This window comes from Anser anser (assembly GCF_964211835.1).
Source record: "Anser anser genome assembly, chromosome: 1".
NCBI classification, from domain to species: Eukaryota; Metazoa; Chordata; class Aves; order Anseriformes; family Anatidae; genus Anser; species Anser anser.
Genome location: NC_139720.1, coordinates 50458983 through 50531071, shown reverse-complemented (window position 1 = coordinate 50531071; position 72089 = coordinate 50458983). Strand labels below are relative to the sequence as shown.

The 72089-nt window shown below is 39.1% G+C and overlaps 1 long non-coding RNA gene across 10 annotated transcripts; it reads left to right on the top strand.

Annotated features, from left to right (window-relative positions):
- Positions 1 to 31207: 31207 nt before the first annotated feature.
- LOC310888860 lies at positions 31208 to 62490 on the top strand. 10 transcript variants are annotated; one of them, XR_014576219.1, is made up of 6 exons: positions 52259 to 52464; positions 54597 to 57817; positions 57947 to 58012; positions 59401 to 59490; positions 59586 to 59832; positions 60291 to 62490. It is a non-coding gene; the product is annotated as an uncharacterized lncRNA (long non-coding RNA). The 10 variants fall into 10 exon arrangements; XR_014576222.1 differs by having other exon boundaries at positions 52260 to 52464; positions 57986 to 58012; positions 59610 to 59832; XR_014576224.1 differs by having other exon boundaries at positions 52261 to 52464; positions 57986 to 58012.
- The last annotated feature ends 9599 nt before the right edge of the window (positions 62491 to 72089 follow it).

Here is a 72089-nt window from a genome sequence, read left to right as displayed (position 1 = left end):
GAGAGCAGACAGATAGCTCTAAGGTATTTTGATGAACATGCATGTGCAATCTGTCTTTGAGTACTTCCAGAAAGAATGCTACAGAATCAGAAATAAAGATTTGTTGCCCTGTGATGTAATTCCCATAAACATTGTCTTATCCCGTAAACATTATCTTTTTTTCAGTGGAGATAATACAAAAGAAGTCGTAAGTAGGATCACTTACCCACAGTTAAACTGGCTACCTTGCTCCTTAGCAAAATTACCTGGGTAGAGCATTGTATTAAAACTGTCCGTGCTGACTAGTACTTGGAGTGTCCTTGGAGTGTTCTTGGAGTGTCTTCAGCATGTCTTCCCTTGGCGTTGAGTTCTTTTAAGCAGATGTGTTCTTTTCATTAATATTTGGAAATGCTTAGCAGAAAGTATCTCAGAATGACATTGGGATAAATTCTTTATCCTTTCTGTCTAACCAAGAGAGAAAAACTTAGCCAGTGCTCTAACACTTGGGTTCAAACACTGAATGGTTGCATGAGCAGTTCATTCTTTGAACTCTGTCTATGCTATCTACTCAATACATATGGCTCAGATATTAAACATGCTAACATCATGAAAAAGCAAAATAGAAATGAATTAAGGTACTTAGGTAATGAAGAAAGTGATGTTTCCTAATTTTATGATCATCTCTATCTTCTAGAACAGTTTATTTTGCATAACATAAATAGAATTTGTAAAGTTGCTTCAGAAGAAAATGTAGAGGGATCTATATATGCTCAACTATGACATTCACTATTGTACTGGGATGAACAATTTATTGTTAGTTTGGGCAAAGCACCAAGCTAAGTTATCTCTGACATCTTAATTAACTTGATTATCCATGCTTTGTATTCTTGAGATGATATTATTTTAAACCTCATCTTCCAGAAATCCTTTCAAGTACAGATATCAACTCCAGCCATCCTGAGGGTATGGCATCCCAATTTACTACTGCCCTTGGCTCAAAACTCAGTGCAGAAATGATGACTCTTCCACAGCATCCCAGCTGCCTAATTCCACCACTCCACTTCCACCAGTCAAGGGACAGAGATTTACACTTATCATTTCAGTAATTTGTAACAATTTGTAATAATTAAAGCAGGGGACACTTCGTAAAAGCATTTTTAAACCATATGAATCTGATTCACAGCCAAAGTATGAAAGAATAACAAGCACCATCACAGAAGACTTTCTGACACATCCCTCTCCCTGGAATCAGCTGGGATCATTTCAAGAATCCATCACACCAATGTTGTATTCCTCTTATGATAATTGCTTATACCAACTGATTTTAACAGCTCATCTCTTCCTGTTCTGCTGTTGGGAATTATTCTGCTCTCTGGTCCTGCACAGCATCTAGTGCTCTGCATTTTCAGGATTCATTAGCAAATGAAAAATCTTTGGTTGCTTGTCTGTTTTCTTGCTAAAGGCAAAGTTACTGAATTGCTCAGCGTGAATAATGACACTCCCACTTCAGGAGCAACTTGTTGGACTCAGGTCCTCATTGTTTGACATCAGAGGGGAAAACGCAGTTGAACATGGCACTGTACAGGGACAGTCACTTCAAAGTATAAGAATGGTTTATAAATAGGACCAACATTAAAATCCTCACACTCATTTCTTGAATGTTATTCAAACCTTCACTCTGAGTATACGCTTAATAATTTCCTAAAGTCAGAAGATAGGTCATCCTTTGTGCCTGTATTTATTTTCTATGTGAATGCTTCAAAATCATTACTTAACATATTTAGGTAGTCTGTGAGCTGAGGAGATAGGTATCTCCATTTCATGCACGGGAAACAGAAACAAAAAAAATACTTTTTATGAACTCAGAGCGATCAAGCTTTTGAGGTTGTAAGTTTGCACTGCCCTAACTGGACCTAGCAGCTGTATTAGAAAATATCATGCAAATAACTTCATGTAACTCCACTAAGGAAACAAGCAAAACCTGAAGCCTGTTAGAGCCCTTTAGTGAGTAACCTAAGAAAACAGCTATTCAGAGAAAAGTTCATTACAAGTGCTGGAGAAAAGCTTGCAAAACCAATACAAATTTGCAGTAAAATATCTCTGGGGCATAGCTGCAATTCACATCTATGCAAGCAATGATTTTCAAATAAATTTCTGATTTATGGGCATACATATATACAACTAACATTTTCTATTGAAAAAAAAATGTACTAAGTTACTGCAGGTTACTCCTCCTAAACATAGCAGTAATATCTACAAAACAGTTTGTTTTGAAGCAGTAGCACTAGTTTATTAGCCAAGTTAATTATACCAAGCATGTGTGAATCTGTTGTAGCATTGCATTAATACAGTTTCAGTTCTGGCATTTGACCTGACAAGACTTGACAATACATACTGCCTAAGCAGTAGGTAAGTTGTAGACACGAGTATGCCAGAAATACATAACTGAACAGGGAATCATTTGCTGACCGGGCATATTAGTGTTGATTCATTCACAGATTGCCATTGGTTTTATAGTCTCGTACGTAGATAGGTGAGTAGCAGTGGGAAATAATGCTGAGTCTTGGGATGAAGGAAAGACATGATAAAACAAGCCCGCATTTTTGTCTGTCTTAGGCAGTAGAACAGCAACACCATGTTCCCAGGCTTATTCATACATCTATGCAAAAATCACTTTTCTTGTAAACATGCAGTTCCATTTGTAGGTACAAGAGAAGAAAGAACACAAAGGACAAGTGACATACTGAATACTAGGCCTGTATGAGGAAAACTGGAAATAAAAGACAATTTTGTTTCAGAAAAGTGCCCAGAATACAGCAATACACCTAGGGTTGGAGTGGTAAGAGTAATAGAATAAGTTTTAGAGAAGATACAGAATGATGGTGGCGATCTTCTTTACTGGTTGAACTGCTGAGTAGTCTAGTCTGCCAGAAAGTAGTAAATACAAATTCATTTCTCTCTTTTGCCAGAGGCAATTTCATCTCCCGCAGAACATCTCCAAGAGCAACTGTAATCTCTGGCCTACATTTGATGACTGACAATTTTAAATATTTCTCATTGTACGTTCCACTACAATACATTCCACTTTGCCTGGGTTGCTTAAATTTTCATTGACTCAGAGAGGGTATGAATGAAATACACTTTGTGGTCGGGTGCATAGGACACTTAAAGGAGGTGAACACTTATCTCGGTCACCATCATCTGAACAGTTATACTTAGTCCCTGGATCCAGAGAAACAATAAAAAATAAAAATATTACACACCTCCAGCTAATGGATTCTGTCCACCCAGGTGGACTTTAAAGCTGGCTGCTGGATAGTTTGGATCATAACCTTAATGATCTAATGCTTGAAATGTTGTCACTCCCTGCTGTGCAGCACAGAGAAGAGTTTGACTATGTCTACTCAGCAACCTCCTCATGCATTTTGGAAGGCTTCTGTTAGGGACCTTGAAATCTTACCTTCACCAGTTGCTTTGTGAATATATCTTTTAGATTTTTTTTTTTTTCACAGTAAACCTTTTAGGCAAATTCACACCAACTTGACTAACTGGGACAGAGAAGTCTGTTGATGGTAAATCCAGCAGTCACCAGGGGAAAACAAAACAAAACAAAACAAAACAAAACAACAATAACAACAAAAAAAGGCAAAACAAAACAACAACAACAAAAAACACACAAAATTTCCAAACTTCAGTAAGCCCCCACTTTGCACAGGAAAGATTTCTCTTTCATGAGAAATGCACCTACAGAAAACAGAGCAAAGAGGTCTATGAGAATATCTACTATAATCATTTTTATTTCTACCATCTGTTTTTATGCAAAGCAATCCTTGACACTTATCAAAATTTTTAAACTTCTGGGGAGAAAAATCATATGGTCAAGTATACATAAAAATCTCTGAAGATGAATTGCTAGTAAAATTATCTGACCTACTTCATTCAAATTTTGTGTATTTATTTATTTATTTTATTTCCACCTCCACTGTTTTTAAGGAGTTGGTGCTACATACCACAAATACACATTTGTTCTGCAGAAGCATATTCCTATCTGTTGTTGTGCTCTTGTCCATGGCAGGTACACACTCAGGTAATCAGGCCCTACTTCAGCAAGGCAAGGAGTACCCTACATGTCACACTCTATAGTAGTGAGGTGTTCAGCTTCAACATGGTGAGAAATTAAAGAATGAAGCAGTAGCTCTGGGAGAGACTTGACAGCAGTTTTGATTTCATTCAGGCCACTCTATCCCATCATTTCTCAGAATATGCAGACTGTATTGTCATTTTCAAGATTATGTGAAGGGCATGAGTCCCATTTTTCCAAAGGACTTCCGGCAATATTCATCTTACCTGTATTTATCTCTTCATTCAAGCATTAAGTTAATTGTTATAAACACATGGGCCCCAGGGATTCAGCTAACAGGTGAATGAAGGTTCCCAGTGTCCAGGTTTTTTAATTCAATGTTTGCTTAATGCTGCAGTTAGACACTCTAGGCACCAAACTTACCTTGTAAAAAAAGTGGTTAAGTTGCTCAGTCTGTAGAAAAGTGTTTTTCTATCTGAATATGCTATATATTCTCTTTCATATAGATTTCCTTCGGTCAAAAAGAATCTGAAAGACAGGTAAATATTGAATTATTTAATAACATAATTCTATTAAGACTAATCTGACACTTAGATGTAATGCAATATCAAGTTTGTCATGCACTTAAAATTACTTCAGAAATTCTTTATTGCAGGTTTTTTGTTGTTGTTGTTGTTGTTTGTTTGGTTGTTTTTTTCCAGATGCTTCAGATGAGAGAAGCAGGGGAGTTTACCTCCTGCGTTTAGAGGATACAGATTGTCTTGCTCCAGAGTATATCCCCACAGCCCTGGAGCGACATTTTATTCTCAGAGGAATCTGAAAATCTTGACAGAACCAGTGTTAATTGGATGATGTAGCTGTCTGAGAGGAGGATTAGGTAACAAGAGATCTTGAAATCCCTATGGCTTTAAATCCCTCCTTATGCATATTTAGACAATACAGTAATCCCAGTCACTGCTTAGGAGCAAATTAAACAGAATGGCACATTATAAACACCTGCATAAACCTTCCCCCCTTTTTTCTTGTTTCATTTTTTTAAGGAAATATACTTGAAAGACAAAAACCTACTGGGAAAACAGGAGAGGAAATCCATTTCTGTAAGAGTTAAGCCTAACCAAGTAGTTTATGATTGTTTATTACTTAACTTCTGTCATTACAGTTTCATGAGAGCTGTCTGAAGATGAGAAGGCTGGGTCTTCTACTGTATGGCAGGGAACAGATTGTCGGCACTTGATAGCTAGTAACTAATAATAGTGATAGACAATTAAGTCTTCAGCAAAGCACACCTGCTAGCCAGTAAACATTTAACTGCCAGGTAGCTGACAGATGGACTTGCATATAAGATGTTAAGATACTTGCTTTCTGGGTCTTTTTTTATCCATTTGTTTGCTAGCTGGTGTCACTGCTCACAGGCTTTGTTGGGAAGAATCAGACTCCACAGTGCAGGGTATGGGCTTGCCATTCACATCAGCAAGCAATGAATACCACCAGCAGGAAGCTCAGGGACACTGAGAACCTGTTGCAGCTGAAATCAATACCAGTATGAGGTTAAAGATGCCTGGAAAAAGAATGTTATCCTTTAGCAAAATATTTTCCTTGTTTTAAGCCAATGCAAAAGAGCAGACCAGTACATTCAATCAACAATTCACAAAGAGATGGTGAGAGAGAAGGTTACAACTCTCAGTGTGATCTTTTAAGCAATGCAATGTTTCCTAACAACAGAGAAAAAATCAATTGCAAAGCTGTTTGCTGTATTTCAGTCACACAGCTCTATCCTTCCTTGCTGGCTATAACATACACAGCTGACTTGGGAACAGACAGGTCTGAGGTTCAGAAAGCAGCATGAGAGTCACCAATCTGACATGTTAAAAACTATGCTTCCCATAAGCTGTGTAAAAATAGGACTTCAGTACTTCAATAACAAATTAAGTATTAACTGCTCTTTCTTTTTTTTTTAAAAAAAAAATTATTTATTTGCATGATTTTCAATGCTTATTTGCACCTGTGTGGCCTACTTTGTTGGCTGGATGTATAATATGTCAGGGCTGGGTGTCCTGTGTGCACCTCATGGTGTTCCAGTGCTCACCTGAAGCACCAGAGCCATGTACCTTAGCTATTTCCCTTCATAGGATGTAGTGTATACGGACATATTTCCTATCCACATGCCCCCATCTGAAACCAAGAATTACTTAGGAAAGAGTAGAGCCAAAGAACTGGCTACTGTATCTGTCAAAGCAATTTCTTTATGATAAGACCACCTGTTTTCAACAGCGATGCTGCCAAGGGGTCTCATCAGAGACCAAGATCTCCTTAGACTAAGCACCATACAAGCTGGTGAGAGCAGCCCCGGTATTCAAGTGTTATAAATTTAATTAAAAATAATAAAAGTGGTTAGAGGAAGTTAAAAAGAAAAAATCGAATCTTGACTTTCTGCAGGTCATTTGGATAAGCTGCTCCTCATACCATATTGCTGTATTGCATCAAACTTCATTTTAAATTTGCTGGAAGCTCTGCAGAATATCCCACTCTGCAGCTCTGTTGTGCCACACAGAGCAAGGCTTTGGTCTAGAGTACAAATACAGCACAAAACATATGAGTGGCTAATCACAAATCTGATTCACAAAAATGAGGTAGACTCAAAAGTCTTGAGTTAAAAGGCATGAAAATCTCTGGCTTGCTCAAATTACTCATTTCCTTCTTCAGATAAGTATAAAGAGTCATTATGCTCTCTTTTGTTCTAAGGTAAATCCTAAGTGTCTTCACTGAGATCATTGCTGTTGCCAAGCTGCCCTCCTAATATGCAGGAACAGAATAACAAGAACAGAATAATCATTTATTTATTTATTTATTTATTTATTTTAATTTCAAGGGTATTTTCACTCAGCCTAGAACATGGTAACAATTATGACAAAACTCACTGAGCTACCTCAGAAAGTTGTATATGCAATCACACTCTTACAAAAGCCACTCAGTGATATTGATAGCAAGGAAAAAAAGAAAAAAAGAAAAAAAAAGAAAAAAAAAAGAAAAAAAGAAAAAAAGAAAAAAAAGAAAAAAGAAAAAAAAAAGATGAGAGAAAGTAAGATCCTCTAAAGAACATCTCATAGAGAAAGAATAAGCTCCTGCCTGTGTCAGACCTTCTCTTCTACAAGTGCACAGGAAGCATGCAAAACAGGACGAGGGAGAGGCTGCATGTTCAAGAAATGTGCAGATGGCCTCTGAATATGTTTCTTAAAAAAGTCACCTTGTGATTCTGTTTTACCAATGCTTTTCCCCCCCCAACCGCCCCCCCTCCCCCCCAGAAAAAAGCCAACCAAAAACAAAGCATGTATTAGAAACATTTAAACATCACAAGCTTCGCAGTAATAACATCACATTAAAAAACGACACTCGTTCCAGGGTCTCCTATTGCGTGTTGCTGAGCCTATCTGGTATGTCTGTAATGTGGAACACTGTCCGGGAGAAATGATTTCCAGGGAGCCTTAATCTCTAAATCTAAGCTAGGATTTCCTCCCTGAGCAGAGCCAGCTCCATCCATAACGGCACCTCCACCAGTATGCCTTTCGGCAGTGATGCAACCACCAGATGGTGGCATTTCCACTACATAAGGTGCTATTACGGCACTCTGCATTGGCATGTAGTTAACGTGATTCATGCCGCTGGTAGCGGGTGCGCAATCTTTGCTATAAATGGCAGTGGAGTTTTGAAGGATCTATGACTATAAAACAAGGGACAACAGCTTTGAAGGACAGACTCAAAACTGTTCACCCACAGTTTCCACAATACCAAGCAATACTAGGAAGGCAGCAATTTGGTATTATAGAAAACTGGCTTGGAGAATTAACAATGAGAAACAGAGAGGAGTATTTTTTCTTCTGGGTTACCTGTTGATATCTGGGTCTTGTTCCTTCTGCAGATGTCTCACTCTTCCTTAGTAACTGGAGTTTATATCCTGCTCAGGAAGTACTGCTGTTTAGGATGCAAAAACTACAGTTTTGGGGACAGGCAGGGGCAAGGAAGAATATCTATGTCTATATATCTACAGTCTCTGTATATCTCTCTATATAGCCTATATGTCTATATATACGGTCTCTTTTCTATATATCTATTTTCTCTTTCATTTCTTCTCCCTAAGAAGTCAATCACTGGATATAGCCCATGAATGGGCTTGATGCATACAGACTTCTGCAAAATGCCATAGATTTCCACTTAAATAAATAACACTTCATCTGCTTTGTTTCAAGGTAATCTCCTATGCTGGTCTTGTACATCATGAAGGTCTCAACCACTGTAGCCAGGAGTAACAACACGGAGTGGCATTGTTCACTCTGTTGTTCTCTGGAGCTGAGGCTGCTTGCTATTTGGCACCCAGGGGATGGTACTGTTGACTTTCTAAATTTGTACAATCTCCTGTTGAAACTCCTAAAATATTAGTATGCCAGAAGGATCCTCCTGGGTCATCAAGTGCATTGGTATCCAGTCTTTTACTGTCAATCCCTGAATACTTTAGGAATATTTCTTGTCCCTACCATTTATCTACTGAGAAGCCATTAAAAAAAAGTTCCTCTAATGGTTAGGACTTTTATTGTTTCCCAGGCTAAATTTGTTCCTGTCCAGTTTGTGCCCATTTGTTCCCATGATTATGTTAGTATTTCAGGTATTTATGTTTCACTTCTCCTCCCACGTCTTTCCCTCCTAAATTACTACATGGGATGATCCAATTCTACCTCAGTACAAAAGATTTATTGGCAGTTGTCTACATGAAGCAAACCTCAGATCTGTAAGAACTCTCAAAGGAAAATTTTCATCACTCTATCTACCATTGCTTCCACTCTTCCACACCTTTTTCTCACACATACATTTCCTCATAAACATACACTCTGCACATAGTAATATGGAATATATATTTCACATCTTTCATCTCCTTACACCTCTGCCCCAACAGAGCTGCACTATCAGAATTCCCTTATGCAAAAAATGTGCTGTTAGAAAATACTCCTACCCTCGCCTCACTTGTGAGGGGTAGCTTTCTACAGTTCTGCTATTGTGACCTGGCATTTCATGAGAAGTTTTTGCCAGTGGAGTACACCAGTATTCTCATATCAGCAAAGAACTCCTTGTGCAAATATAACCTTGTTCAACATCCTGGCAACCCTGGCACAGAATGAATAGAGCAAACAGCCTGCTTCCTCACACCTGAAAAAGGATCTGAGCACATTAGCTGGTGCTGTTGGGCAGCTGGAACAGGTATTTCTTGCGTGGTACTTCCTGTATCATTAATAGGTGATTTCAATCTCCAGAGCTGTAAACTGGAACAGTGAAAGAATACACAATTAACAATGAATATTTAAATGCAATTTAACTGAGAACCCACCAACATTACTTCTTCTAATTAATTATCTGCATTTGTTGTGCTGTTCCTCCAGTGTCTGCTTCCCTCTGTTATGCTTCCACACTAGGAGACTGTGTGAGCAAGGGCAGGGAGCTGCACCTGAAGTTTACCTGCCTGGACATGGAATGGTGTGGGCAGGCAGAGAGACAAACAAAACTTTCCAGAACAACTCTAGTGAATAAGAAAGGCTGTGGAAATTTTGGGACAATAGGGGCAAACAGTATCCAGTGTCTGTTGTTAGGTTAACATGGAAATGTGGTTAGAGAAAACTGCCTCCCATAAGGCTGGAAATCATAAAAACAGGCATTACTTATCCAATTTAGCAAAACTATTCCTCTCTTTGAGAGCTTTTTCTGACTCACAGGAAATGACTCTGCAAAGTGCAGCTGCTGAACTGTGCAGGAGCTTTTGTGTGGAACAACTACAAGACTGGTCTCCGCTTCTCCATCTCGAGTGAACTTGAGATACAAGAAGAAAATATACCCTGGGGAGTAACCAGCTAACAGTAGATGTTCTCCTGCAGAATTTGTTTTATTGTTTATTTTGTATTGGAACAAAGCACATCCCTCAGAATCTGAAGAACGCTGTTGTATTTTCACACATAAGATCAGAACTCAGGTAAAAGCAAAAAGACCACTCCAGACAAGTTCCAGTGCACTGTGACAGCAGAGTGCATTGGACGCTTAGAACAAGGTAAAACTTTCTTCTCCTCCTTCAGCTAACGTAGAATAGAAAAGTGCTCTTAGAACACACACACACACACACACACACACACAAAAAAAAGTAAAACTTAACCCTTCTGGAATTAAGATTAAAATGAAATTTTATTGCAGTGCAGCCTTATTTTACCTTACAGCTTACAAAATGTCACTACAGTGTGTCATTACTGTCAAGTACTATTCCAGTTATGCCAGGCTTATGTCTGCACTTCAGATTATTTCTGAACCTTCCTCTTCCTGTTCTCACAGACACTTGATATACCTTCCTTACCTCAAATGATAATGACTTCCAATCTTTCTATCACTCATGGAAGCCACCTGTCCTTATCTTTTATATTTCGCCACTTGACCCAGCAAAGCAGTTTATATATGAAAAAGGTCTTGTTTTGCATTGCTTACCCCACTGAACCAGTGGAATGATACTTTAACACCATTCAAAGCACTGGAAATTGTGTCTTTGTCATCAATGGGATGGAATTTCTCTCTAAAATGTTTGGCTTTGGCAGTTATCTAGTCTCCATTTTATTGTAATGAAGTTAGAAATAAGCTGTCCGTTAATTCCCTTCGTTTGAGCAGATTATAATAACAGCTGTCTTATTCCATTTGCTGAAGCCTAAGATGTAAAGTACTCAGGAAAAAGGTTTCTAAAGCAGTCATCGGATTCAGGTTCTGGATCAGATTTCATATCTTTCTGAAATATCACAATCTTCCAGTTATTTATAACTTTCAGAAAAATATAACCTATACCTAACTACAAACAATTATCTCTTAGCTCTTTAAGCAATAAAAATATGTTCAGGACTTAACAAGTCAAACAGCCTGTGACTACACAGATAAAACTCATGAAAAACATGCAAATCATTAAATCATTAACAGAAGTACCAGGATTATAGAATCTCATTTATGTGGACATGTTTACTGACAATAGCTGAGTAGTGACTCTGACAGATGTAGAATTGCAATTTTTTGTCAAACCTAAAAGACCACCTTTTTTTGGCGAAAATGCACTGCAGAATGGGTTAGTTAAAGCTGCAACAACAAAAAAAAAGGGGGGGTCGAACGTCACAGAGATACTCAGTAAGCATCTCAAGGGGGTAGAGGAGCATGCTTTTATGGCAGCTGTGGGATTGTGTTCAGTTTGGCTATCAGAAATGGACAAACAATACAGTAGGTAGCAGAGAGAGTGATGCTCCATGATGTGGTAGAAAGATAAGGAACTTGGACAAAGAGTCCGAAAATCCAAACAAAATTCTGTGGCAAAAACAAAAAATAGATGCAAAAATGCATCTGGGATTTAGCATGTTATTTTTTCCCTCTACATCTGCATGCCTTCCATGCTGGCAAAATTAAAAATAATAATAATTTTAAAAAATAATGTTTAATCTCACATAAAATGTGTGTGTTTGTGCACCTTATGTATGGGCATGCTTCTGAGAAGTGAGACCCCAGGCTCTTAAGCCCCTGCGGGGTAGTGGCACTGGGAAAGTGTGCCTGAGCCCCAGGGGAGATGTCACTGCTTGTGGGGGTGCAGAGCAGTGGGGGTGTCCTCCCTCAGAAGTGAATCCCCACCTTCAGGTTACAGGAAGGAAAGCTGCTTCTCCCTACCTAAGCACGGTGAATATCATGCAGGTAGGATGAGGTGACACCTACGTGGCAGGCTGGCAACAGTCCCACTGGGGAGAGCACAGAGGAGATGAAATCCTTACCTAAGGTGATTAGGCAGAGTCCCATTTACTTCAGCAGAGCTATGACATTTCACACGAAGGGAGGATGTGACCCCATTTTCTTCTTCTTTGTTCCGTGTTCTTATTCACGGTCCACATGAAGGCTGAGATTGCGATCATATTACGTCTTGTTCGAGACAAGCAGACCCATACACCTGCTGTTACTCACTGTACACCTTCCTTTCTAGTTCACTGGGTTTTTAATTGTGTTCTTTTCATTTTATGTTTGTGCAGGGACAAACATATCTCTTTAATTCTACCTATTAACATTGTCCTCTAATCCTACTCTGAAAATAGCAGAACAAAGGCAGTAAGTAAAATCTGTTTTGCTTGAATGAATTCAAAATGTATTTTTGTTAAGGAAAAACGCCAGGCTTTCATTAGCAGAGCAGTGAGTCACCCTATCAACTGTACCAAGAATAAATAAGAACAGCATCCATTGAAATTGAAACTGTGTGCTTTCCCTTAATGGGCAAGTGTCTCTGAGGAGAGCCTGGTGGGATAAAATGATCCAGCTTTTGGGGATGTCATTCCTTCCTCCTCAACCACATCACTCTGAAACTTTCTGAAATCATTTTTGTGCTCCTAGAAACAAGGCACACAAGGTGTAAATCTATACTCTCTGTTCTTAATTCCAACCATAAGAGGTCTCCATCACAAAAATGATCCTATAGAGAATATTCATAAGTCATTCATCATATCATTTATTATCCTTCATTTTATTGCCAGTATTTGTGTGTTTGTGTGTAGTCCCATTGGACTCATATCTGAGGACTTAAATCTTAAAAGCATATCAGAATTTGGTCTAAATTGATCTCTGGATTAAAATAAGATAGTGGAAGACTGCTCTGTATTGACTGGTCCCTGTTGTTTATCAAGGATGAAGCAACCAACAATCATGTCAGTTCTTGAGAACCAGACCTTGGCTGGCTCTTTCTAAAGTTTTCCCTAGTACACAGCTGTGTGTGAGAAGGGTTTGAGTTGTGATTTAACTGAAAGACATGGAAAAACAATAGGTCTGTGTCATCATCACTTGGCCCTTTAGATCCTTACATGCTTGCTTTGGAAAGGAAGAGAGTGACATTACTTGCAAATTCTATTTAATGTGTTATGCAAAACCTCAGCCAAAACCAAGTACTTAATAATCTATTAGTAACTTTTATTTTTTTTTTCAGTTCATTATAACTACTGCAAAATTAGATACAAATATACCTGGAATTTTAAGGAGTTTAGGCAAATGTTTTGTTTACATACATTCATAGTTGGTATTACACCTAAAGGATTTTACCTTCACTAGCTACAACTCAGTGGCCTGCCCAGATTAAAATGCAAAAGTTTTCTCTAGCATAGTAACTGTGACTTCATCAAAGAGTGCTGTTTTATGTAATAACTTTATCTCTCTGAGCTTGACAGTTTTTGTACTTGCAAATACGAGGGCCTTATCTGTTTGCTGGCCAGCTGGAATGATTTACCTAAACTCTTGTAAGGTTATTTAAAATTTCCTTCTAGGAAGTCCAGCTGCTTCTGATTTCTACTATTTGTATATGATCTTGCTGTCACAAGAAACCTTGCAGGCTGCCAGCTGCTGTATCAGTTCCTTGCAGCAGCAGACAGGCAAGACAAGATAGAGCAGTCAGAGGATTGCTCTAATTGAAGATGGGACACTGATTTGGCAAATTAATCTCTTAGTTAGCACTTGCTCTGAGTTTGCCACTGCAAAGGAATGACACCACAGCTGTTAGCAATGGAGGGTCACATAAAAGCCTTATTTTAACACAGAGTTAATCCTACTTGTATATTTCTAGTGTTTTAGTCAGTGTTATAAGCACTCTGTAATTGAGTGATGGCACCTGTATATATTCTGTAGGAAGGTATTCCACTACCTGATGGGTTTTCATTATTAGAGAAGTCACCTTTATTCATCACCGTGTACAATTTAATCCTCCTCTCTATCTAACAAGATTGCTTAGGAAACTCCAACACTTTGGGATCCCCTTTGTGGTCTGAATTACATAGCTACCATGGACACTTCCATGGCTTTTATCAAAAAAAAAAAAAATAAATAAAGGTCCCTTAACATTGAAATTTCCTTCATTTATAGATAGATAGCACTCTTTTGCTAACAGTTGTGCACAAATCCAGCTCAGGTATGCTAAAGCCATCCATCCAACTATTTTTAATGCAACCCTAAATGGATGCCTGTAATAGAAAACATAGTTTTGATTTTTGGAATTACACATTATCAAAACTACAACTGAAAAGGTTGGGTGTTCACAAAGTGAGGCAGGGAATATGCATGGATACACTTCAAAATGCAGACTTGCTTCTGTTGTGCTAACAACAAAATTGCTCTGGCAACCATTTCTTCCTCCATCATTTACGATTTTCTCCTCAGCACTGCCTCTGATCTGTTTAGGGTTTGTGGCACAGATGACTGCAAATTTAGTGCAATAGTTAAGTTTCAATAGCAACCAAGAAGGAATCCCTTCAGGCCAAATATTCCCACAGGTATGTATGCTCAAACCCCTCTAATAGCCCTATAAGCCTAAAGGGAGTACTTCAAGTGACAACAGGAGGGAAGCATTTCTGTTTTGTTCCTTGGAGGATGATTACAGTTATTGTTTGAGGCCTGGAAATTGCAGGGTATACTTTTCCATTTCAAAATAATTATTTCAGATGTTTCATCATAATCTAAATTTCATCAGAAGTGTACTATGGCAGAAGAATTTGATGATGAGATTCATTTTGGGAACTCCATGTTTTGTTTCTAGTTCACAGTCACTTAAGATATTTTTTTAGTGACATTTTGCAACATCTTACCTCATCTGTGACTGCAAGCAAAGACGTGATGTGACTAACAGAGAAGGGAAATCACGCATAATGAGATACAGATAAGTAAGTATAAATACCCACCTTGCTTTGAACAAAAAGGAGTGGAGAGGAGGGAAAAGAAGTTCTCTGTGACATATTTTTAGACAGATTCATGAAAAAAAGCCATTTTTGGAATGATTTGGATTACTCATCTTAGTCTTTCAGAGCTTTAAGTACATTGTTACAAGCTGTCTCCATCTGTCAAACCAGCTATGGGCTTTCTTATGTGATGCAGAGATCTATGCAGAGAGAAGAAACAAATACCAGATTTTCACAATGAATAAATAAATAAATAAATAATAATAATAATAATAAAAATTCCCTCTAGGTTGAAAGCTATTTTAAAAAATTAAGGCCCTTCCCTTCCCTTCCCTTCCCCTCCCCTCCCCTCCCCCTCCTCTCCTCTCCTCTCCTCTCCTCTCCTCTCCTCTCCTCTCCTCTCCTCTCCTCTCCTATTTTTATATTTTTATTTTTATTTTTATTTTTATTTTTATTTTTATTTTTATTTTATTTTTATTTTTATTTTCTGCTAGCCACTGGTAGCACAGTTACATTTTCCTGTATACGTAATACAGAAAGAAAAATGGTCCTGGAGAATCTTTATATTATAAACAAATCACCTGTGTTTGCTTGCCTTGCCTAACTACTTTATGCTTTCAAAAAATCGGCAGTCCTTTGTTGCTAAAAAAAAAAAAAAAAAAGTTTTAAAAATGATGGCAGAGGTGATTACTGGGGTCATTCCAGGTTGGAGATGATAAATGTGTGAAATGTTTCCATATATAGTTCCTCAGTTTTTGTTTGTTTGTTTTTGTTTTGTTTTCTTTGTGTGTGTTTGTGCATGTGTGTTTTAAGATCAATAAATCAGAAATTTAGAACTAGATATATTTTTTCTAAGCATTATTAAATTTTCTGCTATCTGCTTTTAAGCATTCTGCTCTGATGTTGATTTCTGACAGTCTGCATATGTAAGAGATATATGCACATATCTGAAAGAGTTAGTTGACAGGAGAAAGCAATGCCAGAAATGGTGGGATCCCTGACTCCCACCCCCATTTCTATGCAATAGCTGCTGAATGCATTTGCAGATTTCTGTTGCATCTCATAGCATAACAAAATAAGCTCAAAAAAACCCCTAAATTTTTGAAACACCCTCAACAAGCCACTGCTGTGTTTTTGCATTCTTTGATTAGCATCAACAACATTAGTAGAAAAACAGCTTCTAAAAATAGGTGGATGAGGTCATGCTACCGAAATGTTTAACTTGAATCTGAAAACATGAAATATACAGTACCATGCGCTGATATTCTTCCCTTACCATTTAAAAGCCCAAGGCTATCACTGCTGCCTGCTGCTTGGTAACTGCTTCCTTCTCCTTTCCTTTTCTGCTTCAAAGTCACAGAAGAATCTCATATTCTGCCTTGCTCTCCCTGAACTATGACTGCAAGAAATGTAAGCAGTTGATCCCAATCCATTCAGTATCTTCAGTCCTCCAGCACTAACCATGTAAACAATACTTTCCAACCACATAAAACTCAATGGATTTGTTAATGAGACCATCTATTCATTCAAAGAAAATAGTATGAGTACCAATGGAGAAAACAGAATGAATCTCAGTGGATGAAGTCTGTGTAATTCTAACAACAAGGAAAGTCAAGTCCTTTCTACTGGTCCTCTAAGTAGTTTTGTGCCTTTAAATGTCCACTGAAATCTGATACTCAGCAAATGGCAAGAAAAAGTTTCTAAATGATAAATTAGAAAAATATTTTTATATGTATGACGAATATAAAAATATTTTTGTATTCAAAAAATATAAAAAATAACAGACAGGATGTCAAATCATGAAAGACAAATTATTTCTGCATATTAGTTATCAAGCTTTTTTGCATGAAAGTCTTTTTCATATACCAAGATTAATATCAATTGCATGTCTCTTTCATATACCAAGATTAATATCAATTGCATGTGACTTCCTCTGTCTCAATAAATGGCTTTGAAACTGCTGCTATTCCTCAACTGCATTTAAACCACTTGATAAGAAGCCTTTTGTTATATACCAATATAAAATTTATGCAGCTGAAATGTGCCTTAACACAAATCAGAAGTGAAGAGATCAAACAGATCTCTACTATAATTACAGGGCTTCCAAGTGAGCTACAGTAAAACGGATTTGACTCAAGGCTGTATATTTATCCTGAAAACAGCCAGCCTGGACAGTCTGAATCGGACAGACCCGACACACGTGCGAGAGCTACAGCTGCCACCGGGATGCAGATGCTAATAATTCTGCAGCTTTATTATGCATGCGCTGTGTAATGGTTCGGATTAAAGAGTTAAACAAAGTGCTTCTCCCTCCCCTCTTGGCGGAAAGATAATTCAAACACATCTGATATTCGTAGACAGTTGGACAGCAGCTGAGGTTTCATTAGGAATCCCACGTATGGCCAGAAGCAACATACACCTCGGTGTTTCCGGGAGCCGCAGGCAGCCAGAACAGATGGTAGAAATCATCATCCCCAGACAGTCATCAGGGGAACCTCAGGCCACATGCTTGGATTTTTCTCAATGAACCACACACAAGGCAGGCATTCGATCCATGTGACTGCAGCTGCTGGCTCCTGGGGGAGCGGGAGGCGGTGGATCGGAGGAAGTCTCTTGCAGGTTATTAACAGGTCAAGCTGTGACATTAGCAGTCCGGAAACATTGCCTCTCCCGGGAGGCTAAAACAAAAGCAAGAGAGAGGTTCCTCATCATTCAAACACAGTTCAATGCTTACAGATTACGGCACTTAATCTGCTTGGCAACAGCACAGCACACAGAGACACTCTGCTATCTGATTCCCTCCTTTCTTCTAGCTGTTTCCATTGGAAATGTCAGAAGGAATCCTTGAAGCAGTAAATGTCCTATGCAAATCTCAGGGGAAGAGGATGACAGCTTCCCTGCAATTTTCAGAATGAGACCTGGCGGCAGGAGTGACTGTGACAGCTGAGCTCCCTCATTCAGACGTCCCCAACCTTTTTGTTCTGTTCGTGACATGTTGGGCGCTGCTTTGCTTATTGATCATCTCCGTCTGTCTGAATCACTGAGCTCCTTCTGTGAGCACAGACGCTGACTGCAACTGTCTGCCTCATTAGAGGAAACTTTCATTGGTGATATTCTGCAGGTAGCAAGGTATCTGCAGGAACCGAGTCTGAAAACATTGCGTTTGACAATATGGATGGTTTTAAAAATCACCACCCTGTCCCTACAACTGTCCACCACTTCACTCTCAGTTTTTCAGCTTTTCCAACACTATCCAGGGCTTGCCAGACCCTTGCTTAGCACATCAAAGCTCACTCCACTGTCCTAAGGATCCTTCCCAGTATATCCATTCTGAGGATTGTACTGGAAAATCATGAGTGCAAACTGTGCAGTGTCTAATCCACCGGGGTTTTCCAGGACCCATTGCGTGTGAACTTCCCAAATTGCCTGGCCAAGCAGCAAAAACCTGGATTTGCTGTGCAAATGTCGACTTGCAGGAAGGAGCCAGGAAGGCTGGCTGGAGAAGGAGGTAAGGAAGTGAAGCTGTGCTTGGTACTGTGAGTTGGTTACAGCACTCAACAATCATATTTGCCTATTAATCTCCTTTGGAAACATTTACTCATGCCTGCAATATGGGATGAAAACTTGGAGCCTGAAATTACTTAGTCGCTCTGCTAAAGACTAGCTAGCAAACAAGAGCTGAGCTGTTCGTACTGCCAGAGGAGTGGGGCACAGCCTGTCCATCCCCTCTGTGCATTCAGCAGACATCCCAGCAGGTCCCCCTTGGATTCTTCACATCTTCTAGAAACAGGCAGTGTCCCAAAATACTCTCTAAATGTGACCAAGAGGCAATTCAAAAAGGGGTATGTGACATCAGGTTTGGTATACTGGACACTTACAGTGAGCTGGTGTCTAAAGAGCAACTCTTGGCCAGAGCCTGTGTTGGTCTGCAGGGAGAAGCAACATCTTTCATAGGGCAGCTGTCAAAACCAGAAAAATGAGCCAGCTTTCATGCTTGTAGGACCCTCTTCAGGCCTGAAGCCACAGCAGGAACTTCATGTGTGGGAACAATTAGCTGTTAACAACAGTTCTTAATTTTCGCGACCACTAAGATCTGTGAAATTGGAAATGACGATGCATTGCATCCGTATGCCAAAGTCTCATACCTGACATCCTTTCAAATCCTCTTATTGTCTGTTTGCCTGTAAAATATCTCAGCTCTTATATACTGGAGCTCATGCTTACTTGTCATAGTTCTAAAAAACACTCTTCCATTAGCATTTTTTTAGAATATGCGATAGAAACAATAAGGAACCTTGTCAGGACAGCAAATTAACAGGAATGAAAGTGAGAAGTACTTTTTTTTTTTTTTTTTTCCCCTGGGGATGCAAGAAGTGTGCAAAGTTCAACCATCACAAAACATAACTGAAGAAAATGTTCCTTTTTTTGTTAAAGACAGTTCTATTAAAAATACTTTTTCCTTTTAACACAAAAATTACTTTTATCCTAGCAAGAATTATCTACAGTACTAAGCCTATACACATTCTTCTTTATTAGAGAATATTTTCATATGAGCCACTTTCAAAAAAAGCCTTTTATGTTCCCCCAGCTGATGAGTGCTAATGTCAGTGCAAAGAACAAGATTTAAAAAGAAAAAGTTAATGATCTGGGATGAAATTTGCATTTGTGAAAGAAGTCAAGTTGACAGTTCCCCATGAACCTTATGTTCACCTACTGGGATTAAGCCCTAATGGGATGTTACATCCTATCCTTCTCCCAATCCTAAATGCCATTTGGTGATGTATGTGTTTTCCAGCCCAAAGTCCTCAGTGACTACCTGAAACAACATTTCCCCTTGTCCAGCCACATTTACATTGCAGCTGCATCTGCTCTGGCCCAGGTAAGCCCAGAGCTTTTACCCACTGACGCACGGACACAGCAATTACCCAGTTACTTCAGATGTGGTACATCAAGTCTGATAGACCATCCAACAGTAATCAATAGTAAAGGTCTCAGAGGTGAGTGCAAAATCAACAAATATACAACAGCAAGCATTTAGACATGTCTGTGGTAATTCTAACACAATTAATTTATTAATTTATCTTAATTTATCTTTAAATTTGTATTGACCATGTTGCCTGAAAGGTTTGTCTTTTTTTTTTTTTTTTTTTTTTAAGCAAGGGTTATACTAGCCATTCTCAACTTATTCTTGATAAAAATCTCCAGTGCAGTGAAGTTTCACTTTTTTTTTCTTTTTTTTTCCCCACTGCAACTCTATACCAACTTTAAACTTGTTACCTTTAATGTTACAGTTCTTATACCACTGTGAGTAGGAATGCTATCCGACTTCAGGTCATTCCATCAATGACCTTCAATTTTTATTCCACCACCATGTATCCATTGCCTTCCTAAAATAGTTTTGTGGGGGTGTTTGTGTTGTTTTTCTTCTTATTTATATATATAGAAAGCCTTTAAATGGAATCATCATTTTAGAAAGCATTTCCAGAATCATAAATATTTTTTATTGTTCCTTTCCAGACTTGAAGTTTTGCTTTTGTAATGAGGAAAACAGAAATTAACACTCTTTTCAATGGGAGACCACACCACTTATTTTTTCAAGGTGCGAAGCATTTATAACGCTTTCATTTTTCTATTTCCATTCTCTGATTCAAGCTGACAGCTCAGCTACATGCCCATTCACTTCCTACAGGCAACCAAGGCACTATTTGTGAAAAACATATCAATCGGAAATGGGCAAGGGTGTTCAGCTCATTTCCACCATATGTCACTCAGCCTCCCAGACACAGCATCACGACATCACATCTTTCCTACTAATATCAGCTGAACGTCCAAGTTTTATCCTGAGAAAGGCTGATACAAAATCAATAAATACATGGGGGAAAACACTTAGCTTTTTAAACAATACCTGCATGAGGAACTGAGCCTCACAGAATGGTAAGGAAAACCGTAACAACAGGGCTGAGACGCTGGATCACAACAAAAGTTTGTGGTTGCCTTTCAAAATTATGTCAGTCCTGTGGAATAAGCACAACATCCTGAGGCAGAGCCACGATCAGAGCATTCCCTTGGGTTCATTCTGTTGAAGTAAGAGGACAGTGCTTCAACCAAAGTATATAGGCTAATTTGCAGATAAAGCAGAGAGGATATTAGGGTTTCTGGCAAAGCAATGAACTATGCAAGGCCAAGAAGGAGCAAACAAGATCTCAGTAGGGAATGAACTTATCTCAGAGCAAGCTTATGCTGTTTTCCTATCCTGACACAGTAGTTCAACAAATCCTCAGAGTGTCAGAAAGATGCAGGCTGAGAAAGGTGACAGGAGGATACCAGGGATGCATTAATTCAGTGCGATCAGTGACTCAGTCACTGTATTACTGATTGCTAAACATAACCCTGCACCTTCAGAGAATATGAACACACAGAAAGCTTTAAGAAAAGCAAAGGTACATTAAAAACATGCATGAGAAAGGCAAACACTGAGAAAATAGGAAGGACAGAAAATGGCAAACACAGAAAAGGAAGCAACAGAGATAAAGGCAAACTGGCACAGAATGAGCAATGGGCAGAGAGAAAGGCAAATACAGAAGCAAAAATTAGTGACTAAAAGAAAGGTTATTCTATAAATCTTTGTGGAGTTTTTTTTTTTTTAACTTCTGAAGAAATAAATTAGTTGTAGCAATAATTTCACAACACAAAGACAGAACGGAAATTAAAACCTGATTTAATTAATAGCTTTACAAAATCTATAATTATAAAATCATAGACTTTTCTCTTTACATGGTTTGTCTTTCACAGTTGCAGGAAAAATAATTCCAGAGATGCAAATGACAAAGGGTCAAATCTCTGTAGTAAATGGAAAAAAAGCAGAAAAAGATAAGGTGATTTTTATTTTATTTTATTTTATTTTATTTTATTTTATTTTATTTTATTTTATTTTATGAACTTTGGATATTTGGAAGAGCAAAAATACTATAACCTTGTTTTGTTATCACTGTATTAACTATATCAGCTTTTCTCACTCCTTTAAAGTATATTTCTGGCTCAGAAAGGCTGGACTAAGGTCAAGATTTAGTACAGCATGATTTCTTTTTAGAAAATTTTGAAATTTGCACCAATTCAATGCTTCTAGTAGCCTTTGGAACACATTTCAGATAGTATAACCTAACAGACAAGACAAATGAGTTTCTGTATTTTTCTACTACAGTGTCAATCTGAAGTATTAGCAGTGCTGAAAGAAAAATCATGCTGCATTTCTTCGGAAACCCCCAGATGTAGGAATTTTCTGTTATAAAAAATCCTGACATCTGAACTGTCCCAGCAAACTTCTAAGTCATAACCCAAATTAATACTTTAAAAATTATTCTTGACAATAACAAATACATCCAGGTGTTTTGTTGCCCCTTTGAGAAGCATAACAAATCATCAAGTGACTAGCTGTCCCACTGAGCAGCTAGCCTGGACAGGAGATTATTTTCCAGGGTCAGTGTTAAGTAATTAAATTTCTCTTTCAAAACTCCCCTGGGATTATTTCTACTGCCTTAGAAGGCTGTACGTGGGACCTCTGATTCTTCACCTCCTTGCCCAGTGGTTCACGGGAGGCTAGAATGCCAGCAGAAATGGAGAGGACTTCCATGAAAAAAAAAAAAAGAGGACTTCTGTTATTTATCAGAAGACTATATTAGGTAAATCTCTATAACCACACTCTGGGAGACTTCATGAGGTTTAATAAACAACAAAGTATCAAAAAGAACTGTGTGTCTTTTTTAAATAAATAAGCTAGGAACCTACCATAATTTATAGAACTGAATCAAAATGAAAGCAGGCAAACTGCCCATCTGCTTTGCAACATTAAAGTCTTTGAGATAATGAACTAAAATCAAATCCAGCTTATGCATTATATTGAAGTCTTTGATGAACTTAAGATTCAGTTGCAGTTGCTTCCTACTACACACAGACTTGTGCCCTTAGTTCTCCTGTCAAAAAAAAAAAAAAAAAAAAAAAGACCACCAAGGTCATCACAGTTGTTCTGAGTCTGCTCTGGTGAAAAGTGCAATGTCTCTGAAAAAATTATGGACTTAAAAAATTTTGCTGTGATCTTGGAAGAACTTCACTGCAGCAACAAAAATCACACTCAATTGGAACCAGAATATACTTTTCGACAAAAACAGCAATTTTCCACCAGCCTGAGCAACACATAGCAAGGTGAGGAACATAACTTCAATAAGGTAGAAGTGAAACAAAGGTGACGCTAAACCTCAACAGTGGTGGCTAAGAAATACTCTAGCACTTGGAAACAACAGCAGTACTCCACTGCCATTGGCAGTCTGCTAGTGGTAAAATGTCCTTCCTTCTTTATTTCCTGCCCTATAAATGGGCAATGTAGACCATTTTCATTCAAAAATTCTAATTGGCATATGCTGTACAGCAGGGGCTCTAGTGAAATCATAAGCGTCTGAATAAAAGCCTAAAGGTCTTGAATTATATTTTAACACCAGAACAGGAGACTTTAATCAGGTCTGTTATGTCTGGCACATACTGAGAGTTAATTAGGTTTAGCAGTAGTAATCATAATGGGAATGCTTGTTTTTGTGGGTTTTGTTTTTCTCTTTTTACGACATTATCAAGACCTGAGGAGAACTCAGCTTGCTCTTTCAAGGTGATTTTCCCTCTGTGCTAGCTTGGTGCTCTGAGGATTTATCCTTTTCTGGTCTCTTCTGGCGGCCAAATTCCACACTGCAGATATTACTGTCCATGGCTCTGCCTTTCAGATAATTACTTAATTGCATGGGTGTGTCATAGGTGGAAAATGTCACTAGTTTAAAACTGAAGCACAACACATGCACTGCTGTAAATTAGCATGCAAAACACCCACTTTACTTCAGGGAAAATGAATATACAAGAAACAGGACACGTCTGAATCAGGCCCTCAGTCATGAACTCTTAATTAACCCAAATAAATTCAGCCCTGAGATGTAAGTTTTATGCTTTTTCATTTATTGTTACATATGTGGCCTAGTCCCAGAGAATAAATTCCCTTGGTTTGGGATTGCAAAATTGTTCCCTTGGGTTGCATGCTGTTGACCTAACAAATCATAACAGCTGTTTATGACAGAGGTGCTAACGCAGCTTTTTCACATTTCCAGTAAACCTTTTTGCAAAGTATTAATACAGTGAGCATTTGATCTCAAGTCAAATAACTTCATTTGTCTTCTTAGCCAAAACAACTATTATTGTCCTTCTGCACTGAAGAGTCACAACTCACAAACTTCCTTATTACAAACAAATGTGTGCTTCCACACAGTAACAACAAAAACAAACAAAAAACAAAAGAGGAAAAAAAAGGGAAAAAAAGATCATAGAGGCCAGAAAATATGAATGCAGGGGAACTGAGCAAAAGGGGCTAAGCTACTTCCACACTAAGAGTCTGGCCTCCCAGAAGAGACATTGAATACTTGCATGATTAAGCCAATGAAAGTGATTTCACTTTGGAATGAATTTATGACCCACTTTCAAATCCCTGAGAAAACAGGGATTTAAAATGGGAAAGCTGAAAAGCCGCAACAGTGGCAATGCAAACGTCTGCTCTTTTTCTCGGTCTTATAATAGTGTCATGGCCCTGATGTTAAAAAAAAAAAAAAAAAAAAAAGCAGTATGTCAGCAATGTGCCAGAGGCAATGGAAGTTATCAATCAGTAATGTGAAGTGGATTTAAGCAGCTTAATAGAGGGCAAAATTCAATTGATTAATGGCTAGGGAAGTACTCACTGACATAGAAGTTTCAAGGAATTACAATCTGATTAAAATTCCATTTTAGAAATGAAGGGATATAGGATGCTAATCAGTCTAAACCACAGATTATTAGTGCTAGCTATTTGTAACAGCTGGGGCCATTGTGATAAAAACAAAACGTGACTCAGTTTTGGTGAAAGGAGGGGGTCATTTGTTTATTTTGAGAACTAGAGCATATCAAAGAAAATTTCACCTATTCAACAAGCTTCCTGATTATTGTCTGCCATTTGACACCTGAAAACCCAGTTGTTTTTTGATCAACTTTTGCGTAAAGGGGAACACCCGGAGTTCTTCACATCACCTACATCACAATAAGGATCTGCTTGTTCAGCAGGGCCACCTCAGGAGGCTCCAATGACTTCTACAGCACTTCAGACTAGGATGAATTAGGAACAAATGTAGAGTGGATTTAGAAGTCCTGTCAACAAGACAAACAATAAGAAGAAATGTCCGTTTTAGAGATATTAGGATAAAATAAAATCAGTTTCTATAACCCTAAAAAGACTCCTTTTCTTTCTTTCTCTGTTTTAGGATGAATATTTATTCGGGCTAAGTATTCAATTCAAAAATTCAAGAAAATCTTTCAATTAGGGTAGCCGAGATATGCCTCATTGCACTTCAGTCTCCATAAAGTATCACTCTGTTGGGCTGGCTTGAAAAAGAAGGAGATTTAAGACAGATTTATCAACACCTACTAAAATAAGCAGACCATTGTTGCACTGCAGTATTTACATTACAGTTTTAGTAGCCTCAAATCTGAGCTTTTCCAAACTACTTCGGTATAGTTTCTGGAAAGTTGTACCTTGTGCTTTGTGTGTTTTCTTTCAGCTCTGTTATTGACAGTATTGGTTTGCTCTGGCATGGCTTCTAGGTATGAGAACAAAGAGCTGTGACATTTCAGAAGGAGATGTGTAAAGTCACAGTTAAGATTTAAATCCTTTAATAGCAGCCAAACATCTGTTGTCAATTGAAGTTGTGAACACTGATCCAAATTTGGAGTTATTCTGTCAAATTATACAATTTCTAAAGATTTATTGGTACAACTTCTAACTAAGGAGATTTGCTTTGGTAAGAAACATGCAGAATAAGTGAATAACTCCTCTTTACCATGTATTTGATTCCCCTGGAAAGAATACCATTTGGTCCTGGAAAAAAAAAATAAAAATCTAAATTCTTTCTAAGTACCTATGTACCTATATATGGCATTAAAATAGACAAAGATATTATTCTTTTTATGTACTTTTAACATATAATAATAATAATAATAATAAAGAAACAAAACAGTTCCCTGAGCGTGATGACTGGAAGTTCATTTCTTGAGGGATATCAAACACACAAAGGAAGAGTTAAAAACAAAACAAAAAAAGGAAAACACAAAAAAACAATAAAACAGAATAACAGATTCCAGTCTGTCCCCTACATCTAGTGAAGACCACTAGTATTCAGACCTCTATGGTCTAATTTAGGCAATATTTAGCTTCTGTAGCTGAGCGCGTATTATGAAGCAGAAAATACCCAGGGCAAAATGAGCATCTTGAATGATAGACTTGAAAGATTGAGTTTACCTTGCAAGATCGAAGAATTCCTATGTAAAATAAAGAATTTGTTACATGGTCCCCATGGAACTAATGAACTGTTTGGAGGATCTTAGTGGTTCTTCTGATGTGCCTAGCTTTGCAGCTTGCATTTCCAGGTAAAGAACAGTTCTTTTATGTCGGGGATAATGTATATTCACTGAATTGCCATGGGAAAGCTTCCAAATGGAGTCTAATCGTGACTTATATCCCTCCCTATCACCCACTGACAGGCATGTACCAGACCTCAAAGACCTGCTAGAAAGAAAAGCACATTGCAGGTGTGTTTCAGCCTTGATCGTGGAAGTTGGGTTTCAGGCATACATTATTCAATGACACTAGATGGCAGAGCAGCTGTGTTTTGAATTAGTTAAAATGGCATCTTCCGGAGTGGCTTGCTGTTGTTTTGTTTTATAACATTACAGTTTGAAATGACATTGACTTGCACATCTATGCTTGCTTTTGATTTTAATGAATTTCTTGGGTCTTTTAAAAAGAATGAAAGTCAAAAGTTTAAGAGGCTCAAATAGAACTTCTTAATCTAGTCCAAGGGTGACAGAAGACTAAAAAAGAACTGAAAGCACCATCCAGCAGCCATTTGGCTACACCAGCTGAATCTCTGTTCCTTTGACAAAGGAGGATATAAAAGTCTTGGGTCTAAGAGAAGCTGTTGAATTGAGGAAGTGGAAGATTTTGGACAGGGCTCTGACAGAAAGTTCAAAGCACTACAGAAGCATGTAAAAACTTTTGGATTAGAAATGAGCAATGCTGGGTCTGGTCTGTGAGATGCTGGAAGAAGTTCCTCCTGTTCCCAGGGACCAGCTTCAGATATGCACCCACAGATGGGTCCATGGAGGATAGCTTTTTGGCCACATCTGCTGCAAGGAGCCTTGTGAGCCCTGTGGGGCCCTCGTCTCAGAGTTACTTGCATTGGCTTCTGTGGAGATTTTGCTTGCAAAATCTTCCCACCATCATCACTTTCAACAGGCTGGGTTTCACCTCATAGTTATCACCCTGCAGAATAATTGTTCCTTGTACAAATCCATATCAAGCCTAAACCACTCTTCCACTGTGGCTTGTCCTTAGAATAGACGGATGCGGCTGTCTTCACCCATTCATATCCCAGAGAAGCATGATATGTGCTAATGTGACTAATTCCTCCCACAACACTGTTTAAGACTGTTTACCTGTAAACACAGAAGTTTTACGGGTATCCTGTCAGGGATGAGATCAGTATTAATGCTTAATTATTTTCCAAGAATACCAACACAAGTTCTAAAATAATATAATTTTTCTGGGAAAAAAAAATATTTTAGAAAGCAATAAATCCTGTCCTGATACAACACTTTTCAGTTAAGACCCTGCAAGTAACTTACAAAGAAAGAGCTCTATGATATCACTGTTGCCATCAGACACGAGGCAGAAAGACACAACTGCAGGGAACTGGAGGCATGATGAGGAGCAGACTCCCACAGAGCCCTGCCCTACCCACTGGCCAGTGAATAGCTCAGACCATTTCCCTTTAAGACCATTAAAAAAAAAAAAAAAAAGTCTGTTCAGATAGCCTTGCACCCCTTTCCTTTCTCCTTCCCTTCAAGAGGAGCTAAGTGAGGGTATTGTACTGAAGTGAACATTTGCAAGCATAAATTTCAGAACTGCACTGCTATGTCACAGAAGAAATAGAGATAGCGTGAGTGAGACTGCTTCTAGAACACTGCAGCATGAGGTTAGGGCCACCAGGGCCTAATTGCTGGTGTTTTGAGGTCAACTGGAGCATGAGCCAGAGTGCAAAGGAGAAAGCAGTTTGCAGATGGTAATCACTGTTCTTTGGCTCTGCACGTGAGGATAAGGCAATCACCCTTCCCCGAGCAAGTGTGGCTGCCAGCGAGGAAGAGGATGTACCCTGCTGCCAGAACAGACTGTAGGCATATATCTATAAACATCACTTTACACCTCTGCAAACTGGACAAAGCCCACAAGGAGGGCTGAAAGAATGAATTAATGAATTCAAAGAGATGCTGGCATGAGAGTTGCTATGGAAGCAAGAAGGAATATTTTTAGATTGCTCTTGCATCACATACTCTCCCACACAGAAACTCCCGTTCCCTCAAATTACCTTTAGCGAGGAGTGAAAGATGAGCATCTCTTCACTTCATCATCCATTCTGCCTGTTTCCTGAGCTGGTGGTGAGCCATGTTGGACTCACATTGCAGTCCCCCAAGAACCTGAAAGTTATTAAAAGACAGGAAGATATATGTGGCTGCTATACAGAGAAGGGATGAATTTTTTTTTTGTAATTTGAAATCCATGGCTGACTTCTGTACATTTGTGTAATGAACACTCATTTGTTTCTTTCTTCTGCAAATTCTGGAAGTGCAATTGAAATAATATTAACTCAGATACACAAACCTCTTGTGCAAGAAAAAGAAATGTGCTAGTTAAGTTGTATGCATTATGCAGAAGACATAAACAGACACATGTTTGTGCATAACTGGATGATTCCCTAGGGAGTAATTAGCATTTTGGCAGAGCAGCTAGCAACTATTTCTGCTTTTCAGCCAGATAAATTTGATGGGGAGAGGACTGTTTTGGTTACTAAAAACCAATGGATTGTATAACATTTTAATACAACTACAGGATATATTTCAAGGCAGATAAGCTAGCCAACTTTGATATTATCTGTCTACCGATGACCTCCTCCCTCATGTTCTCTTGCCAGTTTCTAATGACAGTTTTATGACAGAATGTGACCAGAAAGAAAGACTACTGCTAATGGAGGTTCTTTTTGAAGTATTTCTCCATTCTTCAAAATAAACATTTTTAAGCAAACGTGTTATTTTCTACTCAGTGTTGTCACACGGTAAGATTGGTTCAAAGTAACATTAAGCAAAACACTTTCGGGACTGGCCATTTCCTTACTCAGAGTAAAGGCCTGCTGCAATATCTACAAGCCAGCGGGCTGTGGGGTTTACAAAGATCTACAGGCAGTTGCCAGGTTGCAGATAAGGATCACTTTCACACAGCCTCTTCAGCAAGTGGCGGGATGGTGGGGAGAGAGCCCATGTCTTCCGGTTTGCACAAGTTCCTCTTTATAGTCACGCTAAGAAACATCACCTCCCAGATAAGGCTTCCCACAGCGGTCATTTCTTTCCTGGATCCAGCACAGCAAGCCGAGAGGGTGCCACCAAGCACCCTGCTGCAGCTGGGGGCAGGTGCTCTCAAAGCCTCAATGTTTGTTTTTACAACGGACTGCTTTAGCCAAAGAGGGGAGTAATGAAGTAAATGTCATATGCCATGAAACGAATGGGAGATCCCACACTTGTTCCTTTCATCCCACAGCTGTACGTCATAGCCAGTCTTTTTTCTCCATCCTGCAGGAGAAACAGAAGATGCTGAAACAGAACACAGGCGCTTGCAATTTCTGTGTTTGCTAAGAGCTTGGGAAGGCTCCTGACTGCCCATTTATAGTGGCAGAAGTACTACTGCCCACCGCACCAGCGGCACTGAGAAAGACCAGAGCAGCAGGCTTGAAATGGAGGTTTCATTGCAGCAGCACGCAGGCTGCCCTGGAAGGAAATCTCCTGGGAGGAGGAGGGCACCCTGTGGTGAGGTGGTAAGCAAGGTTCAGGAAGAGAACTGCTGATAGATGTCCTGTGGGACTAGTCCTGTCCATTCATCTTCGGCAGGTTTCTTTTGTTTACCATGGCCTCATCCTCATTGTGTCAACCAATGTGCTGTATTAATAGGGTGAATTAGCTTGCAGCTCTCAATAAATTACCAGATAACATTATGTTTTGGCTGCTTTTGATTTGATATAAGGAGGGAAATGCAACAGTAATCACTGGAAGGAGTGGATATCGCCATCCATCACACATCAATGTGATTAATGGCACTGCTTTGACCTCTGCCAGTTAGCCCTAGCCAAGAAATGGAAAAGCAGCTTTTCTCTGCAGCCCAGTCTGGGGCACACCTTCTCTATAGCTGCTTCCATGAATATTGAAAAGGAGACCTAGTGTTACCTCTGTTGCTGGGAGAAGAGGGAATGAGTGGGCTCCACTTTAAGATTAAAGATGCGGGAGGGAGCAGAAGTCTGCAAAACTTCCTTACACCTTGGTAGGAAGGAGGAGTGCTTACAGAGGGGTGTTTTGTACCTGGCACCCCTAACACCTTCCAGCTCTCAAGTGCTATGAGCAAATGACTTCAGGTTTAAGGTTACCAACACAGTACAAGCTGCCTATCCAGGGACAATTTGCTGAAACATGTGAGAATCAGAACACACAAGAAAGCATGGAACAGCCACTTTCCTGAAGATTACTGAAAGCTTATTCTTCTGCTCAAGCCCTCTTTTTCAATGGGCTATTTTCTTCCTTGATATCTGATGGTTAAATTGTCCCTTGCCATCTTATGAATCTTAAACAATATTTTCTCTTCTGATCAAATTTTAGAAAGCAGAGTCACTATTTCAGGACAGGCAGGTGCTGCTTTGCAGAGTTCCCACCAGGCTGAGCCATGTCTGATGAAAATATCCAACAGACATTCTCTGTTCACTCATGATGGAAAGCATAAAACGTAGGTGGACCAAATTGATTGTATAGTAGCAACTGTAGCAACTGTATCATTGGAGAGAACAACTGTCAGCCCAAAACCAAGAGAGGGTAATGGGTGAGGTAATTCCAGGCTACTTGGCAGGACAGTGGGAGGGTGAACTGCAACAAATGAAAGCCAGAGGAGACAGTTCTGAAGCACAGCAAGCTTGGCTTGGATGCTGAGATCTGCAGCAGTGAGACTGTCGAGATTGAACAGATTAAAATGAGTGGTTCAGCAGTGACTGGGAAGGGAGCACCCAGCAAAAAAAAAAGATTTCATCAAAACTCTCAAAAACTTTACAGCAGAAAAGAATATCAGTGACTGCAGTAAGAGATGATGTTTTATTCTTCAGGGACACACAGGTTGGGCAAGGGCCACTGGAGTGATTAATCAGGTGAGAAACTTAATCTACCTACTTAGGCCACAGAAGCTGGGAACACCATAGTACTGCCAAGGATAGTATTGCTGGGTAAAGCGTTTGTTCAACTCAGAAAAAGGCTGCATTGTTCCAGAAATAAAAAGCATGTTGTCCAGCCCTCTACTGTAGTACTCTGATATACCTTTCTCACAACCACATCATGGAAGTAAGAAGGGACATTGGCTGGGAGGTACTTCTCCCACAAACACCCCAGGAAGAAAGGGAGGAACCCCTCCAGACACGGGATGTGTGAGAGCAGAAAATAGCTCAACAGTATCCACTCCTGAGGCTGAGCCCTTGCCTCCCTGGGAAGATGTTTGTGCTGGCAAGAGGTAAGAATATCATCACAGATAAGAAAGAATGCAGTTCCTTCTGCATTCCTCACCTAATACAAACCTGGCAAAGCCCCAGCAAAACTGTCCTGACTGGAGGAGCATAGCAGGAAGGAAGCCACAGTGGGCATAGATCATCCTTTGTTATCCATGCCTCCAGGGCAGGCCCTGCAGCTCTGGAGGGGAGGAAAGAACAGGGTGATGTGGGAGGCACACCCGCAGGTACATGGTTACCCAGGGACAGCATGCCCTGGGCACCAATGGCAATAGGGTCAAGGCAGCAAATCAAGGGCTCATCTTCCATATTTTAATGTGGAGCAAACAATTCTACTTTTGTTACATGTTTTTTAAAGAACGTTGTGCTTCAGTGAGTCTTTTAAAGATGTCTGGAGAATGCTGGTAAAAGAAATGGGACTGGGATGCACATCATAGATAGCAGAGCAGGATCATCTGTGCCAGTGCAGGCAGAAAAGAAAGGAATTAAGTAACAAGACGTAAGAAATGTGAATTTTCTGTCTTAAAATGGTGGCCATTGTTGTTGGTTTGTTGGTGGGGTTTTTTGTTTGTTTGTTTGTTTGTTTCCCCTTTCTTACTGCTAACTCTCTTCCTGGCTGGCTCTGTGATAATTGCTTTCTCTACTCACCCCATCAGTCACTGTGTAGTAGGTGTTATATTAAATAAAACCATCCTCAGTGGAAGACCCAGACTCTTCTGTTTTTATTGTTGTGAGGAAGTTAGTGTCAGTAATGGTTCATTACACAGTTTATCTGTCTCAGTGATCTTTCCTTGACTGAAGTGAAAACTTTTGTTATAAACTTTCAATTCTTTTCCCTCACCTTAGTATCATGTGCTAACAAAGACTCTGTAGCTGCTACAGTCATTCAAAAGTAGATCTCATTAGAGATACTCTTAAACATTTTTAAGAATAGGACAGTGATTAAGAACCTTTGCTTCACCTAACAGGCTTTTAAAAATTTCTTTTCCTTATTAAAGTTAGAAATGGATTTCTTCACAGCAGAGATGATGGTTTAAATATTGTTTTGTTCTCTATTGTACTTATATTCCCATCTAAGCTAAAGCAAACATAAATTTGATGTAATATTGAATTGATAAATAAGGCATTTAGGTGAAGATTCAGAACATCCAAGCTGGGACTGAAGCACAGGTTAGGCATATTTATCCTAAATGCCATATCTAGAAAGCCTTCCCTCTGGCACTGTTTTACATCAGTCATGTTTACAACTCATAGGGGAAGATCAGGCTTAGCCTTGGAGCTCTTGCGGCCCTAAGATTTAGCTGCTTGGGTGTAATTACCTACACACGATGAGTCTGGCACTCAGTTTGGCATTTAGGTAAAATCTGTGATCCATGAGGAGGTACAGTGTAGATAGGCTTAAACTTAGGTGATCACACAGAGCACCAGAGCTACTGTTAGCCTGCGTAGGTTTCAGCTTCACATTAAGACTCTTAAATGTGGGTGTCTGCATGTGTGCAAGGTATCTAAACTCCCATCATACTTAGCAGACACCTAACCATATAGGTGGGAGTAATGAAACCAAAATTAGACACCGAAGGAGGGACTGAGCTAACCAAGTGTAGAGGTCTATTGCCGTTTTGTTTGCTGTAGAACATCCTCCCAGGCCTCCAGCTGCCACTCTAAGAGATGAGAATCTCCTGTATGTCAAAGGTCTTTTTTACCAGCACTCTGCAGACATTTTAGATGCTCAGAGGATCCTAAGCCACTTTAGATGCCTATGTGCAAGCAACTCAATTACAACTCTAATGGCTAACTAGGTGAATATGTCTCTAAGTTCCAGTAGTACTGTACTGATTTGATCTCCTCTGATTGTAATGGGACCATGGACATAGGTGTTTTAATCTGAAATTATAACCAACTACTTCTTTAACAAATAAAACTGCTGATGGCAATATATACTTCTAAACTTCTGCATAATTTTTTAGTGGTCAACACAGTCATTCAAGGAAAAGAAGTCTTGGTTTGAACCTTTGCCAAATCTGGGAGCTGGATTCATGTTCTATCTTAAGAGCACATCTAGACTACTGCGGTATGCACTACCCCAGGGCAAGAATGACATTTCCCTTTCTTTATGTTGAAGATCCCTGTGCAGCTAGAAAAGCAAGACTTGGGGAAATATTTGGAAAGTGTGTAAAAAGCAACCTGTCTGTGAGGTCTAGCAACTAGGGCCTACAACTAGGTAGAATCTGTCTCCTGGATTCCTCTCCCCAGGACTTCCTAACATAAAACACACACCCAAGAACAGAGCCAGGTCTGTCTCCCAAAGGCAGCTAGAGGTCCCAAACGGAAGATTACACAGCCAAGTTCCTGTCCCAGTTATTCACTCGTTGGTGCTATGAACACTTCATGTAATCATAGACTCACACAACGTCTTTATTCATGTACTTTACTGCTAGACAGAAACTCAGGGTCATACAATTAAACTCCGCACATATTACCACCCACTATATTTCACCTCTACTAAGTCCAATAATTTGGGCTTGATTAAAACTTAACCTTCCAGAAAGACATCCAGGGTAGATAACTTATTGCTTCTCCTGGAAGCTTCTTTCTCTGTTTAACATCGTAATCATTGTTAGGAAATATGCGTTCTCTCTTTTTTTATTTGAATTCATCCAGCCTGGGCTTCAAAACATCAGTTCTTGTTATGTCTTTCTCTAGTAGATTCAATAATCTTTTAGCAACAAATATTTCCATGCTGGTTCTAATAACCAATAACTGAGAAATCTCTTAGTGTGTTGGTTTTTTTTTTGATAAACTGATTTGTCCCTTTTCAATGCTCACTGCAAATTAGCCTGAGTGGTCTCTGCACCCCCTACTAGTGTTATTAACTCGTTTTTAAACTGTCATCATCAGACCTGCATCTGCTCTCATACACCATCTGCTTTCATACACCAAGGGTGTATGAAAACGTTAAATCTTGACAGCACATTTACACATCTGATGTTAGCTCCTTTGGCCAGAGAGTTGTACAGACAGGTCATTTGCAGTAGTTTGTTGCTCTCTTTTTGCCTCTCCAGTGCATGTTCCCTTGCCCAGCAGTGGAGATTTCTGAGCCTTTGCCTAAAATGGTAGAGAAGAGAAGGAAAAGGAGGGAGAAGCCCCCTGCTACAGATGGCAAGAGTTGGCAGTGGTGGGCATTGAGGGGTTGAGGTCCAGAAAAGCATGCAGCAAAGGAAAGCAGATAGCCCAGCTGGGCTGTCTAGGATCTGACAATGATTTTAAGTTTTGGCTGAACTGAATATTTTCTGATACAGCTCTCCCTCATTGTTACTCTGGTTTTAAAATAAAAAACAAGGAGGTTTACAGAGCAGTATTACCTTTATCAGCCCCATACTAGGGCTTCTAACAGTGAATTAGCTGATGAAGTGTATTTGATGTACCTGATGAAGTGGCAGCACAGGCTAATGAAACTGTTGTTCACACAGGCATGTGAAGATTTTGACTACAATTCCAGCTCTGCCAGTTCTTCTTCTCCAAAAGTAATTCAATGTACTTCATTTTCCCCAATATCCCTTTTCCCCTCTTTTATTTAACTCTGTAAAGTCAGGATTTAGAGTTAACACAACATCTTTTAATAGAGAACCCTGGACTCACTTATAATCTCCAGGCATTGCTTTCACCTCCTTCCTATTCTCCCAGATCAGCAGTGACAATGAAATTAGGTGCAATATTTCTGCTTAATTCCTGTGGGTAAAATTTCATCCAATACACAGATTTCCTCATGGTCTCCCATTCAAGTATAGGACAGATGCATAACTGCCTACCCTTCAGCTACACATCTTTGGGAAAGTTTTAGTTAGTAAATATTGTGTTCACCCTAACATCCAAAGTGCCACCAGCTTCTTTGATATGCTACTGTGTGGACAAAAAATGGCAGGAATGCAAGAATCATTAGAATGTAAGTTAAAGGCTGTGCTTTCTAGAACAAGCACTTCATGCAGCTGCTGAAATAGCTATGCTGAAAAGCAGACTAGCATACCAATTTCCAGATTTTCAGATCTTACTCTGTATATACCAATGCATTTGTAAATTCTTAATCACTTATGCAGACGTATTCTTATACATGCAAAATTTGAGTTTATTTCAAAAAAAAAAATACACTTAAAGTGACTTTTATGTAATCCAACCATGCAACCCTACAGGAAGGTCATACAGGGTACTGATTTTAACTTTTCCTAGTGAGAGACAGAATACAAGTTTGCTACTTTTCACCATACTCTATGAACAAACAATTTTCCTCAGGGGCGTAGTTTATTACAGTTGAGCTTCATGTCTTAATATGTCATTGGACTCTCAGAGCAATTTTTTTTATTTGTTTGTTTGTTTTTCTTTTTAAGTTATGGAAATGCCTTAATTATTTTATTGAATATATATAATATGTGTATATATATATATATATAATATATATATATAAAAAGAGAGAGAGAGAGAATGAGATTAGTTTCAGTTCACCCACTTGATCTCATGCCAGCATCCACAATAACACTTTGGGTAGGAATGGACCTTAAAGCATTACACTTGCCAATTTTTCATCATAAAAATACAGCCAATATTAATAGCTACGAGCATTTCCGGTGTCACTCATGACTTCTGGAAGGGGATCCCCTGCCACATTCCAGACTGACGTCTGCTGGGGACAGCCGCCTTTACAAGTGCCAGCTGAGGTCCTGCAGGGAAGGGCCCACTTCCAACATCCCATCTATCACCCAGAAAACAGGTAGAATTATCAGTAGGGTAGAGAAGATATATGAGAAAATCTTGAAATCAGCATGGCATTCTAGTGATGAAAGAGAAGTAAGATATGAAAAGAAGAAAACAATAATAAACTCTTGGCTGGTTAAACTTCTCACCCTTTCAATGCATGTAAACAGTAATCTTGTAGTTATGTAGTTTCATAAAACTTTTAAATGAAGAGCCTAAAAGATTTGAAATTGAAGGAAAAAAAAAAAGTAAATTTAAATACATTTTAAATGTGCTCTTCCACAGAAGTAATTCTCCTTGTTTCTTCCCAAGTCTTGTATGTTTACATTTTTACACATCTATTTATGGTTAGAGCAGTCTAACATAACATTAAAAGAATTAATCTTATCACCACTGAGGAAGCCCTGGAAGATAAAATCAGGATTGCTCTTTGATCATTAAATAGCTTTAGAATTCAGCACACAAACAGATCTCTCTCTTATCAAATGTCAGAGACACAGCTATGTCTGCTGGTGAAAGACATCCTTTTTTCCTTCTCAAGCATACATACACAGATCTTCACATGCCACACATACCCTTTTATTTTAAAGCTTTTCTCATCTAGTTCTATTGGTTGTACTTGTATGGTGTGGGAGGAAAATTTTTTGTTTTGTTTTCTATAGGGGAGGGGAGAAAGAAGAGTTGAATGAAATAGATTAAAAGAAGTATCTCTGTGTCCTTCCAAAAATTCATGTGGCCAAACCCAGTTAGAGTGTCATATGAGGGTACTTGTAATCTTGAAACACAATTACCTACCTGCATGAAAGTACTCTCACATCCACAGTATACAGCATGTTCAAAATATGTGCAAAAATACTAAAGCATTACCATAATGATTTGCAAGTAAATTCATAAACACGGAAATATTTGGGGTGATGTTGATATGCATAATGAATATACTAATTAGGATGCATTTTGGGACATAGTACACTTATTTACAATATATTTATAAATAAGTAAAGTATCTTTATGATTCACTATTCCAGCCCCAGGTTGGGGCTGAGCCATGGTGCATGCAATGCATGGTGGCAGGTTGGCTGGAATAGCAGAGGCAGAGCAGGAAGGACGATGTCAGGGGGCTGTGGAGGCTGGAAATGAAGGTGGAAACCAAGGATAAGAATGTCAAAGTAAGTGGTAAAAGCATCGACATATCCATCCCCCCTGCCCCCCCCCCCCCTTTTTTTTTATCAGCAACAATTATGAACTAACATTAATAACCCTAGTAGAAATCTCAAAGATTGGCATGGATTGAATAATCGTGGAAGGTCAGATAGAAAAGGGTCAGGAGGACTTGCAGCTCATCTATTTCTCATCAGCCCCTGGTGATGATTCAAGCTTGCTGCTTACTACTGCTAACTGCCAGGCATGGTAACTCAGAGAAAAACTTGCTTCAATTACTGAGAAAAATGTTTGGGTTGCAATATAGTCATTAAAAAAAAAAAAAAAAAGATGATGATTTAATGCTTTTCTATCAATTTGTACTTTTCCCATAGCCTGGCATCTCCCTCACCTCCTCTCAGGCTCTCAATCACATCTCTTGTGTCTCTTTTGTAATGGGGTATTTCACAACTTGATCACAAACTCCATGGTGTGCTGAGCAATACTCAGCCCTAATGTGTCCTAATAGAATGATGCAAAAAAAGTAAATTGTTACTTCTCCCTCCAGACTGACTAAAAAATTATGAATTTAAATTTTTAGACATTTGTTTTAAATTCAGCTTTTTTTTTTTTTTTTAAGAAATGACTTTGTTTCTATTCAGTGCATTTTACTAGCTAAAGCAAATATTCACATATAATTGAGTAGACAACTAGAGTCAATAAATTAATTGATGGGAGGAAGTACTTCCACAGTTGGTGTCTATACATGACTTCATATGCATGTACAAACACATGCACACATGGCTATTTCTTAGCAAAGGTTCCAAGAAACCCAAAGAGACTGCAAAACTCCCTGGTAAAATTTTCTCCATTTTCTGACAACTGGACAATAGCACCTCTTTATTTTGCTGGGGAAGAATGCACACCCTCAACTGAACTGATCTTAATGAAATTGGCAGATGACAGCAGAATCAAGCTCAGCACAGAGCCCAGGAGTAGGGGATGGCAGAGCAGGTCAGCTTAGAAGTGACACTTCCCAGCGTGTGCACACTGCGCTGAGGCACTTATTCTAAATCTCCACACAGAATGAAGTCAGTGGAATTACACCAGGGATGAATTTAGCCTCATAACTTTACTGATCTATTTCCTACAATTCTCTTAAGTATTCAGTTGCTTCCCACTAATTATTTTTGCATTATTTTATAGAAGGCTAGTGTGTGCCACATGGGCCTTTTGTAAAATGTTCTTTAATCATTGTCACTCAAAGTAATTTAAGTTCCTGAATGAGTTTATACAGTAGTAAAGAAACTGCTAGAGAAAAGGTTATGGTCCTGGCCTTATGGGTTATTAAAGTGAAACTAGTATTTTCCACATAAAACTCCTTAGCAAAATTTTGTAAAAGTTCATGTCAGGCCAAATTTGTACTTTCATGAAGTTACTGAAGATCCCCAGGCATGCACAACACTCTGGCCTGGATGGGTGTAAGTATACATCTGGGCAGAACAAAAGTGTTCACATCACAGACTAAGCTTAAAAAAAAGAGAGTTTTCATTTAAAATCTGACCTCCAGAAGTCTTTTTCTATATCTTATACTATAGATTTCTTGCTGGTATACAGAATTAAGCATGCATCTTGTTTTCAGGACCCTTCTACTTTTAATCAGTTTCATAACGATGAAGGGTAGGAGTGGGACATTGTAAAAATATGCAAAAGTGTAAAGATAGTTGCAAAGCTCAAAAAGACCAGCTTCCATTGGGACAAAACAGTTTGCTGCAGGCTGCACATTGTACATGGACCAGTTCCTGTAATGTTAATATTAGGTAAGATATGAAAACAATGACTCAGACACTAAGTGCAAGATCCATTTACTTAAAATACCCTGCATGAGGTATAACAAGCTTCAGCAAATGCCTGAAAAATGTGAACAATCTCAAGTTCTCTGCTTTCAGTTGGATGCAGCCTGCCTCAGAGTAAATTGCTCTTTTCTCAGAGACATTTTCTGTATGATTTAATACTGGAGTTTTATAGATTCCTTGCAAATCACTCTAAATACTGTATTTACTTAAACAAGCAAACACATAAAAAAATATAGAATATTTCATTGTAGTTTCTAAACATGGTCAAACCAGACTCAGGATCCCATGAAAACAGACTACTCCAGTTCTTGTTCCAGGACTTTTTCAGCATTTCTGTCTTTCTGAAATATGTTGAGCTATGGTCCTGCAGTCAGGCCACAGTGCTGGGGAGATGGTTTTGCCAGTTTATTCAACCAGGCCGTCAGACATTAGCTCTGAAACAAGTTAAATGAGAATGGGAAAAAAAAAAACAGATTGTGTTTATCTTGCTAGTGCCTTCCTGATACATCAAGCAAAAGATACCTTAGATCTATATGACTACTTCTCTGTTTAAATCTGAGTAACCACTTATGTAAAGTCTGTATTTTGTTAAAAGTCTAAGTTTTCCTTGGCCAGGGAAACTGCCCCTTGTCATTACAATTAAGGGCTGTTTTTTATGTGTTCCAGCAAAGGTCTTGCAGACACAGTGACTGTTTCAATTGCACAAGACATTTTGGTAGCCAAGCTGTATACTGAATACAGGCAAGCTGATCTCCTAGCTTGTTCTGCAAAGGTTGCATTGCTCTTATGCAAAGTCAAACAGCCTCTCTCCATGCATTATCTGCCATCAATTTATAATTCACCCCACTAGACATTAACCCCTCAGGTATTGTTTCCAAATCAGATAATTACTCCATTCAGCTCCTTTAAAATATTCTCTACAGCTTTGAAATAGGAGAGGCTGGGGTGCCTAGCACATAGTCTTTAAGTTCTGTTCATGCAATTGAGAGAAATGACTCATACTGCCAATGTGGATTTACTCATTAGGTTTGCTGTGCTAGTAGATGCTCTGGGGAAACTGATGGTGACCAAGTATTTCCTTTTTATCAGTGCAGTTATTTCTCTCTCATCTTGATACAGAGCAGCTCTCGTCACTGGTATGCACTGCAGTCTTATCAGATCTGCCTTCTCTTTCTTTCCTCCTTTCCTCATAAAAAATTGCTCTACTGACTTTCTCAAAGTACATTATCAGTGCTATTTTGCAAACCCATCACTTTAATTGCCAAATACATAAAAAACATTTTGGTCTGTAAGGAGATAAAAAATATTCAGAGGTGAAATGAATAACACCCACATGTTTTCAAAGACTTTACTGTACAGAGAACCTTCATTTTGTCCTTTGATATGGCTTTTAAAATTATTTCTAGTTCTGATCTCTCAATTCATTTGCTGAATAAGATTCACAAAACTTCAGAAAAATTGGTGAATTTAACAACTTTTCAAATCATATATTTATGCATGTGTATAGACGAAAAAGCTTTACTACATCTTTCACCCCTTTTTGTCTTCATCTCATAGCAATAAAGAGAAAATCTTCCCAGGGAGGAAGTCAAGGACTGCTTTCGTGATAGGCTCTATATTCACCAGAATAATCTGCTGTCATTGGAGACCTAAAGCAAGCATGGTCTGGTATAGGGGGCCTGACTTGGCACTCCTCATAGAGAGTTTGTGGTGTCTCAGACACCTTGATGCAAACATTAAACTGCTCTTGTGTTATTTCTCTCAGAAACTGCATGTGTCTGTATTCCGTTCATCAAATTACAGGACGTGATTAGATCAAAAGCATTTTCTCGTGAGTAATAACTCATGAGTTAATAGTCAATGAGTAATAAGTGATCATCAATGAAGTTGTTTTTTGCAGGCTAAGTGGGAAACCATTTTAAAGAGCAAACTAGCACTGCTCTAGAAGTAAAGGTATAAGGACCTCAGTAGCAACATGCCCCCTTTAGATAGTGAGTTTAAAAAGCAAGGTTGTCTGTGGGTAAGGAGAGAATTGGCAGAGTGATAACGTTATCTAATTACTTCAGATAGTTTCCTGGTACTAAGATTTCATATACCATATAAGCAAGCAGTTCAGTTAAGTCAAAATGAAGAGGTTGTAGCATGAGGAAGGATTGAATATGCAGTTTAATAAAAGTGTATCTATGCCTTTGTACAGCAAATCAAATATTTAACCTTACAGAAGGCAATATGCTCTACAGTAAAACTTCCAAAAGATGAACAGCAACCTGGTTGTTTTTTTCCTCTAGAGCAGGCAAAAAAATGCTACATAAAATAATTTATATTTAATAAGCTGGTTTTAATTTTCTTTCTATTTCTTTTTGTCAAGATCAATCTGGCATAAGTATTGGGAGCTCCCCAGTACGCTCTTTCACGTTCTTCTTTATTTCTTTTAAATAATCCTAATGTTCCACAGTGCTTAATCTAGAGATTAAGTACTTAATCTAGAAATCTCCAGCATTTATGCAACTAGACTCTGTTTCTTCCCTCTGTTGCTCAGTTATTATATCTTGCTTGTAATTTGTAGACAAAAGTTGTTCTGCGCAAAGGAAATGTGCACATTATTTATACGTGTTTTTTTTTTCTTTTCCACTATTCCTTTTTGCCAATATTATGAAGAACTTGAGTGATGATTTTCAGTTGAACTATTTGGCTTCACTCTAATTGTCGGATATGGAATATATCTCTTGTGATATATACCAGGGAGATATGTAGGTATCAATATTGTAAGTTGCCCTATTATCATTCTTTGATAAACACTTTTTAGGGTCTTTGGGACATTAATCCATTTGGACTTTGGACTCCTTCACATGTAAAAAAAGCTATACTTGTGATCTTCTGTGATTGTCTTTCTGGACTCTACAGTAGAGTCCAGCCTATTATATAGACAACAAGTATTGTTGTACCTGGATTGCCTTAAAACTTTTGTTCATTTTTGTCATGATATTGAACCAAGCCAGTAGAATAGGAGCTGAAAACCCTTAAAATCTTGTCAACCAAAAGTTTGGAATTATTTTTATCTCCGACAATGGAGGTCCCTTAATGAAATGCTTGACACCCCCCACTTCCCACCCCCCTCTCCTTAGAACATATTTACTGAAAGATGATATTTACTCTAACAAGCTTATCCAGCTACTTTCAGCTACTAAGTACAACAAATGATCACTTTCATAGGATCATGGAAAAGAGGGCTGTAATGGTCTTTGAGCCTATGTCTTCAGTGCTAAGAAACAGAGATTCAGGGAGGAAGCTTGAACAGTGGAGCCCTGATTGTCCACACTGTTTTATTGTTCACTTGCAGTAGCTAGTTTTCTTCAAGACAAATCTGCTATAGAAGGGGAAGGACATGAGCCAGTCCATGTGACTTGGTCTCAGGGCCAGGAATCAACCCTGAGGCCTATTAGACATAGCCTGAAAGGTTATAGAGCCATCTCTTCTTCTCAAAATAGAAAAACATCATCAAGCAGTAGTTTGTTCTTTTTCAATACGAACTGAATCCAATCAATGAGCTTTGTTGACCGAACACTCTAGGGCTGTGCTCAACCCAAAAGCTTTTACTATTTCTGGTTTTTGCTCTGCTCCCATGGACATCAACAATTCCTTACTGTCACAAGATAACATAAATAACTTGCTGCCATCCCTCCTAAATCTCAACTTGTAGTATTCCAGTAAATTAAAATATGCATTTGCACCAGTGAGTATGCTAGTGTTAGATGGTACACAGTTTTTGTCTGCTGAGAATAACTGACACACTTTCTCAAGCCTCAGGATAGAAAACCAATGCTTTTTTATCAACATAGACCTAATTGTTAGGGGCCATAACACCAGTTCCATGTATAGACAGGAACCCACATAACTCCACTGGAGTTAGGAAACAGTTAGGAAAAGTCACATCAAAATTCCTCCTAGGCTGTGCTCCTAGTAAGCACCCTGGGAATGAAGGAGCTAATCCCTAACATGAGGCCTTGCAAAGTTTGTGGCCTATGAAGTATAGAAGAATAAACCTGTCTTATATGATGTTGTGCATTATCTGTACTGCAAGGCATCAGTGACATTAATTTCTCAGTTAGACCACAGTGCCACTGAACATATACAGTCAGGCTTTATGAAATTAAATGAGGGCAGAACATGGCCTTGTAATTCTATCCCCTAAGCTGAAGGAGAAGCTCCAATTACGACCAGTACTATTAATATTTCTATCCTCATTCAAGACATCCAGCCACTAAGGGACAAAGCAATTACAATTCATTGCTAAGGTGATAGAGATGTCTTCACGTAACAACTTGCAAAAGCAAATATATTTTGAACTCTGTAATGCGTTGTTTTTGACTTTTGCCGCTTCTTGACTATTAGCCAAGCAGAACAAAATTCTGGAAAAGTCACAGATTCACAGATTTCTCTAGGTTGGAAGAGACCTCAAGATCATCGAGTCCAACCTCCGACCTAACACTAAGTACTCCACTAAACCATATCCCTAAGCTCTACATCTAAACGTCTTTTAAAGACCTCCAGGGATGGTGACTCCACCACCTCCCTGGGCAGCCCGTTCCAATGCTTAATAACCCTTTCGGTAAAGAAGTACTTCCTAACATCCAACCTAAAACTCCCCTGTCGCAACTTTAGCCCATTCCCCCTCGTCCTGTCACTAGGCACGTGGGAGAATAGACCAACCCCCACCTCTCTACAGCCTCCTTTAAGGTAACTGTAGAGAGCGATGAGGTCGCCCCTGAGCCTCCTCTTCTCCAGGCTGAACAAGCCCAGCTCCCTCAGCCGCTCCTCGTAAGACTTGTTCTCCAGACCCCTCACCAGCTTGGTCGCCCTTCTCTGGACTCGCTTGAGCACGTCCATGTCCTTCCTGTAGCGAGGGGCCCAAAACTGAACACAGTACTCGAGGTGCGGCCTCACCAGAGCCGAGTACAGGGGGACAATCACTTCCCTCGACCTGCTGGCCACACTGCTTCTTATACAGGCCAGGATGCCGTTGGCCTTCTTGGCCACCTGAGCACACTGCTGGCTCATATTCAGCCGACTATCCACCAATACTCCCAGGTCCTTCTCGGCCAGGCAGCTTTCCAGCCACTCATCTCCCAGCCTGTAGCTCTGCTTGGGGTTGTTGCAGCCCAGGTGCAGGACCCGGCACTTGGCCTTGTTGAACTTCATGCAGTTGACCTCAGCCCATCGCTCCAGCCTATCCAGATCCTCCTGCAGAGCCTTCCTGCCCTCGAGCAGATCGACACACGCACTTAGCTTGGTGTCGTCTGCAAACTTACTGAGGGTGCACTGGACGCCCTCATCCAGATCATCAATAAAGATATTAAAGAGGACCGGCCCCAGTACCGAGCCCTGGGGGACTCCACTAGTGACCGGCCTCCAACCAGATTTGACTCCATTCACCACAACTCTCTGGGCCCGGCCATCCAGCCAGTTTCTAACCCAGCGAAGCGTACGCCAGTCCAAGCCCCGAGCAGCCAGTTTCTCGAGGAGAATGTTGTGGGGAACGGTGTCAAAAGCCTTACTGAGGTCAAGGTAGACCACGTCCACAGCCTTTCCCTCATCCACCAAGCGCGTCACTTGGTCATAGAAGGAGATCAAACTGATAATCACAATTTTTATTCTTCTGAAATTAATGGGGAATTATACAATACTTTGTGGATTCTGGGTCTGGTTTTCAGAAGTGTTAAGTTATCATAGCTCCTGTTCTAGTCAGTGTAAGCCCTCTCTGCTTAATGTATGTTGAAAGTAGGTCTTCAGTCAAATTTATGCTATATCAAGCTTTTGAAAATTTGGGAAGACATTCCATTACAAAGAAAAGAACATAAATTTTATGTGCATATATGGATATGGATTATTCATTTCAGATGTTCTGGTTTTCTACTTCCATATTTTATTTTATCCTAATGCATATCATTTACACAAATAAAACAAGAAGACAAAGCACATGGAACAAGGTAACTTTTGGACTATGATAAATGTGACCTAGCAAAATGAGGGAAAGTTTCATGTCTGTCTTCACAGAGACAGAAATTCCCAGAGCAAGCAAGATGCCCATGTAGGAATCCTAACTGCAAATCCAGATCCAAGTCACTGCTTTTTCCCAGGCCTGTGAGATAATGGGAGGAAGAGAGATGCTGGCAGAGTAAAACTCAGTAGCAGAAATAGATTCAGTTCCCTGTATCCAGCACTCTCATAGCATCTGTTCCCAGACTGCAGAGAATATTATTGTTTTCATCAGGTTAGTCTAAGCACAAAAACGTGCATTGCTACCTTTGTCTTCTTTCTGCTTGCCTTCTTTCTGTAAGCCATGAGATATTGTTCAACACCCTCCTCCTCCCCTATATTTACCCACAGAAGTCTCGTGGATGTCCCAGGACACTTCTCAGCCAGTTTTGCAACACTTAAAGCCCCTGTTGTTACAAAAGAGCCTCTTTCAGTTCCTCTCAGCAGGCTGTTGTGCTATAGGCCTTCAAATCAAGAACAGGCTTCTCTTGGGTTCCTCTTAGTCTTTTTAATGTGCCTTTTCCCTAGAGATGCCTCCTCTCCCCACATTTAAATTTCCTTTCCTCTTTTGCCAGTGTTAATGTTTTGCAGTAGATATTTGGCACAGCTGTGGTGATATGTATTTCCTCTCATCTAACTTCAGCCTGTCTCTTGTTTCTGAATGAAAACAGACTTCAGAACATTCATCCCAAGGGGCTGATCTCTCTGTGCTACACCTGCTTTCACCTCACCCCGAACCATGAAGGAAATGTCACCAAAAACACCAGTGTGTAAATTAAAATAAAATTAATGGGTTACCTGAGAAAGCATGGTAATGTGGCACTGCTAAGGGGCGCCAGCTTCTTCCTGCTCATAGGAAAACAAAAGTACCTGCAATGTGAGTATATAGGAATGGAGTGCTGGTATTGTAATGTGTTTTTTTTGGGGGGGTACCATACATTTCTGTTTTACAAACTATTCTTTAGACTATTCTGACAATGTTTTCTTCCATCTTTTCTGGCTTGCAGACCATGGACAACATGACTTCCTAATCATCTTCTTCCAGTCTCCTATCTCTAACAAAAGAAAATCATTATTTACAAAACACTTTGTTTAAGATTTTTTCCCCTCCTCTTGCTCTGTCTGTGGAAGGCTGAAGGAAGAAAAAACTAGGAGTTTTGGAGGCAAAGTCATGCTCAGACAAGAGCCTGAGGCAATGGTGGCAGCCACTGTATCATATCTCACCATGATGTCATTGCCGGTCTGACACATACAACACCTCCACCATATTTACCATAACTGAGCACATGTCAGGATCATTACAGACAACTGCTGAAAATACTTTCTCAAATACTAAATTTCAAGATTTCTTAACCATAACACATTGTTTTTCCTTATCCTCCTGCCTTCATCAATTTGCAGAAAACCAACATATAATACCTGCTTTTGTGAATCTGCAAAGGTGTTTACATCTTTCCTGAGGTTATTATGGTGCTTTGCTTTGAAAATGTGATCTGTATCATTACTGACACTTACTATTTGCTTTGGAGGAGGTTCCCAATGCCCTTCTGTGAAGCAGGGCACCACAACGTTGTCTACTGCTAGCATATAAATTAGGCATTTAAAATACAAATTGACAGAGCTGTCAATGTATAAGAGAAAGAGAGTAGGCCCCATTTTTTAACTGGGAAATTGAGGCATGATAAAATTGACTTAGCCAACCATATTTTTCTTAAGTAGTGAGAGAAACACAGTGGTTTCACTATTGTTGCATAGACAAGATACATTAGTTTGACATATGCACTGTGTACTTTGTTGAGGTTGTAGAAGGCATTAAAGTGCCTTGGGGATTCTACCAGCAAAGCCCTACTTCTGGAGCTTAAAAATGCAGCAGACTGATTTCCCTTAGATTACGGAGCCCCAGTGAGGGCACATGTCCACATGTCCACAGGAGCAGGGCCCTGGAGGGAGAGCCTAGCTATAGGTCAACAGGAAACCAGGGTCGGTGGCTAATGAGTCTGCAGCACTGTATGGGGATGTGGTAAATAATTTGCAGTAGCTCCAAACTGGAAACTGGAAAGAAATTGTGTAAATAGTACTTTTTCAGAGAAGAAGTATTTTAGGTGGAATCTTTTGAGAGGAGGAAAATTAGTTTTATTTCCAGCTTCTCATGTACCTAGGAGCAGATGAGCAGCACAGCTGGCTAGAAGGCTTTTCTTGATGTTTATAATGTAATAAAGATTCATTGGGTGTGTTTGATCTTTCCTGTTAGTGTTTTGGTGTTTGCATTGGAGATATTCAAATCTTGCAAGTCTGGAGCCAAATATTATCTGTATGAAATCTTTGTCTGAACATTACATCCTCCCTTGCAACATCATTCACATGTAGCTGTTCTGTTGCCAAATTCTTCAAAACTCTAAGTAACATCCCTTTTACTGACTCTCAGCCAAATCAAGTAACTGAATGCTTGCAGTGTTTCTTAGATTCAGGTTATAAACTGCTGTACAATGCTACTGATTGCATTTACTTCATTTCTCCCACTTCCCCTTACCCTCCCATATGGGACCAAACTTCCCCTCCTTCTCTGATGCCTTTCTTTTCACCTCAGGGTGAATAATAACACACATCTTGCCAAAACACAAACACACCTGTTTTTAAGCACTGTTCGTCATACCTCCTCCCCCAAGCTCAATGTCACAAAGTCCACGTGCTGTACATAGGGTTGTAAGGTAAAATCTGGTATTGATTTTGAGTAGCTAGTCAAGGATCTAGGCTGCGTGTTGTTTATTTTTCCAGTGGGAGAAAAAGAGGTTCATTATGAGTGAGGTGACTGGCATAAAAACAAATCTATATTCTCAAAATAATAATAATAATAATAAAGAAAAGAGCTAAAAGGCTAAAACTGAGGAACTCCAGTGGTACAGGAGGTGAAGAGATATGAAGACTAAATCAAATCCCACTGTAGTAAATGACAAGTTTTCCATTGACTAAAAAGTACTTGATCAAACTTTAAAAGTTCAGAACAAGATCCATTTTTAGAAAAGAAAAAGTGAGGTTGGTTTAATTAGAATAGAAATGTAGAAAATCTCCAAAGCTAAAAGAGAATTTAAACAGTCTGGTTTTGTTTTGTTTTATTTTTCCTGGTGAGGACACAGCAGAACAGAGTTAGTTCAGGAGACAAGCTCACCAGTGACTAGTACCATTTATTCAGATGGCTGAATCTTGGTTAATTACTGTGTTAAAACTGACTCTAAAATATCAGGATTGTCAGTGATAGCAATGTGTTTGTTTTAAGAGACATCCATTCCTAAGATCTTTTCACAAGGGACTATCAATGGTAGAGACCTCTACAAAAAGATCCAGATAAAGAGAAACCTCTTCCTGCTAATTGTTTAAGGGTACTTAAAATGTACCAAAGCTGCAGTTGAAGAGGTAAAGAGAGGAAGGAACAAGTCTTGGAGCATTATAGCAAAAATTTCTGTTGTAGAAAAAAGTACAAGCCCAGCTGGGAAGTTTTCCTCTGCAGATATGCCTGAAACAGTCACCAGAGCTAGCATCAGCACAGCTCCCTTTGGTTTTGAATACAGTGAAATAAAATGGTATATTTCTTTCTTCTGAAATATTGCTACTATAGATTTGCAAATCAGTATAGGAATTATATTGTTGACAAATGCAAAAAATAGAAGACTGTAAAATATTGGCTCCAGAGAAAAGAAAACACATTTTTAGAAATCTCTTCAATTAGAAGGTAGAATTTTGGATTAGATGATTAGATATATTCAGACATAGTCTGAATCTTCTAGGTTTATTAATGCCTCGGCACTCAATCCCCCAAGATCAACACATGCTTTACATGCAGAACAAGAACATATCACTGAGATTAGGCCTATAAGTCCTCATTTTTGGAGCAAAGATAATATATAGAATGGTTAGGACATGATAAGGTGATATTTCAATCATACTTGCATTAGTGTAAATGACTATAAGATGTCTAAAGTGGTGGCAAACGTGGCTGAGGTGAGTTAAGCCTGAACAGATATATGAGAAAACCACCTGTATAGGGAATTCATTCTGAATGTAGTGAGCTGATGTGTTATCATCCATGGTCATCAAAGGCACACATACATAAAACCCAGCGTACAAATACAGATTTTAATGGTGTCTATGGCTTTCTTTAAATGTACTTTAAATGTACCTTGAAAGATTCAGCTTCAAACATTTTAAATGCAAACTTTTTTAAAATTCTGTTTGATCCAACTGTATCTGTAGTCTGCTGCATAGCTGTTAGACCTGAATTATCCTGACAACCTTCATGCTTCAAAAACGTAACTATTTTACGAGGAATGAGGGCTGAGTTTTCTTACATCTAGAAAATAAATGTGCAGAGGAAGAACCTGACAATATCACATAACTTATCAATAATCTTTCTCTCAATGACTGTCAGGGATTTTTTTCCTGTTTGCCAGTCATTCATGAGCACTCCCTGTCTGTTTGCAATCCTGGGGGTCCACTGCATGGTTCAGATGAACACATTCCACTCTGCAGATTTTCTGCCAGAGGAACGTTTCAGAGTTATTCACTATGTACTATTAGTGGTAAGTAACATGTAATTTAGGCTGTATGGTTTTGTTTGTGCTATCTGGTTGTGCAACTGTAATGCTGAAGCAATAAATGATGAACTTGCTTCCCAGATGAAGTTTCAGATGAATGACTATTCATGGTACTACCATAAGACGTTCAAAACTTACTTATGTTTTCCATGAACATGTTTATAGTCACCCAAACAATAAATTTAATAATAAGAAGAACATACTTGTTCTGTAGATTCTTAGAAACAAATTCAGGTCAAGAGTTCCCTGAGCTCTAAGCCATTTTCAATATGCTGATGGGAATTTCATAATTTTCAAACCCTGATAAATACATTCCTCCCTTTTCTGTCCCCAGAAGCAAAAGTTGAGTAAAACTATTGTTTGTTTTTATGCGGTCACCATAGGAAAGGAAGTTTTTGAACAAAGTACCGGAGAGCAAGAGCACCCGAGTTTAAAAGCCAGCTCTAGCAATGACGGTTTCTGTGACTTGGTCAGTTATGTGTTGTAACACAGCTTTGCTGTCAATGTAATGAGTGTGTGTTTGCTTCATGCAAAAAATAGGGGGAAAAATGTGATAAAGCTGGCCTTTTGCTAGTAGACTAGGACTATCTGTGATCGGTTTGCAGTTTACTCAGACTATTAACCACATGCCTCAATGTTTTGTGATTTTTCTTTTTCCTCAACTTTGGAATGAGCACAACACAGCCCTTAGAGTACTTTGTGGTCAAAGGTGTTGTATAACCATGAGTTATTTATTATGAAAGGAATGCACTCTTGTTCAAGTGAACTCCAGCATGAATATCATATGACAGGAGTGAAAGGATGGTTGTTTATCCTATAGACCAAAGTAGTATTTGTCTTAATAAAATAATAACATTTTTCATTTATCTTTAGAGAACTGATCTAATATGTCTCTTTGTTAAGCTTTAGGGACAGATTTTTCAACCGTGATTCACCTTGTCAGCTATTTATTCATGTGAACAGTTCTACAAAAAGTTCAGATCATAATATGTGTGAAAGAAAAGAAGAAACAGCTTATGTCAACCTCTATTCAGGGCAGTCCTGAGTCTAGCAATGACATTGACTGGGAATATAACTGAAATAATCTAGGCAGTTATGGTCTTATATTGGAAACAATGTAACATTAACCAAAAGAAAAAAAACAATTAAATTATATTAAATTAAGATATGAGAAGGAATAAAGACAATGGGGGTTCTTCCTGTTGAAAATAAAATGCTTCAAGATAACCCTAGCAGAATTCTGCATAGCAACAGGTTGAAGAAAAGGATGGGTGAGTTATTAAAATAATTTTTTTAATATATAGAAAACAAGAGTAAAATTAATAACATTGGACTAGGTCTGCAGTGAGACTGAGCAACAGCAGCTTCTTTGTTGCTCAAGCATCATTTCTCTTTTGAACAAGAAAATATCAGGTAGAGACACATTAGCATATATATTGTGAAATGTACTTTTGTTTAATGAAAATGTTCTTTGGCCTGCCACTATTGCTTGTGCTAAAAGATCTTTGTGGAATACTATATCCATAGTGCCTAAATTAATGAGTTTCATTCAGCAAATATTGAGTATGATATGGGTCCATGGGCCTTCACAATCACCACTGCAGACATTGTGTCATTCCTCACAAAACCATGGCATGCATGTCACAAAGATGTGGCATACAGGACATTCAAAATGGGTGTTTTCACCTTCCTCTGAGTGTCCCCATCCCGGTCAGTGCTCAGGAGAAAACATGAGGTGAGGTAGACAAGCAAGGCCTAGCTCATGTGGCCAATCCACAGTAGATCTAGATTTAAAGAGTTTCTTCCATGCATAACCTGCAAACAAGATCATCACTTTTAGCACTGTTTGTTACTCAATTTGCAATAATAACCACAGCTGCCAGGTGCTCCTACCCTCAAAGCATCACATTCAAATAAGATATAAAAGAAACATTAAACAGAAAGCAAAGCAATCAGGAAGAAACCTTTGCATGTTCTTAAGTAGGGCCATGTTTATTTTTGAATTTTAGAGTTTGGTACATGAAAGCCTCAAACTCCTTCTGTCTCTTACACCCACATGTAACATATAGTTTTAGTTTCATGTTATGAAAACACCACTCTGATAGCCTGCAGGCCAGTCCCCACATTATTTTAAAGCCTTTGAACTAACCCCTCCCCCCAACAAAGCAATTATTTTGAGTTCCAATTATTTTTACTTGAAATTATTTTGATTTAATTTGCCCCCACAGGGGTTCCACTAGTGCAGCCCTATTTATTTTATTTTATTTATTTTATTTTATTTATTTTATTTTATTTTATTTTATTTTATTTTATTTTATTTTTTTTATTTTATTTTATTTTATTTTATTTTATTTTTAGCATTACAAGCATAGACAAAATTTCTCTACCCCCTTATTTTGGCATGAAGTGCTTACCAAACGGTCACTATGACAGCAATAAACATTACCTCTGAAGGATTTCAAAGAATAGCTTGGGTTGAAAGGGATCTTAAAGATCATTTAGTTCCAACCCCCCTGCCATGGATTTATAACAGTCTTGCAACTCGTCTTTGAGGAATGGCTGTGTGCTGCTGCAACCCTTGCATGAAGCACTTAACCCACAGAGGTAAGATGCACTTCCAGTATCTACAGCTCATTAGGGCTGTAGGTTTTGATGGCTTATGATTTTGGTTCTGGAGGTCTCAGCTTCTGTTCTGTGTGGTTTGGCCAACAGGTGACTGCTGTGTTGTAAATTCACTTGGAAAGTTATGACCGTATAGTGACACGGTCATGGCTGTGACTATAACTCTAAGACTGAATGTTGTTAGCAAGCTTTTCTTCCTTCACTGCTGCATTTTTAATGCCTGAGCAAATGAAGATTATTTGAATTGCTTCAACCATTTAAAATATTTATGCTGCTACGGAAGTCTTAAGGTCATAAAGAAATTGCTACTAATAGAAGAAATGTATTATCAGAGTCAGTGTTTATGATTCTTAACTTTTTCCTGCTACATGACTCACCCTACTCAGTTATTTAGAAGTGGATATTTTTTAAAAGGACTGACTTCCTCTGAAAGAACTCTTCACTTAGTTACAGTCAGAGAAAAACAGATCCAAGAAATTGAATTAAGGGAATGAAACAAAAAGGAAAATACAAAACCTGATTCCTGTATTATTTTTAGGCATTCTGTTTCGCACTATGTGATCTGTCAGAGAAAGCCAGAGGAAAAACAGCAAATTCAAAACCATACGCTCAAACAACATTCAAGACCTGACCTGGAAACTTGGTTTCTAAAATAGCCAAGGCTTGAAACGTCTCCACACTGAGAATCAGGAGCATCTGTGCAGAAGCTGCCTGTCACTCTGCTGTGCTAGTTTGGAAGGGGGCAAAGGTCAGCCTGGTGATGCAGAGTCATGTTTCCCAGTGTTACCCCAGCTTGGGAACTGGATCAAACCTAAAGCCCAGACCCAGAAGCACACAGGAACATGGAAGAGTGCAGATCTGGAGTTCTCATTTGCATTTTGTACAGGTTTTTAACCCCAGGGAAGAACGGGAGAGTGAGATTGTTTTAGATCTGAATAACACAAAAGGTTACATTACAGTAACAACTTTTCTGATGCTTCAGGGTGCTTAATCTCAGATCTCTACCTCATCTCTCTCCTTCCAAGCACCCAGCTCTGCAACGGGGCAGGACTTTGTCACCCTTCTACACCCCACTGGCAGGCACCACAACCCCAAGAGAACAGGAGGAGGAGGATGTACATCTTGCCATCAGAGGGGGACACAATTCAGCAGAGTCCTAAAAGCTGCGTGTGAGCAGAAGCAGCTGCTGTGAAGGGAAGGCGGGTCAGGAAAGCACTGCAACTTGCAAAGAGGTCAGGGAAGCACTGCAACTTGCAAAGAGGTCAGGGAAGCAGGAAGTGCTGGCAGCTCAAATGTTGCCCCAACAGGAGGTTTTGCAAGTGCAGCCAACCATCAAGTCATATCTGTGCAAGGAGTTCATGCACTGGAGGCCTCCTTTGCAAAGCTATCTTTAAGCATCTGCACTAGATGCTACCATTACATTTTGTGCTTGCATTTCCACGGATCATTTAAGGTAGTTAAGTGTTCATGAGCTGGAGGATATTCTGAAACCCTGTGCAGGTCTCTAACCTTGTGCCTAGAGGAAAGTGTGACCAGCTGCAGCACTGAGGGTTGCAACAGAATGAAATTTCTACATCTAGAGCTAACAGAGCAAGAGAGAACAGACAGCAACAAAGGGATCTCTGCAGCTTTTTTGCATTTAACTCTTGAATTGTTGCACTATAACCCCTGTGATGGGGCTGCACTGCACGACTGGCAGTGACATCATAGTGCTGCCACTGGCACTGTGGTCCCCCATCTGTGGGAGAAGTTAATTATAAAGAACTACTGAGGCCAGCATATTCGGTGAAATGCATCTGCAAAGGCACACTGGGAAGCTGCTTCTGCCTCCCATCTGTGAGCATTTCCCTGTCCTCTGGGGCTCTGAAATAAGGAGCATGTAGCTCGCAGCCTCTCCTGTTCTGCAAAAGCAGTCCTGCCTGATTACAAGAAGCAAATGTTGGATGTTGTGTCCAGGGAAATGCCAACCTGTATTACTAACAAGATACTCAAAATCCATGCTAGATGTTAACAGCTGTGTGCCCAGAGGAGTAATGAGGAGCCTTGGCCATAGCTGTATAGCAATACTGTGGTGAGCATCTGTGTCTTAAGTGACTGATTCCTCTGTCCTACAGGTAAACAGGATCATGCAGAAGGTGTCCTAGCTTGGGAGTAACTTATCTCTGGAAGGAAGATGTATAACCAGACCCATCCTGCAGCACAAGCCCTAGCTGATCAACAGAGAGGGTCGGTAGAAGCAGAGGTGGCACTCCAGGGGAGGGACTTCTTTGACCTGAATGCTGCCTCTGACCTGTCTGAGTCCTGTTCGCAGCAGCACTGCACAAGGTTTTCTGCAAGTATTTGTAAGGCTGTGACCAACCTGGTGTTCATCTGAGCAGCACTGGTGTGTGGCAGCACTGCTTGTGGCCTCACCAGTGTTCTCCTGCAAAGTCTGTCGATATGAATTTAGATGTCCCTGGGCTTGAAAAAAACAGCTGTGAGCTACTGCTGATGCCACTACAAAGTTCTTTAATGGCAATTTTTCAGAGCATGTTGAGTAGTTGCACAAGAGTATCTACAGTCTGCCTGCCTGCTTTCCTTGTTATCCATACATTCTTTCATCTCACCTTAAGCCTCTGTTTATTTTGCTTGGAGCAGAATACTCCCATCTTAAACACTTACTGAAAAATAAAATAAAATAAATAAAATAAAATAAAATAAAATAAAATAAAATAAAATAAAATAAAATAAAATAAAATAAAATAAAATAAAATAAAATAAAATAAAATAAAATAAAATAAATGTTAGCTGGATTGTTTCTGTGAATGTAACTTTCACTATTAACCTTAAAAATTCATTCTAATTTTGTTTGCCAGAATCTGTATGCTCTTTCTTGCAATTCATGTTATATGTTTTGCCCTGTTCTATCATTTAATTTCAGGATATATTTTGTGTGTGACATGCTTCACAAAACACAGCTGTATTATATCTAACTCTGTCTAGGCTCAAAGCCCAAAGAACTACAGTGTTTCTTAGTTAAATATCACCTGGCTTACACAGCAGTGATATTTTTGTAGTCTCTTTCAATTTGCTTTCTACGTTTGTTTTTACAGTGGTATCTTGAAATAAAATATCTTCATTTGTCTGTACATCAAAGCTCATCAGTACTGATCATTTTCCACTCACAAAGCTGGAAATCAGACTGAAACTCCTAAAAGATTTTGGAGCATTTAGAGTTTTCAAAGTATTTGAATGGATCTCCAGCATAGTGTGTTGCTAATGCAGGCTTCTTTTTACTGGAGAAATAGGGTGACTTTTGATCATCGTGGTGTAGTAAGCTGTGCTAATTGGAAAAAGCAGCAAAACCACTTTTCAAGCAGAGACTAAAGAGTGCAAAGTGTGATGTTTTGTTGACGCTTTTTCAAAATCAAAATCAAATTGTGAAAATTTTGGTTCTGCAACATGGAACTTTCACTTATGGAGTTAAACTAGTCAGGACAGAGACACTGTTCTGAAGCAGACAATATTTCATCATTTGAAAGGTTTCCTATGAAATTTTCCAAGACTCCAAGTGGAACATCAGCTGATATTGACAATATTGGCAATGTTTCAGATAGTCTGGCATGAGATGCTTGCCACGCTAAAAAAACCCTACAAATGTTGGCCTGTTAGGGTCTGCTGAGTTTTGTTTAAAAATGGAAGCCAACATAGAAATATTTAAATGATTAAAAATATCCCTGGATTTCAAAAGTTTGTAGTATAAGAGAGAGTTCATAGCATAATATTTCCCCAGTGGCACTGCTATTTCTAATGAATGTGTATGTGAAGCAGTCCATCAGGTCAGCGAATCCCAGCCTGGCTTGAAATGCTTGCGCTGCTGGACCTGGAAGGACTGTGTGCCCACAAGTGATCTCACAGAGGCGAGCACTGCAACGAGGCAAAGCACTCAGCCCTGGAAAAAAAAAATACATTAACCAGGTCTGACTGTGCTTCCTTCCTTGCCTTGTAGAATATACAATATTTATGAATAAGCTTTATAAATTAGTATCTGAGAGGTTTCTGTGCTAGTTAGAGCTGCACAGCCTTGTTCTGGATGATTCATTCATTGAGTCAGGCAGCCATGCATGCAGTCATTCATAAGTAATGCCATGCTTCCCTTCAGCATGCAACAATGATTTACCTCCCCGCTGCCTTTCAGTGTTTGTTCAGCAAACACGCTAAGCTGAAGAGTTCCTATTTCAAGGTTTACCATTATTTTTAAAGAAACCGTGTTACCTAAATGCATGTATACAGGGTGCTGTACAGAGAGCCAAACAGCAATATCAGTAGCAAATGGCTGCAACATTTGGTTTGATCCAGAGTATCCCCCCAAAATGTTCTGACTTCATCCATCCATAAGAGGAGGCTTGTACTGACAAGCAAGACTTCAGCTCCTTTTACATTCATGCTACTTTAACAACATTCCCATTTTAACATTCACCTGGACTCCTTGAGGAGGGCTGTCAGCTCCTCCTAGCCTCATAAAACCTGGAGCACCAGTATTCAATCTTTTGTAATCAGCTTTTTTTTTTTTTCTAATTTCACCAATGGACAGGAAATAAAAACATACAGAAAATCACAGACCAAGGAAGAACTTTTGACCTGTGTGTTTTTAAGGAGCTATGAAATATTAAGATCTGGCCAGAGCCGCAGATTGGGCAATAACATTTGTTTGATTTCTGTAAAATCATAGAATATTGGATTGGCCTCATTCATCTTTACACAAATAAAAGGGAGGCACTTTGTCTAAACTAACCATTTTATTACACACACACACACACACACTTCGAGGGGGGGGGAGAGAGAATAAGTTTACATGAAATGAAAGCACTGTGTGACACTGCATAGAAGATTGTTTAGTCTTCTGGTACCAGGTAATTCCTGCCTATAGTGGAATAACAAGATCAACATAAGTAAATATCAACAAATACACAGCTCATTGCAACCGACACAACTAACAAAATCCAGAGTACAGACACACTTTAGGTGAAGAAAATGATTATGCAGCATGGGTGCCTCCTCCTAATTTTGGGAGGAGAAAATATGTTTTTTCCTCATTTCTAAATAGACTTCTGAGCTGAACAAGTTCCAGTTGAGAAAGCTGGCCTTAAACAGTGTTTTATTTCATGTAAATCCACAGGAAAAAAGGAACTGAAATTTAAAAATATTGCTGGGTGTGACAGGTTTGTAGATCGCAGACATCTGGGGTATCACAATTAGAAACCCTTTGTGGACATATTTTCATTAGTCATAAAAAAGACAAGTCATATTTTCCTGTTTTCTCAAGATTTCAAAGCTCTGCATTGTATCCCTAAACGTAAGTCATTAAATTATGTTTCAAGCTTAAGGAATTTCATGCTTTGAAATTCTTTTGAAGTTGGCAGATTATTTTATTTTTCTGTTTTGCCTTTTTTTATTTTTTTTTTAATTTTGGTCCTTACAAAAGGAGCTTCAGTTTATCTTACATTATTGTTCTCTTTCATAGCTCATCAAAGGACACCCTTATGAAAAGGTACATAATCTTGTTAAAGAATAATGTTTTGAAACACTCTGCTGTATTTTGAAAGCCTTGGTAATGTCATTACTTTAAAAATAGATGTTAAATGGTTTACTTTTCCTCTTTTTAATCAGATTTTCAAGGAAAATAAAATTATTTTCTTTGAATTTTTATTTCTTTACTTTTGATGTATCTAAGGTATTGCACCAGAAAAGCAGTTTTATTTCCCACATTTTTTGTTTGTTTGTTTGTTTTCTGTTGTCTTTTAAGTTCTGAAGTGTTTTAATTTTAAAAATTTACCATGTTCAGGACACCATATGGCCAATTTTCCAGGTAGTTATCTATAGCTGATCTTAGCAATTTATATGAAAGAAAAGTGCATTTGCAGACAGGGTACTACCAAGTTATGGATTTACTTGTGTATTGCTGAGAATTATTTTTAATGAAAGGTAAATTTTCCACTAAATGATAAATTTTATGGAGTGGCTGGAAAATGCAGAAAATGCAGAATTTCAAAAGGATAAAACACCCCAAAACCTGAAATACGTTGTTCTGTTGTGGTACTTTGTGGTACATTGTTTCTCTGTACTTACAAGTTTTGAGTCAAATTTCTTCCAAATAATTAAATGAAATATGCATGCTAGTGCTGTAAATTTTTCATTTTTACTTTACGCATAACATGGGATTCTTCTAGACTCTTTTGAACTAAAGATCTGTAACTTGACACACTTTCTATAAATTTCTCTGCACTCTGGTTGCTCATGTAGACAACTCATCATACTTGATCATTACAACCATTAAAATCTGTTATGCTTGATCATTAAGTGCTTATCCAAAACTCAGAGGAAGATTCTGACGCATACCATATCTAGTTCTATGTTTAATTCAGTAATACTATTATGTTATTCATAGTGATAAATTAACATTACAGTAAAAACAATAACTCCTTTTCTGTCCAATATTTGCATCCAACCTGGCCACTTCTCTACATAGTTGGCTACAGAACAACAGTTAGAGGATGGATTATGACTTCTTCCTTATTAAACAATATTTGTAAGATAAATATTAACCTGACATTGTTTTGTTGTATTGTTTTTACATACCTACCTAATCAAAGAGTCTTAATGCTAATGTGCTCTCTGCGCTCAGGGCAGAACAACGGAAAGAACAGTGGAAGCACAATCAACTCTGAGCGTTACTTAACACTAACACAATTATTATCATCAATATAAACAAAATAATCTGCTCTGTTGTTCAGTGCAGAACCCTAATTGAGTCTGGATTGCCTGGGGTAGGCAGTCCAGCTTCTTGTCTTGTCTGAACAAGGTTTAGGTCCTCCTAAAAAACCTCAGAACTATAGATGAGAAAGAATTGGAAATGTTATGATTATCTTCATTTTTCAGATGAGGAAATGAGGTAACGGAGCATTTGTCTGCATCAGCACTAGGGACCAAACCTACAGCCTATGATTTCACTAAATCTCCATTTGGCAGGTAGTATATATAGGCCAGTGCAGTGACCCCTGCCATCACCATGTCTTTTTCTGCTTCATATTTACTTGCCTTTTCTCACCTTCCTGAAATCCCAGCAGTGCCCTACTCTCTCTGTTCAGGCTTTGTGTTCTTTGTAACATGGATGGCTGAGGAGAAGTTGTGGACAAGTTAACTGCATGCAAATCTGGATCTTTACACAAGACGGAAGGAGTCTGTCATAACTGAAACATATTCAGTTATATTCTTCACAAATGGCTGCTCTTGTCTTTTCTGAAGCAACTTAGGCTGTCTGCACAACTCATATGTGGAAGAAAATCTCTGCTTTCAGTATACAGCATAAAGGTGAGTCTTGGAAACATCAAACTCATCTATAAGAAACCATTTTTTTAGCAGGATTATGCTGGTGTGGACCACTGGATACTGAAACCACACTAACTTGTTAGTTTGTACTGCACTGAGTAACTTGTTATTAATTTTTTGCATGCTATCTAAACCTCAGTTTGCAAATCTTGTGGAGCAGATGTTGTTTTAGGATTATTAGTCTGGACAGCACAGGGGGAGTCATATCCTCCTTGGAAGCCTGACCACAACAAAGAGGGTGAATAATCATTCGTATGAGTCTACAGAATAAGCACGTTTCATACACCAGCCCCTTTAAAGTACAAATAACTCAGTCGTCAATGAGCTGTTCAACAAGACATTTCCAAATACGTGCATTAACAACTCCTATAAGAACCAGGATATTATGGGTTGAATGACATTTCTTCTCTACTTTTCTCTTCCACTTTGAACCCATTCAGGCACCTTGAAGCCACATGTAGAAGCTGCAGTGACACTTGCTAGAGAAGGCTGAGCTGATTACTTTCTGCTTCATGGGCTGCTGAGATTCCAGGCACCAGGTTCTTTGCTGTACTGATTACCCTTGCATTTTAGCCCATTAAGCATTGCAAATCTGCTGAGCTATCCAACTTTTATTCAGAAACCTAAAAACTTGTGCCATCATCAAGCACTCCACAGATGCCCCAGATATTACAGCAGCACAATCACTCTGCTGTTTAGAGTACTTTGTTCCTGTCTCTGTGAATTATGGGGCATCACATCATGACGTGTTGTTAAAATGGGAGGTAAACCAACATGACATGGCATAATGGGATACAGTCTGTGTGTATAGGGAGAAGGGTGGGAAGGGTAATACAACTAGACCTATATCTGATGAAAAATCAGTGACCAAAAATTTAGCCAAGTAGTCACTTGTATCTTATCAGATTATTCAAAAAATGAGTCAAATTTTTGTTGTACAGTGACTTGAAAGCAAAGTAAACTGATTCCATAGCTGTAATAATTAAAATCAATATCTTTATTTGTATTTCAAATAAATCTGCAGCTGATCCAAAAGATGCCCCAATTTGTCAACATTAGTAGCTTCTGTTAAACTGAAATGTTCTGTAGAGTACGTGCAGTTTCACCGAAGTTTGGAATAGAACACGGATGGATTTCAAAACACATAGGTTTGCATCAAGAATGTGTATGGCTTCCCACTCCTTCCAGTCTTACAGCTCCTTGGCAGCAAAAGGCTCCCAACATCCATCAGTCTGTCATGGGACCAGAACTCCTCTTGCCGTCAGAGATGATTTTGGCACTTGTAGTCCCCATTCCACAATAGATAAGAACCAAGAGTCAAAGTGCTGAAATCGTTTGTGGAATGACTTTACCTTTTTCCACACAGCTCTAGTCAAATACTATATGGGTAACTATATTAAATGCAGAAGTGCTGTTCCAGTGGCCCATAAAATCAATTCCATGCAACATATTTAGGTTTTAGCCACATACCAGACTCCTTTCTCTCTTTTTCTCTCTTCACCTATACCTAAGTACTCTCAGCAGCAGGCAGCAAGGAGTCTCTCAAGAGAGGCATACATTAGCCTGCAGCCTGACTGTCCCCAAGGGAGAAGTACTTTCCCCATCCTAGAGTAATTGTTTTTAATTGCAAAACATCCTCTGCCTAAATAAAAATAAGATTCCCCTTAGCAGACTTAGACAGGCCGAAAATTATTTATTATTTACAATACCTTTACACATAGGAACTCAGTCATGAATCAGAATCCCAAGGGCCATCTTGCTACTTATAAATTAATCTAAATATACTGTTTTGTATACTTCCATTTCTGCTTAAGTTTTTTAATTAGTGGGTGACTGAATTAGAGAAATGGGTGCAGACAGCAAAGAGCACTGGAAACCCGTTTCTTGCAAAGTGCTTGTCTTCTATTAATGTGTCCTGTTGAGTGTTTTTGAGCAATATGCACAGCATTAGTTTCTGAAAGCAGAAAAAAATGAATAGAAGAAACATTTAAACTGGCTGAGAAGCTTTCAGAGGGCAGAGGGGAAAAAAAAATAAATAAAAAACAAGAATCTGTCATCTGGTAATCACAAAGTGTATTATACCATGTAACCTTCTTGAATGCAAAAGTTTATGTTCTTGCCAAGCCCAATTCTTATTTCAGCTTTGTTTTCAGTATCTCTGATAAACTTTCAGAACAAATGTTGAGATTATATTTTGTGATTTATCAGATCACAGTGACCCAACCTTTTCTTGCATCTCTTCACATATTTCTGAAAGGTAACTCAGAACAAAAGAGCAACAAGACAATGTGTCCCTGCAAATATAATGAAGACCTTTTCTCCTCAGTTCTAAATCTACCATCTCTGTCAGGTGTACACCATAAGGTTTCTTCCTTATTCTAATTAATGGTCTCCCTACCCCAACAGGAAAATCTCTTTCCAAACAGTCATTACCTCCAGAAAAAGACTTTGGTCACTATACATTTTCCCTGCAATTTAAATGCTTATAAAATCAGTCCAGTAGGCCTCCAAAGTCTGTCTGTAAGGGCACCATTTGATGACTCACACTCATGTTACAGATGAGAACTAAGATGGAACAGAATCAGCAACTCACTGCATCTTTGCTGAGTTGGCAGAAATCTCAGGAACCATAGATCTGGATGTGAGAGGGAAGGGAAGGGAAGGGAAGGGAAGGGAAGGGAAGGGAAGGGAAGGGAAGGGAAGGGAAGGGAAGGGAAGGGAAGGGAAGGGAAGGGAAGGGAAGGGAAGGGAAGGGAAGGGAAGGGAAGGGAAGGGAAGGGAAGGGAAGGGAAGGGAAGGGAAGGGAAGGGAAGGGAAGGGAAGGGAAGGGAAGGGAAGGGAAGGGAAGGGAAGGGAAGGGAAGGGAAGGGAAGGGAAGGGAAGGGAAGGGAAGGGAAGGGAAGGGAAGGGAAGGGAAGGGAAGGGAAGGGAAGGGAAGGGAAGGGAAGGGAAGGGAAGGGAAGGGAAGGGAAGGGAAGGGAAGGGAAGGGAAGGGAAGGGAAGGGAAGGGAAGGGAAGGGAAGGGAAGGGAAGGGAAGGGAAGGGAAGGGAAGGGAAGGGAAGGGAAGGGAAGGGAAGGGAAGGGAAGGGAAGGGAAGGGAAGGGAAGGGAAGGGAAGGGAAGGGAAGGGAAGGGAAGGGAAGGGAAGGGAAGGGAAGGGAAGGGAAGGGAAGGGAAGGGAAGGGAAGGGAAGGGAAGGGAAGGGAAGGGAAGGGAAGGGAAGGGAAGGGAAGGGAAGGGAAGGGAAGGGAAGGGAAAGGAAAGGAAAGGAAAGGAAAGGAAAGGAAAGGAAAGGAAAGGAAAGGAAAGGAAAGGAAAGGAAAGGAAAGGAAAGGAAAGGAAAGGAAAGGAAAGGAAAGGAAAGAAAAGAAAAGAAAAGAAAAGAAAAGAAAAGAAAAGAAAAGAAAAGAAAAGAAAAGAAAAGAAAAGAAAAGAAAAGAAAAGAAAAGAAAAGAAAAGAAAAGAAAAGAAAAGAAAAGAAAAGAAAGGCAGTAAATCTCCCTACTTGCCAGAGAACCAAGCCCACTTAGCTTTGAGGAGTTACTTGCTGTAAGCCTTCTTAAACAGGAGTTTAAAATGTATTTTAAAGAATAAAGGGTAAACTCAGTGGTGTTGCCTGCTTCCTGGGCTAACAACAGCCCACTTAACTTTGCTGTTGTGTGAATGTTTATAAAAGGCATCAGCTCTGTTTTTCTATATTTTCCCATCTATTTGCCAGTTGCTATGTGAAACTTTGCTGTGTTTTGAAAAGATGATTTAGCAGGATCAAGCAGATGTTCCTTCTGCATGGAATCTTCAGCCTGGGCGAACAGAGAATGAACATTTTCATGTGGCTTTGAATACATTTCCACTTACATGCAGTCCTTCCAATGGTGGGAAAGAATTTTCTCCTTCCAACAGGCTTCTGAGACTGGACGCAAAATGAGTAGGGGAAAGAATGAATTTTTTCAGGTGTCCAGCCAGCAAACAGGCCCAGGGACACACAGCCCCCCAAATTCAAAGTCAGGAAAGGAGTTCTTCATCTTTCAGGTTCTTTGGGTCTTTAAGGGAAAAGTAAATTAATTTGGCTTTTTATGTAGCATGGTTCACCAGCTACCATGATCTGGGAATTTTTAAATGATTCTTTTTTAGGCATTTTGTTCTCTTGTGTCTTCAGACAACGGCAAATCTGATAGGCTGGTTTGTTCAGTTGGGTTTTGAGAACTGAGGCACCGGGTTTGACTAATGCTTTCATAGGAATGAAGAGCACTGTGTTAGATCAGGTCACAATGGTACTGATTGAAAGCCAAGTAACTGGTTCCTATCAATGGCCCATAGAGGATGTGCAGCTGAGAATATAAGAACAGATTACTTGTGTGCAGAGATATTACCCCACAATACTTTCCTAACCTGCAGAAATCTGCTGTGCAGGGACTTCATTAAATAAAATCCAACAAGACTGGTTTGTTACTAAATGTAGATTTTTCTGGCTCATGAAGTAGATGTATCCAATCACTTCTTGAACTCATGTAGGCTTCTAATGCCCCCAACATATCCACAAGTGGCAAGAAAGTCTGATAAATAGTTAGATAATCTTAGATAATCTTTAGTAGTTTCCTGAATTTAAAAGTTGTGACACTTTTTCATATTACTGTTAATCAACATCTTATGTTACCCTGCAAATCCAGGACAAAAATTTAGTGCCAGCAAAATTCATTACATTTCATTTTTCCTATAGTAAATAAAGAATTCTTTTGTATCTGCATTGTCTTTGTTAAGCGGTACAGAGAAGCAAAATCTACAAGCTTTGTAAGCTTACACACATGTTGTATTTGTTGTTTTTTCATTGTTATTACAACATAATATAATCAAATCATTCCCCTATTCTTTTCTTTTGGTAACATGCAGATTCTGAATGGACTCTTCTTGGATCACGTGGAGGAAATTCCTATTAAACAGGATGTGCCTCTTCCTTAGGGTGACAGGTTATATACAGAGATTTTTCATCACAGTGAAAACTGCTTCATTTGCTGCCAACCATATGTAAAGCAAGAAGAAAAGTCTGGCCTTACTGACTCCTGGGGACTGAAAGTGGAGACAAAAAGGAAACACATACATTATAAATGTTCTTTTTAAAACGTAGTTTTACAAGACTCAAAATACGTGGAATTGAGAAATACATTTAAAAACAAAATAGTCAGGAATGCAAGTATGTGCTGTTTTGAAGATGATATTTTGAAGGTCGATTGGTATATTTTAAGCCTAGAAGTCTTATATTCTTCATATTACAAATGGACAGTCTTTTATGAATCCACTCATGCCTTAAGTCCAAATACATTCAGTGTCAACAACAGATCCCATGCACCCAATGACCTGAAGATTAGGTTGGTTTGGGAAAAAAAAAAAAAAAGTAAATTTTTATAGCAGTTTTTAGACAGGTCTTTCCGTTGTCCCAAGTGTCTAAAATAACCATTTTTTTCCCCAAAAAAAGTCCAACCTGATCTCAAACATTTATGATAATGTTGGTTTTTAAATGCATTCATTTGATATATTTATGACTTGTCATTGTTAGTGATGTGGCCATTAGTGGGCTGAGGCTTTCATTTATGAGTATAACCTCTTTGTTGTGGTATATAAGGATTAATTTTATTATATAGTACCACCAATGGTAGAGGCCTTTAATTGTCTATCTTGATATTTTTTATCTGAGGTTTAAAGGCTTGCTATAAACTTATCCTGCAGCGTGGAGGAAACACATGGCAAAGAATAAAAAGCAGATCATGTACTTGGGCTTGAGAGTGTTGTGTGATCTTCCTTTTTTTTATATTTTGACTGGATATTATTTGTTTGGTTGGATGTGAAGTGTGGCAAACTTGAAAAATGAAGTAAATCTTGCCTTGAGGCAGAAAAAATGCTAAAGAAGTTTTTAGGTCAAACTATCAGTTTTACAGCAATAGTTTTGTATATTTGTATATACTCTGGAGTATTCTTATGTACTCTTCTATTACTTTTTCTTTTTTTTTTTTTTTAATAAGAAGTGAAAATACATATAAGCTTGTGCAGATTCTGATGCAAAATCACCTTGTTTCCTAGTTTTTAGACTTTTTCTTTGTTAAAGAAGTGCATTTGGCAAGATTCATACAAACCTGAAAGATCTAATACTGACCACCAGAGGAGCTGGCTGCATGAAACTTGTTTTATTAAACTCTGTGGTGAATTTTTGTGCTTATGCCATGTTATTGATGTGCAGCATTATTTACGCTGTGCTGTTTGAATCTTTCATGACACTGCTAATGCCTATAATGACAATTCTTGCAGTGACACTACATCTCAGCAAGACTCAGGGAGGCTAGGAGATCTGTCTCCTGAGCAGTCATTCGCAGCTTAGCCTGGGTGCATATCAGGTCCTGGTAACATATGACAAGAGGGCTACTTCATCCTATAAGGAGGGTTTCTACAGAATTACGCCACTGGCAGGTCCCCTTTCATGACTCTCAAGATCTCCTGTGCTGCTTCTTCTGTGATCCTTCTGAGCCCCACAGAGTCCATATGCAACAACTTTGCTCTGTTCAGTCGTTCTATTAGACGAAAAGTGATTTTTGTTTTGTTTTGTTTTCACTGGTTCAGTTTCATACAAAGTGGAAAAGAGTAAAGTGGCATTCTGGGCAGCAGGACCCCATCTCCCCACCTTTGATACAGATACTGTATGGAAGCAGGGACACTGTGGGACTAAGGGTGTGGCTCAGGATCAGGCAATGCTGAGCAGCAAACACTCTTTCGAAGTCAGCCCTGTAACACTCGTATTTTGGGTTATGCGTGCATTGCAGTTGGTCTAGTGCTTGCTGTATCTTGCTACTCTCTATCCCACCTCCCAGTTCTGAAAAGTGAAACCTTCTGTACTCTCTATACAAGGGATTCTACAAATATCTTACAAGTCACCCTGCAAAACTAATACATTTCCTTCTTTGCCATAATTTGGTACTAATCTTGTCATCCAGGTCAAAAATCTGTCTGTCTTTCTCACAGGAACAATGCAAGCCATTGGGATGAAGGTCCTACATATCAAAGAAGGTAAACCCTGCAACAGACTCTCAGCTTCACATGAAGTAATGGATGTATACAATAAACTTGTATACAAGAACATCTGCACTTGCAATTGCACAAAGATCTCACTTCACAGAGTGGCCCAACAAACGAGGAGTAAAATCTTTTTCAGAGACAAGGCACAAACCTGTTTCACTAACTTCACTGGAAGATGGCACTTGCCTCCACCACACACACACACACACACACAAAAAAAAAAAAAAAAAAAAAGCGGGGGTGGATTTGAACCTGAGATAGCAAGTGGTTTAAGTTACCTCTGTTTATTTCACTCTTACAGCATTATTCTCCTATGATCTGTACCTAAGATAAATTGTTCTTCCGTGGGTTTGTTACTTATCTTAACAGTATTTCTCAAAAAAAGTAAAGGTCATTTAGGAGACAATAAAATGTATCAGTTCAAATCACATTAGCTGTTCAGAAAGTCTAAGAGATGGACATCTGTGGGGTAATTTGGGGAGGGTGGGAGGGAACACCACATTTGAGGTTAACAGCTAAACTCTCAGCCTTTGTCAAAATTATGTTCAAAATCCCTTTGCTGGCTGCATGTCCTGAAGCAGCAATCACAATTTAAGAAAAATACACTAAAAGGTCAAAATATTAAAAGTTATAGTGACTGTAACTCATGCTCAATGGGAAGCTAACTAGCTATTTTAAAAGCACCTTTTTTCTGTTCTCTATCAGTATGCAAATGTTAGTCTTACAGTGCTGGAGAGCTGTAATTCTTAACAGAAAGAGATTTTCCCAACATGAGAAATTGCCCAAATTATATTCCAAGTGCATTATGAATAGGAACCATGATAATTTTGCCATTGTAATCTACAGGCAGTCAAACTGCATTAATTTATTTTTATTTCTTTAATGTAAGGCTCCAGCCTGAAGTACTCTATATTACCTTTTTTTTTTTTGGGGTGGGGGGGTTGGGGGAGAATGGCTAGGAAGAATGGGAAGAGGAGGTGAAGCAGGGAACAATGCAGTTGTGCCTGTATGGGCTGAACATGCAAAACCTAAGGAGATCCACTGATCTGCTTAAAGAAATAAGAAAGAATAGCTGTTGTACAGTGTTTTGAACTTTTTTTTTTTTGAAACCAACACCCAGCTCTATGCTCAGGGAGAGTGACTAACACAAGAAGGTGTCATTCCACAGATGGAGAAACATTTCTCAGAGGCAGGCTCCTGCTGCCTGAGTTGCCTTCGACAAGCAGGAGGGAACACACTGCATATGCCAGGAGGGGCAGATCAGCTTCAGGGGAAGTGGTGCACAGCAGGGCATCACTTGCCTTTTGAGCAGTATCTATGTGCATGTTCACATCTGAATGTATTCTTCAGTTCAGCCCCAACAAGACATTTCTCTTCCTTTTTCTGTCCTCCCTTCACCTGGGTGAAACACCTGTTTACTCTCCGCAGCTCCACACATAAGATCTTCTTCACACCCTAAAAACTCCTCTATCATTGAAATGGTATCGGGCCACTGGCATTACAGTACCCAAACCAGTTACATATATGGTATTAAGTATTTGTTCAGTCAGAGCTAACTTACAACTGAAATGTGCCTATACTGAGATTTAATGGTTCTACTGACTTGCATCCTAATTTTATTGATATCTAAAATAAGAATAAAGCTTGGTATGCCAGGGCAGTTTTGCTCTTGAGGTCCAACACACACTGTGGTGGTGACAGCTATTCATATCTCCTCTCAGGGCTCAAACAACTTGACCTGCTTTCATGTCTGGATGTGAAACCTCTGCCTTTGCCTTCGGTGCTAAGGAAATCCATGCTTGTTGGTAGCTACCACGTGACAGCAAATGTTTGTCTATCGTGAAGCATGATCTATATTGCAGTTTTCTACCCTGAAGTAAACTAGGCCCAGCCAACCACAGGACCCACTGTTAATAACCTCGTGATGAAAAAGAGTTTCTGTTATCATCAGTGACAGTCATACAAATTTGAGGCTTTTGGTATTTGTGGAGCCAGAGCAACCAAACACTGTTTTGGGTAGACAAACACAGATGCACTAGCACATTCAGGCTCTTATTTTATTTTCAAGTCTTTGGGAAGAAAAATATTAGGAAATAACTACAATTTCCATGTTACATTTTTCCAGAATGCTTTCTCCTAACTCATTCCTATGCCAGAGTTACTCTGGCTGCAGCTAGTGGAAGTTGCATTGACAGTCTCTGGAGCAAATTAGCAGCCTGTTTCACACCCCAGCCATTGATTTCTGTGTCTTTTATCAACCTTGCCTCTACTATAATTGTACCAGGATTTTTTCCCAACTGAAGCCTCAGTGTACCCATTTTTGACATGGAAGTACATCTGCAGCACAGCATCCTGCTGCCTGGACTGTGCCTTCAGCAGGGAGAAAAAACAATGGTTCTGGCAGCAACAGCAAAGCACATGGGAATGCTGGGACAAGGAGAATTATGTTGAAAAAAATGAACAAACTTCTACAAAACTAGTGTTTTCATAAAATGTACCATAACAAGGATGTTCGAGCCAAACAGGAGAAAGACTTTCTGGCCTTAAAATGTGTTTTACCTCATAATTAAAGTATTTGAATATTTTGTACAGTTTTATATGAGAAATACTAGTGCTTAAGCATAAGGGAAGATATAAATTGGTAAAATAACTCTGTTTATGATAGAAATAACATTAATACTATTATAAAGTGGTTATTTATTTATTTATTTATTTATTTATTTATTTATTTATTAGGAACTGGGTAAATAACCCAAAACATTTCCAGAATAAGGCTTCTTCGGTCACCCAAACTCCTCAAATTGGATGAGCACTATTCTGACAAAAGCTCACTATCTCCCTTTGAAAATCACCCTCGAGTCAATGGTCATTCCAATGAGCTACAGACCAAGATACTACAGTATCAACTCCCTGTACAACAACACTCTCTGCAGGATAGAATTACACAGGTATTTTATTCTTTTGTCTGCAGGTTCTTTTGATTAAAATTTGCTCAGGGTCTTTTGGTCATGTGGAGAAGGCATTGGATTTATAATTTATATAGCAGTCTCCCTGCCACACAAGCAGATGTTTGATCATTGGCCCATGCCTAAACAGAGATGTTAACCTAAAGCCCCTGTGTTCTTTTCTCTTCATGCATGATTCTTGCTCACAGAGCTTCACACAGAGGAGCTGAAAAGAGGATTTACAGGGAAAAAAGCCTTCCAGAGGCAAACAAGCCCAGAGTCTTTAATATCTGAGCTGTCATTATAAAAGAATAAAACAAATAAAATCAGAAATATTCTACACAGTTTACAGTCCTAAAACTTCCAGTAAGGCCAAACAAAAAGTCTTAAGAGACATGGTCCATGCATCCAGTATTTCAGTTAACCTCCTATGAATGACTAGCCACTGTTGCATATAATGGAGATACTTAACAGGTCCCAATTTACATTAATTAGTTGTATCTTAAGCCATGGCTAAATGCACAATGAATCACAAATTAAACCAGATAAGGCATAAGACCAGGATCCAGAAGAACTGGATTCTGCTCCTGGCTGACTCCAGTGTATCTAGCTCTCCTATCTGTGCCTCAGATCCCCAGCTAGTAGTGCAAGAGAACAACTTTCTCAGAACAATGCTCCTTAATGCATAAAAAATCCTGTTACTGCAACTTGCAAAATGTTTAAAGTGTACCTGCCTTAGGATGTACCTTAGAGAATGGTAATTGGAAGTCTCTGTCTGAGGAGTGATTAGCATTAAAAGCAAATGCTGGGCATGAATGACATTGAGTTACCAAAAGGTTTATGTTGCAGTATAATTTTCTTCTTTTGTCTTTGTCAACAATGCAACCCTTTCCTTATATGCCAGTGACCTGAACCCTTGTTTCAGGAAAAGCCTCTCTTTCTACTGTGACCATAAAGATCTCCAGCAGAACCAGTGAGTATTACAGTGTTCAAGGCATGGGGAACACAAAGAGGGAGAAAAAATATTAGTTGTATTCCCCTAGATGAAAATACAAATGTTTAGACAAATGGGCAAACATTTTATACAAATTTTTACCCAATATGCAGAAACTGGTGGTTAAGTGCAACTTCGTGCAGTGTGGTCCTACCGACAAGTGAAGCCTACAAACAAGGTTTTGTAGGGTTTGTACTGATCACTCCTATATTTCCTTCAACTAGTGATAATAGTCATGGAGTATACCTTCATCATATAGGATGTTTGCAGGTTACTTTAGTCTTGCTGTCCCCTGTACTGAGAAAGAGAGGAACACTTTCAGCTTTGAGGAAAGATGAGATTCAGTGCCCCACTTTAAGTACAGTGAAGTTTTATCTGTGTCATTCCTCTTGGTACATCCCTCCATTTGTTCCTCCTTCTTTATCATTTAAAATCATTTTGTTTCACTTCTTTGGCCCTGCATAGCTCTTATGCCTCATTCATTTTAAAGAAGACTACTTACTCTAGTCAAACCATAATACCAGGACATATCATGCTATATTTTTGAATAACTACTTATAACTTTTCCCTCTGTGCACTGTGTTCCACAGGGTGGAGCTCCTTTAAACCATCCTACAAGCAAATTCATTATCCACCCTCAAACTTCCCTTTTCTGCCTATAAAAAAAAATGTTACAACACTTATTGTGCCATTTCACCATCATCTTGAGCCTGCAATAAAGAGCACTGACAGTAAAAAGGGCACTTCCCTCCCACCCATACAGATCACTCCTTTTGCCCCTTTTCAGTCCCCTGACTTGTGCCAGCAGAAACAGTTGTGTGGCAGCACAGTGAGGAGTCAGCAAACTGACATGGGTAAAAATATTTTGCTCAGTTAGCTGTTTTCTGCATCAACACTTGTGCTGGGATAGAGTAGCCAGTAAGGGGAGGTGGCACAAGGAATGAAGGAATAAGAATAACCAGAAGGAGGAAACGACGGGGCAGGACTGACTCTTTGCATTGCTGCTGATTTCTGTTGGCTTTAACAGTCCCTAAAGCCGTGGTACCAAGCCCCTCACCCTACTCTTCTTATGCAAAGATGTATCTATTCATTGCTTCCTTGTACCACTTCGTCTCTGTTTCTGTCCTTTTACCTTAGCAAGTTTTCATAAGTGAAGGGAACTGCTGCTGTTCAACCCGCCATACCCCATATCCCCATCCAGGGAAAATCACATTGTCATTTGCAACAGGTGAAAGGCTACA